Source organism: Arachis hypogaea, chromosome 6, assembly GCF_003086295.3.
Source record: "Arachis hypogaea cultivar Tifrunner chromosome 6, arahy.Tifrunner.gnm2.J5K5, whole genome shotgun sequence".
Lineage (NCBI taxonomy): Eukaryota > Viridiplantae > Streptophyta > Magnoliopsida > Fabales > Fabaceae > Arachis > Arachis hypogaea.
The window spans coordinates 100185767-100257855 of NC_092041.1; the positions used below are offsets into that span (position 1 = coordinate 100185767).

General features: G+C 34.5%; 1 protein-coding gene across 2 annotated transcripts; it reads left to right on the top strand.

Annotated features, from left to right (window-relative positions):
• The first annotated feature begins 29233 nt into the window (after window positions 1-29233).
• Window positions 29234-39367, top strand: LOC112697140 (phytyl ester synthase 2, chloroplastic). 2 transcript variants are annotated; one of them, XM_025750180.3, is made up of 14 exons: window positions 29234-30003; window positions 33414-33465; window positions 33555-33610; window positions 34065-34223; window positions 34869-34973; window positions 35328-35434; window positions 35807-35928; window positions 36219-36327; window positions 36446-36579; window positions 36916-37285; window positions 37609-37722; window positions 38396-38481; window positions 38714-38823; window positions 38976-39367. In XM_025750180.3, exons 1-14 carry the CDS (start codon window positions 29571-29573, stop codon window positions 39164-39166), a joined length of 2148 nt encoding a protein of 715 aa, XP_025605965.1. In that variant the 5' UTR covers window positions 29234-29570; the 3' UTR covers window positions 39167-39367. The 2 variants fall into 2 exon arrangements, with proteins under 2 accessions (XP_025605965.1, XP_025605966.1); XM_025750181.3 differs by having other exon boundaries at window positions 36449-36579.
• Window positions 39368-72089: the final 32722 nt, after the last annotated feature.

Here is a 72089-nt window from a genome sequence, read left to right on the forward strand (position 1 = left end):
GTGACTTTGTCGAGACCAGCTATATAGCATGGTTCAATACGTTACCTTCTGGATCAATCTCTTCCTTTGTTGACATTAGAGTGAATTCTTAGCTTATTTTATCACTAGGAAAACCCAGTCTAAGCACCCAATTTCCCTACTGGGGGTAGAACAAAAAGTAGGAAAGAATATCCGAGATTATCTGGAGCACTTTACTAAAGCACTCTTGGAGGTAAATCCACGAACCCCAGAGATCATGTGCTTGTGCTTGATTGCTGGATTATTGGAAGGAGACTTCTATAGACATCTGACTTCCAAGGAAGTGAAGTAAATGGAAGAAATTCATTATATCGCTCTAGAGTACATGCGAGATAAAAACGTTTCAAAGGTGGTCTCAAAAAAAAAAAAGAAAAATTTGGCGTCATCACCAAACAAAGTCAGGAATTCATGACAAATCTCATCTCCAAAACCACCAACCCCACAAGTCGAAAAGGTTTCTTCCCATACAACTTTAGTGGCCTCACTTATCGAAGTATATCAACAAGTTTCTCATCAAGGTATACTACCAAAAGCAAGACATATTCAACCTAGAGCCTCTTAAACAAGTCTCAATACTGTGATTACCACAAATCTTATGGTCACAAGACCGAAGATTGTATTAATTTGAAGGATGCTTTGGAATACGCAGTTCAAGATGCTAAGCTTCTCGAATTTGTCCAGCACGTAAGGCCTCCTGAAGTGAAAGGAAAAAAAGAAAATTGACTGGAAGAGAAAGTAAAATGACAAAGCAAAACAAGCAGGAATCACTCACTAATCAATCAGAATCAACTAAAGTAAGTTGGCTTGCCTGTTTAACAAAAAGAAAGTAAGGGATACTATTGCTACGCACTAAAAAATAGAAAATAGTTAATTGAAAAAGAAAAATATTAATTGAAAAAGAAAAATTAGAGGTTAGGTACATAGCAAGCATGATCCTTAACTTTGAGAGGTTTCAAAAAAGGTTAAAACCGATAAGCTCACTTTCAACTTCACAAGTAAAGAAATATGCTAGAAATGACTAATCCAAGTATGTGTAGTGCAAATATTCAATCAAATAAAGTTCACATATCAATAACGTATATGCACAAGTTATTAATGATGAAACAAGCAAGAAAAAGTTGAAAATGAAGCATATTTATACATCAATGCGTTTAACCACTAAAATTGAAAAATTGGTGTGAAAAGGAGTAAGATTGATACCTGATGTAACTCAAGATCATTTAAGAGCCAATAGTATAATTTAATGGTTACAAAGGTCAAAATACACCAATTTTGCAAGTATAATCAAAAGGTGCCTCAATTAAGCATAATTCACAACAAGTTTTGGCCATGAAGAAACATAAAAGCATTCACTTCAATAGAGTGATGTAAAATGAATTGAAAACAATCTTTGAAGAAATTTTTTTTAAAAAAAATTGACAATAAAATAATCGAGGTAATTCAATAACCAATTGGTGCACAAGGTCTTACTGACACAGAAAACCGTTAATAAGAACCTTGTATCACCGATTCATAAAACACAGCTTCAAATAAAAATTCAGAAATATAACGGCAATAAAAATTTGCAAGTAACCCACAAAGTTCAACAATCTACTAAATCAGAAAAGCATCAAATAAATTTAGCAAATTGTCACAAACTTTCAGCAGTAATTCAATTAGAAATCAAAAGAATTTACTCAATCAATACTTATCCATATGAATGCAGTAGACAACAAACACAATTGAGATATCAATTCATATGAATTACACAAATAAATACAATTGAGTTGAAGCAACAATTCTACAATTCAATCAATCAAACAAGGGAGTCATCATCATGCCACAAATCACAAATTTCTGAGAATTCAATCCAAACACAATAGCAGAATTAAATAAGCCTAGAATACACTACATACTATATTCAAACCTACCTAACCACCTGAATCAACTAAAATATCCAATTCTAACTAATACTAATCTAATCAAAATTAACTAATTAACAAAATAAAACTAAATAGAAGCAAAATCAAAGAGATGAATGTAACCTGATAACAGAGGAATAATAACAAAGAAGAAATGGAAAGGTTGCAAAGGTTCAGCTAGTGACGATGGTGGCCGCCCAAGGGAGGCGACACTGATGGCTTAAAGCAGGGGCTAGCGGTAGTTAACGCAGGGGAAGAAAATAGGGCAGTGCCCTGTTCTGACTGCCTCAGAGATGGTAAGAAATAGAGTGGGGTTATGTGAGACTATGATTGAGGCACTGAGAGTGAGTAAAAGAAGAAGAAATACGGGTGGTGAAAGATTGTGACCGCTCCGGCAGTGCTAGCTATGCCGCGGCTGCAATGATAGAGGGAGGGGAAAAGGAAGAAATAGAAGAAACGGGGGAAGGGGAAAAGAAATAGGGTGGACGAAGGCTGTGTGATCACCGGAGGTTGGACGATGGTGGTTGGAGGGTGGCCAACAATAGAGGAGGAAGAGGGGTAGGAGAGACGTTGGGGAAAAGAGAAGGAGACATTGGGGGAATGGAGGGAATGTGTTATGTGAATGTGTTAGGGTTTCACACATAAGGCGGGTTGCATTTTGAATTCATGCGTACGCATACGCATGCCTTGGGGCACAGTTAGGTTTCATGCGTACGCATGATATGGCAATTGTGCGTGCGCATGATGGATGTACAACACACGCATGAATACCTTAAGCCCCTGTGAAGGCACCATGCGTAGCATGCCCTGGGTTTTTTTTATAAAATAGAAATATATATTTGGTTGTGCGTGCGCATAGTACATGCACAAACCAAGTTTGGTACTATTTTAGTGCCATGCGTACGCATGGGTTGATGATCTTTTGAGGTTCATGCGTACGCATCGGTTGGTGCTCTATTTTTTAAAATTTTTCAACTCTTTTGCACCAAACCAAGTATTTAAAACACCCAAAAGATTACCAAAACAATACCAACCTTATTGCACATGCTAAACTACCAAGAAAAGCTAACAAAACTATCTAACAAAGGAGATTCAAATTATTCATCAATATATACAAAAAGGAAGATTGAAAGATCATACCACGGTGGGGTGTCTCCCACCTAGAACTTTTAGTTATAGTCCTTAAGTCGAACATTTTGGCGAGCCCCTTGTTATGGCGGCTTATACTTGAACTCATCGTTGAACATTCACCAATGCTTGGATTTTCAATATGCTTCAGAATCTTCAGTTAAGCGCACAAAGCTTTGATAAAGTTCCGAACAAGCTAGGAGCTCCCACAGTCGATCCCCATGTATGCCGGGATCCCAGATTTTGTTCCTACACCCGTCTTCCAATTGATCATCAAAATTTATTCTAGGTGGTAAGCACTCAAAATTCTCATATGGACATAAAAGCGTCCTCCTAGACCCAATCAATTGAACACTACGCCAACCTTTGCACCTAAACCTTGAAGATGCAACCATAATGAACCTAGAATGGTGCTTCCAATCACTAACCATCTCTCTTTTTCTCTTGAATCCACAAAGAGCTCAAAGTTGACCATCCGTCTCAAGCAAACCATATTCAAGCAAAATAAGAAAGCTTAAGGATAAGAGTATTACCTACTTAAGCAATATAATTGATGATGATGACTTAGCAAGAGATGTTTTCAATGGTCTTGACAAGGCAATTTCCACCCACGTCCATCCTTTTTGAAGGATTTCCACCAATTGACAAGCATCTTCGATTTTCACTTTCCGACAAGGTTTCTCAAATTCAGTATCTTCCTCACCAACTTCTTCTAACTCCTCCCTATTTCTCACGTCATATCTTGGAGGTTGCGTAAAGTCAACGTCAACATCTATTTTAAATTCAACGGGGGAAGGTTCATCCAACTCAAAGGGATCATTAGTTGGTTTGGAACCATCGTCAATAATGGAACTTGTTGCTTGTTCAACTTCTTCCAATTTTTTAATATTCATAATATGTCTTGGAGGTTGTGCATTATCCTCCTCAACATCAATTTCAAGTTCAATAGAAGGAGGCTCAGCAACTTTAGAATCCACCTTATACTCAACTTCTCCTACGTCTTCAACCACTTCTTCTTCTTCAATGATTTCATCTTCCTACACTTGTTGCAATACATACGTCCACTCCTAGTTTTCCACTTGAGATTCCAACCTCTCTTTCATCCTATGCTCTTCGGTTTATTCTCCTCGTTCATCAATTGGAATGCCTTGATTGCATGAGCGTTGTGCAGCTAAGTTGCTTATGACTTCGGCCAAGGTAGCCATGATATTTTCTTGCATCTTTTGAACTTCAATTTGCTCTTGAAAAAATGAAATGATAGTGTCATCCATGAGTGCTTGAGGTAGAGAGGAGGGTTCATTGTTTGGGAGAAAGGTTTCATAATTGAAAGGTGGTTCATATTGGTGAGAATATTGAGGTAGTGTATATGGAATTGGTGATTCTTGGGAGTATTAGTATTGGAATGGGGGTGGTTCTATGGGTATTCGTTCATAATAATCATAAGGTGAGGCATATAAGTGGTACGGTAATTTCTAACCCACAAACTAACTGGCAAGTGCACCGCTGTCGTACCAAGTAATACCTCAGGTGAGTGAGGGTCGATCCCACGAGGATTGATGGATCAAGCAACAATGGTTGATTGATGAGCTTAGTCAGGCAAACAGAAAAGAGTGTTGGATGTTCAAAGAGCATTAAACAATCGTGCAGAAACTAAATTAGTAAAGTAAATGGTTTGGAAATAAAATATGGAGAAAACAGTTAAGCTTTCAGAGTTATCTATTTTTCCGAATTAACTTTTCTTACTAACTATTTTAATCATGTAGGATTTAATTTATGGCAAACTATATGTGACTAGACCCTAATTCCTTAGACCTTTCTAGTCTCCTCTAAAATTCATCAACAGCCAATTCCTTGGTCAGTTTATTCCAATTAGAGGGTGATGAACAAATTCCAGTTTATATGCCGCAAAAACTCTAATTACCTAAAAATAAAAGGATTATATGTCACGTATCCTGTTAAATCCAGATAATTAAAATTTAGTAGAATATGTTTTCAAGCTGTTGTTCAAGTAAAGAGCTTTTCCAAGTTATACAAGAACTCAAATAGAAAGAGGGTCATACTTCTGTTCTATCCAAATTCATAAGATAAAGAGCGAAAATAATTCTTAAATTATAAATCCATACATGAATTAAAATAGAAAAAGTAATAAATCAATCCATACAAATAGACAGAGCTCCTAACCTTAACAGTGGAAGTTTAATTGCTCATGGTTCAAAGAGAAAATAAGGATTCAGGTAAAATGTACTGAGTTCTAATCTGATGGCATGAAAAGTTAACTAATGGAATCCCTTTTTATAACTAATCCTAATTAATTTTAGAAAAATCTATTTTCTAAAATTAAGTAATATCTTTTCCTAATTTAAAAATCAAATTTGAATTTAAATTAGAATTAATTATAACAATCATCAAGTCTTCAATTGATGGATGGGGACCACTTGATTCATTCACTCTGCAGCCTCTGATCTGTGCTTTCTGGGCTAAAACTAGGTCAAAAGCAGCCCAGAAATCGCCCCCAGATTTTTTTGCACGTGGCGCATGTCACATGTACGCATCAGTCATGCGTACGCGTCGATAGTCTTTTCTGCGTGTCACGCGTACGCGTCAAGTACGCGCACGCGTCACTGTGCAAATCTTCAAATCACGCGTACGCGTCATCTACGTGCACGCGTTGCCATGGAAAGCTCCAAATCACGCGCACGCGTCAGGTACCCGTATGCGTTGCTCCTCGCTGGTTTTCTCCTTTAATTCTTGTGCTACAGAAACTCCATCAAATCCAGCTGAATGCTACCTAAAATAAACAGAAATGCACAAGACTCAAAGTAGCATCCATAGTGGCTAAAAGATAATTAATTCTTGATTAAACTCAACAATTTAAGTGCAAATTCACTAGAAAAAGATAAGAAAGATGCTCACGCATCAATAAGGTTGGTGGTATAGTGGATACGGATTACGGGAAGGTGTTTGATAAGTTGGGACTTGTGAATAAGATTGAGAACCATGTTGAGGAGTTAGTTTATATTTGTGTGCCTTGGGGCGAATTATGATCATTGTCAAACGGAGAAAATTGATACGGATACCAAAAATTCTGTTCATAAGAGCGTGATTCCTCTCTCAATTGGCTTCCAATCCTATAGCGTGTACCATCATTGAAGTTCTCATTTCCTACAATATAGTTACAAACAAACTCAAAGCCAAAAGGGTGAGAATTTATAGTAAAAAGGAAAAAAACAAAACAAAAACTATTAAGAAACAAAGAAAATAAACTCCTACAACTAGCAAAGAAACAAAAACAAACTATTCACAATATTAACATATATACAATAACCAATAACAAGCACACATTGTAATTTTTCGGCAACGGCGCTAAAAACTTGATGCAGGCCAAACGTCAGTCTAGAAATTTCATAAAAGAATTACGTTGCAAGTATAGTTCCAAACCAACAAATGACCCAAATCAAAGTTTGATTTGCTTGTCACGAATGAAAACCAACAAAAACCGATAATATTAGATCTCAGGTCATCTCTCAAAGAATTTTCAATGAGGTGTGCGAATCATCGATTATGAGATTAAGGGGGTTGGAGATAGGCAGATAAGAAAATAAATGACAAGACAGTAAAGCTAATAGCTAGAAGGATATAAATGCTAAAAAGACATTGCTAGCAAAGATTGAGAGTTAAGGTTTCCTATCCTAGTCATTGACTACAAATATGACAATTATGAAGAGTTAATCCCACTTAGTCAATCCTAACATCGAGGATAAGCCAAATAGGCATAATTGATCTCAATCCACAAATCCTAGCCAACTTACTAATTAGCTTAGTGAAAGGCTAGCGTTAGTGGAAACCAAATCAACTAACAACCCTAGATTACTAATCAATATTGGACATCAATGACTCAAAGTCACCTAAGTCTTCAATCCCAAGCAAAGAGTATGAAAAACTACCCTAAAACTAAGAGAAGCATTTTCACAAACACTTGAAGGCATAAAAGTAAAACATGGTAGAATTGCAATAATAATAAAATCTAAAGCTACCAAATGTAAGAAAATAATAATAACTCAATTAAGCAACAATAAACATAAAAACATCAAATTACATTAAATAGAATCAAAATTAACAAAAGTTCATAAACATAAAAGCAACAAAATAGAGAAAATTAACAAGTAAACTAAGAGAATTAAGATGCTAGAACAATAAAAAGTAAGGAAAACTTACTTAAAACAAGATAAAAAATCTAAATTTATAGAGAGAAATAAACCTAAAATCTTAAATTCAAGAGAGAAGAGAGAGCTTCTCTCTCTAGAAATCTAACTTAAAATATAACAAAAACCTATCCTAATTGCTCTCTCCTTGATCCTTCTTGAGTTTGGCTTGAAATACTTCATAAATGAGTTAGATTGGGCTTGAAAAGGCCTGAAATTGTGACCCACGTGTTCACTTAAGTGAAATCACGTGTCTTCAGTCATGCGTATGCATGAGGCATGTGTACGTGCAATATGGCGAATTCCCAAAGCATGCGTACATGCAAGGCATGCGTACGCATGACCATGAAATGCTCCAAACTTCATTTCTTCATGAATTCTCTACTTTTTCATGCTTTTCCTTCACTTCTCCAATCTATCCTTGCTTTGTAAGCCTGAAATCACTCAACAAACACATTAAGGCATCGAATAGAATTGAAGTGAATCAAATTAACAATTTAAGGGCCTAAAAAGCATGTTTTTAATCATTAAGCACAATTAGGAGAAAATTCACAAAGGCCTAAAAACATGCTATTATAGTGAGTAAATGCAAGATAAGTTGATGAAATTCACTCAATTCAATCTAAGATAAACCATAAAATTATGGTTTATTCCCACCTAGATGGCACAACAAGGATGAAGATCGGAAAACCAGGAACCCAAGAAACTCCAGACCTCCAAAAATCACGAAGGACACAGCCCAGGTCGTAGTTAATGTGGTTGTTGGAAGGAACGGATTGCCAAGATCCAACAACACCGTTAAAAGGGATGTTAAAGCCACAACCTCTAAGGTTCTCAAAGTAACTGGCATTCCAGCAGTACAGTTCTAGGCAGAGGATTTTCAAGTTGCCACACTCGAAGATGATGAACCCCTGGTGATCACTACTAGGTTAGATAACGACATCGTGAAGAGAATCCTCATTGACACATGTGCAGAATCAAACCTTCTCTTTAGGAATGCATTGATGCCCTGGGTTTAAAGGATTAATATTTGAAGCCTCAATCTCCCAGGGATTGTTGGGCTTGGAGATCATTATATCAAACCTGATGGGGCTATTGACCTTCTCGTCACCTTGGGAGAAGGTGTCAATATAAGGGTGGTACAATTCGAGTTCGTCATCCATCAAGATTCTACAATTTATAATGTGATCTTAGGAAGAAATGATAAGCAGAAAATTTATACACTTTTTGGCATTATTTTTAGGTAGTTTTTAGTAGGATCTAGCTATTTTTTGGGATGTTTTTATTAGTTTTTATGCAAAATTCATATTTCTAGACTTTACTATGAGTTTGTGTGTTTTTCTGTGATTTCAGGTATTTTCTGGCTGAAATTGAGGGACCTGAGCACAAATCTGATTCAGAGGCTGAAAAAGGACTGCAGATGCTATTGGATTCTGACCTCCCTGTACTCTAAGTGGATTTTCAGGAGTTATAGAACTTCAAATGGCGCGTTCTCAATTGCTTTGAAAAGTAGACATCCAGAGCTTTCCAGAAATATATAATAGTTCATACTTTGCTCGAGTTTTGATGACGCAAACTGGCGTTCAAACGCCCATTCTCTACCCTACTCTGAAGTTAAACGCTAGAAACACGTTACAAACCAGAGTTAAACGCCCAAATTGGCATAAAAGCTGGTGTTTAACTCTAAGAAAGACCTCTACACGTGAAAGCTTCAATGCTCAGCCCAAGCACACACCAAGTGGGCCCGGAAGTGGATTTTTGCATCATTTACTCATTTCTGTAATACTAGTAACTAGTTTAGTATAAATAGAACTTTTTACTATTGTACTTACATCTTTGGATCTTTACATCTTTGGATTACCTTTTGATCCTTTGATCACGTTTTGGAGGCTGGCCTCTCAGCCATGCCTAGACCTTTTTCTTATGTATTTTCAATGGTGGAGTTTCTACACACCATAGATTAAGGTGTGGAGCTCTGCTGTTCCTAGAGTATTAATGCAAAGTACTACTGTTTTCTATTCAATTCATGCTTATTCTTATTCTAAGATATTCATTCTTAGCCTTATACTTCAAGGGAAAGGAGAAATGAAAAGGGAGACACTAGAATTTATGGCTACCTTGACCAAGGTAATAAGCATTTTAACCTCCCAATGCTTGAGCACTCAAAGCACTCCCATGGTCATATGTGGAGAATCAATTGAAAAGCATAGCATGAAGGAGAGATTGGAAACTCCGGTGGAGAAAGAGGAATGCTATATGGTATTAGAACAATTGGAGAAGCCTATGATCATTGAAGACAAGGAAGAAGTGGTTGAAGACCTAGGAGATGCGGAACTCCCATGGGAAACTAGAACCATAGAACATACCTCCAAGAAGAGTGAGTTTGATGTTGAGGAGGAGAGTGCACAACCTCCAAAAGAAATTTCGAATGAAGACTTGGAGGGAATGAAGTAAGAATTGAGTTCCCTTGGTGATGAAGATCATGCATCCAATATTCTTGGTGAAAAATCCTTTGAATTTGAAGAACCTTCTCCCAATGAATTTGAAAGTGATGTAGAGGTAGATTTCTCTCAACCTCCCATTTATGACTTGAGTGATGGAGAAGAGTTAGATGAAGTTGATGAACAAAGGATTGAGAATGAAGAAGTTTATGAAGAGGTGGAGATTGACAAGGAAGCAAACAAGGGAGTAGAGCTTGCAAGGACATTAGAGATACCTCTCCCCAAGCCACCACCATCCATTCTCTAATTAAAGTAGGTAAATTCCTTATACTTAAGCTTTATTATTCCCCTTGATATGGTTTACTTGAGACGAATGATCAACTTAGACATATTTGTGGCTTTAAGAGTAAAAAGGGAGATCGTTAGTGGTTGAAAACATCATTCTAGGTTTATTATGGTTGTATGCTCAAAGCTTAATTGTAGGGTTGGTATAGAGCTAGATCGCTTGGGTCTAGGAGGATGTTTGGTCACTTCCTTGAGAATTCCTCTTGCTTACCACCCGGATGGACTAATAACAATGATCAACTTCAAGACGGGTGTGAAAATAAAGTGTGGGATCCCGGATTGCAAGAAGAGGATCAACTTTGGGAGCCCCAAGCTTGTGAAGAACTCCATCAACACTTGGCTCAATCCATAAGAAATCTTGGAGCACAATGGAGAACCAAGCATTGGTGGGAGTTCCAAGATGAATACAAGCGCAAGCCACCTTGAGAGAGCTCCCCATAAGTCCAACTTAAGGACAATAAACAAAAGTACTAGGTTGGAAACACCCCACCATGGTAATATCATTTCATTTTTTCTTTTGTAAATATTGGTAGAATTAGTTTAATTTCGTGTTTTGATTAGTTTGTTGAGTATATTTGATAGTTCAGTATGTTAAATAAGGTTCTAAGGTGTTTTGGTAGTTGTTTGGAGGTTTAGAATACTTAGATTGGTGCAAAAACATAGAAATTTTTTTTGAAAAACAGAGCACCATTCACGCGTACGCGCACTGCGCGCGTACGCGTGCATCAAGCGTTTTGGACCATCCACACGCGCGCACCATGCGTGGATTGCAAAATTTCATTCCTCCATACATTGACTCGAGAGTTATGCCCGCATTGTGCGCGCATTGTGCCCGAGGCACATACCAACTCGCGCGTACACGCACATGACACGTAAGCGCCACTCTCGAAATAAGTCATCGACGCAGACGCGCCACGTACGCCTACGCGTCGCTTCCATTACACCACCACCCCCGCGTGCGCTCCATGCGCGCGCACGCGTGGATGTCCTTCCTTCAGCACATCTCTTTTCTTCTCTTCTTTCCATTTCTTTCCTCCTCCTTTCTTCTTCCCTTCTTCTACCCCTCATCCAACACTCCCAAATACCATTGATAACCATTTATTTTAGTTAGTAATTAGTGAGATAGTTAGTTGTTAGTTAGTTACTTAGTCTAGTCTTCATCTTCTTTTCTCTTTTTCATTACAAGTGTTGGATTATAGACTCCGTTTACTATACATTGCTGCTTACCATTAACTACATGCCATTTCAGCATGCTTGTTTTTGGATGATCATCGTTGGACTCTTTAGTTGAGGTTATACCTTGCTACTTGGTTTTGAGTTGTTCATGCTTCAATTGGTGAATACCAAGTACATTAGATTTGCCTTCAAGCATGTTTAATCTTTTTGAATTGCATGATTTGGCCATCATGTAATTTCTATCATTTTCCTTGATTAGGCAATTTCTTGATGGATGTTGTGCATTTATCTTAATGCATTGTGCTTATTGATCACATACGTCCATATGTTATAGCTTGAATGCTCTCATGCTTCTTTAATACTTGTTTTACCTTACAAGTTTACTTAAAGCATCTCAAGCACACTATAATAAGTGAAGTGCGTGCTTCTTTTGTGACATTGATTTTTATGCTAATGTGTGTTCTAAAAGGCGCCTAATTTAGAACTCACATCCCTATTTTCATAAATGTTACACCAATTCACTCACTCAATTCTAGTGATTACTACCTCATTCCAACAATTATGCTTCCTTGCTTTTGTCCCTTCTTATCTTATGGTGTTATTTTCTACTCTTCATGATTGATGCACTGCAAGCAAAAACAAAAGTGAAAGAAAGAATACGCAGCAGCCGATTGATCTACCAGCTGAAGGTAGCAATCCGGAGAGTTGCCGTATCCCCTTGCTCATCTTTGAGTGCACCGAGGACGGTGCAAACTTTTAAGTGTGGGGAGATCGTCTGACCAATAGGCAATTTTGGGTGACAAATTTCTAATCCCAACACTTTTGCATTTCATTTTAGGTTTTTAGGATTTTTACTTGCATTTTCTTAATTTTGCATATATATATACAATAAGCTTAGTCAAAATAATAAAAATTTTCAATATTCCTATCTCTAGGACATCTCAATTGATTTGAGTGAAAAACTTTTTCATAAAACTTGCTTGAATCAATATATATATTGTGGAACATAAATTTTTGAGCTAAGAACACAAGCAAGTGAGTTTTGAGCCTAATTGTGTGGTTACATCTTATAACCACTTATTTTTCCTTCTTGTGTGCATTATTCTCTTTCTATGATTGTAATATTTGATTTGTTTGATTCTTTATGTCCATTATTATTTGTATACATGTATTTATATGATTGAGGCCATCATTTCATTTAGCTCACTTACCCAAATGGCCTTACCTTTTATCTTCCATTGTTAGCAAATTTGAGCCTACACTTAACCCACTTGTTCTTATTTTAGCACATTACAAGCCTTAAAGCAAAAAATAATAATTGTCCTCTATTTGGATCTTTGATTAGCTTAGGCTAGTGTGTGCGTATCATTCAAGTGTGGGAACCTCGGGACATTGGGTGAATAAAAGGGTAGTTTTGTATTTTTGTTGTAAATATTTGGGAATTGGATACATACTCATGTATTGATCACATGTAAAATCTTATGCATTGATGCTCTTGTATATAGAAAGAAAAAATAAGAAGAACAAAAGAAAAAGGAAAGAAAAGAAAAATAATATGAAAAAGAAAAAAACAATAGAAAAAGAAAGAAAAAGAAGAAAAACAATAAAAAGGGGACAAAATGCCCCAAAGCGAAGCTCAATAAAATCAATGCATAAGTGTTGTGAAATGAAAAGGGATACATGAGTATGTGAAAAAGTGAGAAGAATGGGTAGTTAGGTTAGCTTTGAAATTGTATAGAATGTCATAGGTTAGGTGGAAAGTTTAAACTTATCAAAGATTCAAATTTTAAGCTCACTTGACCAAATATGCATCCTACCTTGACCCTAACCCTATTACAACCCAAAGAAAAGACCTCATGATACTTGTCTGCATGCATGAAATATATGTTGATTGTTAGAAGAAGAACAAATCTTAGAAAGCATTAAATAGAGGAGAATTGAGTGAATCAACCCTAAACACTTGAGCGAATAGAGTGCAAACACTACCGGTGAGGGTTCAATTGCTCAATTACATGTTTCCACCTATAAGTGTCACTTTTCATGCAAGTTTGTAAAAAATATTTAATAGCTCAATTCAATTGTGGTTTGGCATGGTTGTTAATACCTTTGGCCCTTGTGCTTATATATGTATTCTTGGAAATTGATTTATTTTGACTAAGCAATTGAATTCATTTAGATAGTTGCATATAGGTAGATTGCATTTAGTTAGTTTTCATTGAATAAATGCCATACCCTTACTTCATTATTGGTTTAAGCATGAGGACATGCTTGGTTTAAGTGTGGGGAGGTTGATAAACCCCATTTGTAGGGTTTATCTTATGCTTCATTTAAGGGATTTTATAACCTTTTACCTATATTTATTTAATGAATTAGCATGATTTTATGATTGTCTCCTTATTTGTGCTTAGATGTGAAAACATACTTTTTAGGACTTTAACTTGATGATTTTAATTCACCTTTGATTCCACTAGATGCCTTGACTTATTTGTTAAGTGATTTCAGGTTGAAAAAGGCTAGGAATGAATCAAAGGAGTGAAAGGAAAGCATACAAAGTGGAGAAGATCATGAAAAGCCAAAGAATTGAACTCTCCCATGGATGTGCGCGCGCACCAGGCGCTTACGCGCACCTTGCGAATTACTCCATGGACGCGTACGCGTGCTGTGCACGTACGCGTCGGTGCTGGTATATGATTTTTTGATTGAAAACGTGGCTAGCGAATTCAGAAGGATTGTGAGGCCCAATCCCAACCAACTTTGGCGCCAAAAATTCTATTTAAAGCCAAGGATTGAAGAGCAAAGGGGGATTTCATCATTCACACTCATTAGGATTAGTTTAGAGTTAGTTTTAGAGAGAGAAGCTCTCACTTCTCTCTAGAATTAGGATTAGGATTAGGTTTAGTTCTTAGATCTAGATTTAGATTCATGCTCTCTTCTACTCTTCTTCTCAATTCTTTGTTGTTGCATTTATGATTCCTCTATTCTTTTGTTGTAAGCCCTTCTACTTTGTTTCTATGCTTTGTTGTAGATCTACTTTTGTTCCTTCTCTTTTCTTTCAATTCAATTAGAGGTAATTCATAATAATTGTGTTCCTTTTAATTGTTGTTGTTAATTCATTGCAATAATTGTTGTTAGATTTCATTCTTGTTGTAGATTTCATATGCTTTCCTTTTATGCCTCTTGTGTGTTTGATAAAATGCCTCTTTTAATTTTAGTATAGATTTTGTTCCTCTTGGTTTTGGTTGAGTAATTAGTGACTCTTGAGTTATCTAATTCCTTTGTTGATTGATAATTAAAAGTTGCTAATTGATTTGAATGCCTCTAAAGCTAGTCTTTCCTTTAGAAGTTGATTAGGACTTGAGGAATCAAATTGATTCATCCACTTGACTTTCCTCCATGATTAGAGGTTAACTAAGTGGTAGCAATGAACAATTTATGGTCACAATGGAGGAGGATAACTAGGATAGGAGTTCTAGTTCTCATATCTTGCCAAGAGCTTTGTTAGTTGTTAGTTTATTTTCTTTGCCATTTGTATTTCTTGTCTAAAATCCCAAAAACCCCAAACATACCTCATAACCAATAACAAGACACTTTATTGCATTCCTAGGGAGAACGACTCGAGGTTTGAATACTTTGGTTTATAAATTTTAGGGGTTTGTTACTTGTGACAAACAATCTTTTGTATGAAAGGATTTTTGCTTGGTTTAGAAACTTTACTTTACAACGAGATTTCATTAGTGAAATTCTAAACCGTCAAAAATCCAATCATCAAGGGACAGAGCTAGAACATGGTTGGACTCACAACCTAGAGATAGCCTGGACTCTTGGGATAAGCTGGTCACAGCTTTCTTAGTCAAGTTATTTCCTCCTCAAAAGCTAAGCAAGCTTAGAGTGGATGTTCAGACCTTCAGACAAAAAGATGGTGAGTCCCTCTATGAAGCTTGGGAAAGATATAAGCAACTAACCAAAAAGTGTCCTTCTGACATGCTTTCAGAATGGACCACATTAGATATATTCTATGATGGTTTGTCTAAATTTTCCATGATGTCACTGGACCACTCTGCAGGTGGATCCATTTACCTAAAGAAAACACTTGCAGAAGCTCAGGAACTTATTGAAATGGTTGCAAATAACCAGTTCATGTATACCTCTAAGAGGAATCCTTTGAGTAATAGGACGCCTCAAAAGAGAGGAGTTCTTGAAATTGATGCTCTGAATGCCATACTGGCTCAGAATAAAATATTGACCCAACAAGTCAATATGATCTCTCAGAGTCTGAATGGATTGCAAAATGCATCCAACAGTGCTAAAGAAGCATCTTCTGAAGAAGAAGCTTATGATCCTGAGAACCCTGTAATGGCAGAGGTGAATTACATGGGTGAAGCCTTTGGCAACACCTATAATCCTTCATGAAAAAATCATCTAAATTTTTCATGGAAGGATCAACAGAAGCAAGGCTTCAATAATAACAATGGTGGAAGAAACAGGTTTGGCAATAGCAAACCTTTCCCATCATCATCTTAACAATAGATAGAGCATTCTGAGCAGAATCCTTCTAGCTTAGCAAACATAGTCTTTGATCTATCTAAGGCCACTCTTAGTTTCATGACTGAAACAAGATCCTCTATTAGAAATTTGGAGGCAGGCACAACTGGGCCAGCTGAGTAAAAGGGTTACTGAAACTCCCCCTAGCACTCTCCCAAGCAATACAGAAGAGAATTCCAAAGGAGAGTGCAAGGCCATTGATATAATCAACATGGCCGAAACCTTAGAGGAGGAGGAGGATGTGAATCCCAATGAGAAAAACCTCTGGAAACGTCCAGTGGCCAGTAAGGAATACCCTAATGAGGAACCAAAGGAATCTGAGACTCATACAGAGACCATAAAGATTCCCTTAGACCTCCTTTTACCAATCATGAGCTCTAATAACTATTCATCTTCTGAAGAGGATGAAGACATTGTTGAAGGGCAAGTTGCCCAATATATAGGAGCAATCATGAAGCTGAATGCCAAGCTATTTGATAATGAGACTTGGGAGGAAGAGCCTCCCTTGCTCACCAATGAACTGAATACATTGGTTCAGCAAAATTTACCTCAAAAGAAACAGGATCCTGGTAATTTTTTAATACCTTATACCATAGGTACCATGACCTTTGAAAAAGCTCTGTGTGACCTGGGGTCAGAGATAAACATGATGCCACTCTCTGTAATGGAAAAACTGGGAATCTATGAGGTACAGGCTGCCAAATTCTCATTGGAAATGGTAGATAAATCTATGAAAAAAGGCTTATGGACTAGTAGAGGACATGCTAGTGAAGGTTGAAGGCCTTTACTTCCCTGCTGATTTCATAATCCTAGACACTAGCAGGGATGAGGATGAATCCATCATCCTTGGAAGACCCTTCCTAGCCACAGCAAGAGCTGTGATTGATGTTGACAGAGGAGAGTTGATCCTTCATGTGAATGAAAAATGCCTTGTAGTAAAGACTCAAGGTTCTCCATCTGTAACCATGGAGAGTAAGCATGAAGAGCTTCTCCCAATACAGAGTCAAACAGAGTCCCTACATTCAAACACTAAGTTTGGTGTTGGGAAGCCACAACCAAACTCTAAATTTGGTGTTGAGAGATCTCAACCATACTCTGATCATCTGTGAGACTTCATGAGATCTCACTGTCAAGCTATTGACATTAAAGAAGCGCTTATTGGGAGGCAACCCAATTTTATTTTAATCTATATTATTTTGTTTTTCTTTTAGGTTGATGATAATGTGAAGTCACAAAGACAATTACAAAAATAAAGAAAAAAAAATCCAAAACAGCATTAAAAACAGCACACCCTGGAGGAAGGACTTACTGGTGTTTAAACGCCAGTAAAGGTAGCAAAATGGGCATTTAAACGCCCAATCTGGCACCTTTATGGGCGTTTAAACGCCAGAATAGGACACCAGACTGGCGTTTAAACGCCAGAATAGGGCAACAAATTGGCGTTTAGATGCCAGAACAGGAAGGAAAACTGGCGTTTAAATGCCAGAACAGGGCAGCAGACTGGCGTTTAAACGCCAGAATTGCACTCTAAGGCGTTTTGAATGCCCAATTGGAGCAGAGATGAGAATTCCTTGACCCCTCAGGATCTGTGGACCCCACAAGATCCCCATCAACCTCAACTCACTCTCTCTCCTCTTCACACCTTTCTACAACACTCTTCCCCAAATACCCTTCACCAATCACCTCCATATCTCTTCCCCAAATACCCTTCACCAATCACTTCCTTAACTCTTCCCCAAAACCCCCACCCACCTTCAAAATTCAAAATCATTTCCCTCCCAAACCCACCCAAACCTTTCGGCCACTCTCCTTCCCTTTTCCTATAAATACCCCTCTCCACTCCTTCATTTTCACACATCATACACATTCCCCTCCCTTTGGCCGAAACACATACACCTTTTATCTCCTCCATTTTCTCCTTTTTTACATCTTTCTTTCATCTTTTGCTTGAGGACGAGCAAATATTTTAAGTTTGGTGTGGTAAAAGTATTGCTTTTTGTTTTCCCATAACCAAGTATGGCACCTAAGGCCAGAGAAACCTCTAGAAAGAGGAAAGGGAAGGCAACTGCCTCTACCTCTGAGTCATGGGAGATGGAGAGATTCATCTCAAAGGTCCATCAGGACCACTTCTATGAAATTGTGGCCAAGAAGAAGGTGATCCCTGAGGTCCCTTTTAGGCTCAAAAGGGCAAATATCCGGAGATCCGACAAGAGATCTGAAGAAGAGGTTGGGATGTTCTTGCCAACACCATTCAACAAGTCGGAATCTTAATGGTTGAAGAGTTCTATGCAAATGCATAGATCACAAGGAACCATGATCAAAGTATGAACCCAAACCCAAAGAATTGGCTTACAATGGTTCGGGGGAAATACTTAAATTTCAGTCCAGAAAATGTGAGGCTAGCATTCAACTTGCCAATGATGGAAGAAAACGCACGCCCCCTACACCAGAAGGGTTAACTTTGATCAAAGGTTAGACCAAGTCCTCATGGACATATGTGTAGAAGGAGCTCAATGAAAAAGAGACTCAAGAGGCAAACCGATTCAATTGAGAAGACCGGATCTTAAGCCTGTGGCTAGAGGATGGTTGGAGTTCATCCAATGCTCTATCATTCTCACTAGTAACCGATCTGAGGTAACTGTGGATCGGGCCATCATGATCCATAGTATCATGATTAGAGAGGAAGTAGAAGTTCATGAAATCATACCTCTAGAACTCTACAAGGTGGCTGACAAGCCCTCACCTTTGGCAAGATTAGCCTTTCTTTATCTCATATGTCACCTTTGCTATTTAGCTGGGATTGTCATAGAGGGAGACATCCTCATTGAAGAGGACAAGCCCATCACTAAGAAGAGGATGAAGCAAACTAGAGAGCCCATTCATGGCACTTAACAAGAGCATGAGGAATTCCCTCATCAAGAAATCCCTGAGATGCCTCAAGGGATGCAATTTTCTCCACACAATTATTAGAAGCAACTCAACACTTCTTTGGAAAGCTTGAGTTACAACATGGACCAATTAAGGGTGGAACACCAAGAGCACTCCATCATTCTCCATGAGATTAGAGAAGATCAAAGAGCTATGACGGAGGAGCAACAAAGGCAAGGAAGAGACATATAGGAGCTCAAGAGCACCATTGGTTCTTCAAAAGGAAGAAGACGCCACCCTCACTAAGGTGGACTCATTCCTTAATCTCTTTGTCTATTTATTTTTCTATTTTTTGGCTTTATGCTGTATGTTCTATTTATGTTTGTGTCTTCACTACATGATCATTAGTGTCTAGCATCTATGTCTTAAAGCTATAAATAATTCCATGAATCCTTCACCTCTCTTAAATGAAAAATATTTTAAAAACAAAAGAACAAGAAGTGCATGAGTTTCAAAAATTTGTCCTTGAAATTAGTTTAATTATATTGTTGTGGTGACAATACTTTTTGTTTTCTGAATGAATGCTTGAACAGTGCATATTTTTTATCTTGTTGTTTATGAATGTTTAAATTGTTGGCTCTTGAAAGAATAAGGAAAAAGGAGAAATGTTATTGATAATCTGAAAAAAATCATAAAAATTGATTCTTAAAGCAAGAAAAAGCAGTGAAAAAAAAAAGAGAGAGTAGCAAAAAAAAAATGGCAAAAAAAGGGAGAAAAGAAAAAAAAAGCAAGCAGAAAAAGCCAATAGCCCTTTAAACCAAAAGGCAAGGGTAAAAAGGGTCCAAGGCTTTGAGCATTTATGGATAGGAGGGCCTAAAGGGATAAAATACAGGCCTAAGTGGCTAAATCAAGTTGTCCCTAACCATTTGCTTGTGTCATGAAGGTCCAAGTGAAAAGCTTGAAACTGGGTGGTTAAAGTCATGATCCAAAGCAAAAAGAGTGTGCTTAAGAACTCTGGACACCTCTAATTGGGGACTTTAGCAAAGCTAAGTCACAATCTGAAAAGGTTCACCCAGTTATATGTCTGTGGCATTTATGTATCTGGTGGTAATACTGGAAAACAAAGTGCTTAGGGCCACGACCAAGACTTATAAAGTAGCTGTGTTCAAGAATCTACGTACTGAAATAGGAGAATCAATAATGCTATCTGAATTCTGAGTTCCTATAGATGCCAATCATTCTAAACTTCAAAGGAAAAAGTGAGATGCCAAAACTGTTCAGAAGCAAAAAGCTACAAGTCCCACTCATCAAATTAGAACTAAGCTTCATTGATATTTTGGGATTTATAGTATATTCTCTTCTTTTTATCCTATTTAATTTTCAGTTGCTTGGAGACAAGCAACAATTTAAGTTTGGTGTTGTGATGAGCGGATAATTTATACGCTTTTTGGCATCGTTTTTATGTAGTTTTTAGTAGGATCTAGCTACTTTTTGGGATATTTTTATTATTTTTTATGAAATATTCATATTTCTGGACTTTACTACGAGTTTGTGTGTTTTTCTGTGATTTCAGGTATTTTCTGGCTGAAATTGAGGGACCTAAGCACAAATCTGATTCAGAGGCTGAAAAAGGACTGCAGATGTTGTTGGATTCTGACCTCCCTGCACTCGAAGTAGATTTTTAGGAGTTACAGAACTCAAATGGCGTGCTCTCAATTGCGTTGAAAAGTAGACATCCAGAGATTTCCAGAAATATATAATAGTTCATACTTTTCTTGAGTTTTGACGACACAAACGCCCCTTCTCTACCCTACTCTTAAGTTAAACGCCAGAAACACGTTATGAATCAGAGTTAAACGTCCAAACTGGCATAAAAGCTGGTGTTTAACTCCAAGGAAGACCTCTACACGTGAAAGCTTCAATGATCAGCCCAAGCACACACCAAGTGGGCCCGGAAGTGGATTTCTGTATCATTTACTCATTTCTGTAACCCTAGTAACTAGTTTAGTATAAATAGAGCTTTTTACTATTGTACTTACATCTTTGGACCTTTACATCTTTGGATTACCTTTTGATCCTTTGATCACGTTTTGGAGGCTGGCCTCTCGGCCATGCCTAGACCTTGTTCTTATGTATTTTCCACGGTGGAGTTTCTACACACCATAGATTAAGGTGTGGAGCTCTGCTGTTCCTCGAGTATTAATGCAAAGTACTACTGTTTTCTATTCAATTCATGCTTATTCTTATTCTAAGATATTCATTCACACACAAGAACATGACGAATGTGATGATTATGTGACACTCATCACCATTCTCACTTATGAACGTGTGATTGACAACCACTTCCGTTCTACATGAAAACAAGCTTGAATGTGTATCTTTTGGATTCCTGGTCCATGCGTTTGATTGCCTCTCCTGACAACAGAGCCTTCAATTCCTTGCGATCAGAGTCTTCGTGGTATAAACTAGAATCAATTGGCAGCATTCTTGAGATCCAGAAAGTTTAAACCTTGTCTGTGGTATTCCGAGTAAGATCTGGGATGGGATGACTGTAACGAGCTTCAAACTCACGACTGTAGGGCGTGGTGGCAGATGCAAAAGGATAGTAAATCCTATTCCTACACGATCGAGAACCGACAAATGATTAGCCCTACGCAACCCGTAGCTGGACCATTTTCACTAAGAGGATGGACGGTAGCCATTGACAACGGTGATCCCCCTACATACAGCTTGCCATAGAAAGGAGTTAGAAGGATTGGATGAAGGCAGTAGGAAAGCAGAGATTCAGAAGGAACAACGCATCTTCATACGCTTATCTGAAATTCCCACCAAGGAATTACATAAGTATCTCTATCTTTATTTTATGTTTCATTTATTTTTTAATTATTAAAACTTCATAACCATTTGAATCCGCCTGAATGAGATTTACAAGGTGACCATAACTTGCTTCAAGCCGACAATCTCCGTGGGATCGACCCTTACTCACGTAAGGTTTATTACTTGGACGACCCAGTGTACTTGCTGGTTAGTTGTGCGAAGTTGTGAAAAAGAGTGATATTACAATTGTGCGTACCGAGCTGTTGGCGCCATTGAGATCACAATTTCGTGCACCAAGAAACATGCTCAATGATTTATGCGCATCCATATCAACAAAATTTTTGGTCATGAACTTCTTGATAGCGGAAGGTCGGGTTGCAACCATACGAAGAGATTGGATATCTGTGGTTAAATGCAACAAGGCTAGCCTTACGCTCCGGAATAAGGCTAAGGAATCCATAGGGGTGTTCCTTGTGGACCTAGACTCCCAACTACAGGAGAAATCGAGACCAGAGCCCAATGGACAGTTGAGAGATTCTAAATTGGTGACGTCCCAGAAAAGTACACTATGATCAATAAGGAACTATCTTATCCCTTGAAGTCAAAAATTTAGAATTTCTTAAGAGGTAATGTGGATTTATTTGCTTGGGAACTTGCCGACATACCTGAGATTGATCGAGCATTCATGTCCCATCAGCTAGCTATTAACCTAAATTTCAAGCCGGTTGCACAGCAATGTCAAAAGATGTCGCCCGACCGAGAAGCTGAGGTTAAAAGCCAAGTTTAGGGATTATTAGATGCTGGGTTTATTCGTGAATTAACTTACTCAACATGGTTGTCCAATGTGGTTACGGTACAAAAAGTCTAATGGAAAATGACGAATGTGCATAGACTATACGAATTTAAATAAAGCCTGCCCAAAAGAATGTTTTCCTCTATCTAATATTGATAACATGATTGACTATTTCTCGTGATATAAGATACTAAACTTCCTAGATGCTTATAGTGGTTATAACCAGATTTCGATGCATAAAGCTGACGAAGATAAAACAACTTTTATCACCCCCGAGGGGATTTACTGCTACGCTATAATGCCTTTTGGTTTGAAAATGTAGGGGCAATGTATCAAAGGTTAATGGAAGAAGTTTTCAAGCAGCAGATGGGAAGAATATGAAATTCTACATTGACGATATGTTGATAAAGACAACGGACGATTCCAACCTGATCGCTGACTTGCAGGAAGTTTTTAATTGCCTCCGATTTCACAGGATGATGTTGAACCCGACAAAATATGCATTTGAAGTTTGGGGAGGTAAATTTTTAGGGTTTATGGTCACTCAAAGAGGCATAGAAGCTAATCCTGAGAAATGCCGAGCAATTCTAGACATGTCGAGTCCTTGGAATCTTAAAGAGGTTCAAAGGGTCACAGGTCTATTGGTCACATTGTCGAGATTTTTAGGGGCTTCCGCAAAATAAGCCAAAAAACTTTTTAAAGTAATGAGAAAGGATGTGGAATTTGCTTGGACTAAGGAATGTGAGGCAAATTTTCAACATTTTAAAAACTTGCTCTCATCTCCTCCCGTCTTAGCAAAGCCGGAACATGGACAACCTTTTTTCTTGTACCTATCCATGACTGAAGAAACTCTGGCTTTGGCCTTAGTCCTAGAGGATCAGGATAAGCATCAATGTCTCGTGTATTTTATTAGAAAGGTTCTTCAAGGACCTGAGCTATGATATTTAAAGATGAAAAAACTTGCATTTGCTCTACTCACATCGGCTCGTAGGTTGTGCTAATACTTTCAAAGTTATTTGGAAATAGTGCAAACTGACCAACCGATCAAAAAATTTTTACAAAAGTCTGACCTGGTAGGTCGGATGATGAGCTAGTCTATTGAGCTATCTCAGTTCGATGTACGTTATGAACTACGCTCCGCCATTAAGGCCCAAACGATGGTAGATTTTCTAGCCGAAATGACACACCCAGCCTCCGACATACCGATATGGGAGCTTCATGTGGATGGATCTTCCGATGTCAGGTATGGAGGGGTTGGCCTCATCCTAACCAAGGGTGCGGACATGGTGATTGAGGCCTCCATCAAATTTGATTTTCCTTTCTCAAATAATCAGGCTGAGTATGAGGCTTTGCTTGCAGGATTAGCGTTAGCTCGGGATGTCGGAGCAACAGAAGTGATCGTTTTCAGCAATTCACAATTGGTGACATCCTGAGTTAACGGAGAATACTAGGCGCGGGATTCGCTAATGCATAAGTACTTGAAAAAAGTACAACAAGAGGTACAATCCTTTGATTCTTTTTTAATCAAGCATGTGCCTAAGGAACAAATTACACAAGCTGATGTGTTGTCCAAACTCATAAGTGCTAAGCCTGGAATAGGAACTGTAGTCTAATAAAGGAGGTGCTTAAAGAACCTGCTGTAACAAAACCCAACGTCCCAATTTTCTGTTCCTCCAATCTTAATACTTAGATGAACCCAATTTGCATATACCTAGAACACGAGACCTTGCCCAGTGATCCTAAGGAAGCAAAGAAGTTACGACTTAAAGCCGCCAAATATACCATGATAAATGGACAACTGTACAAAAGGGGCATTCCCCAACCATTGTTAAAATGCTTAAATGACCAACAAACAATGTATGTGTTGCAGGAGGTACATGAGGGTTGCTGTGGACATCATTTGGGAGGAAAGTTGTTGGCTCATAAGGTCATCCGAGCTGGATACTACTAGCCCACTCTTATTAAGGATGCCATGAAATACGTAAAGAAATGTGACAAATGCCAGTTGCATGGCAACCTCCTCCAAGCACCTCCTCACGAGCTTGTATCTGTCATCTTGACAAGATCATTTGCTAAATGGGACTTGGATTTATTGGGGCCTTTTCCACAGAGACTGGGTCAGGTAAAATATCTTATAGTTGTTATAGATTATTTTACCAAGTGGATTGAAGCCATGCCTCTGTCTAGTATCAGTTTTGCTTAATGTTGGAAGTTCGTTTGGAGAGAAATCATTACAAGATTTGGGATTTTCGAACCTATTGTCACGGATAATGAGACCCAATTCATGGACTCCAGGTTTTGGGAACTGTTGTCCAGCTTAGGAATTTGGCAAATATTTGCCTCGGTGGAGCACCTGCGAGAAAACTATAAGATATTTTACCCAAAGCTACTAATAAAGTGATTTTAAATGGGATGAAGAAAAGATTAGATGAGCGCTCAGGTTCTCGGGTTGACGAAGTGTGGTCAGTACAATGGTCATACCGAACTACAGTACAATCCACTACCAACAAAATATCTTTCAGACTCACCTATGGTGAAGAGGCGGTAATCCTAGTAGAGCTCGGGGAGCCAAGTCCAAGAATACTTTTAGGAACCTTGGTAACTCATGAAATCTTGGACCTAATTGATGAAATTAAAAATATGGCTAACTTAGTTGAGCAAGCTTTAAAGTAAAAAGGGTGGCCAAAAGATACAACACTAGGATTTGATCTAGAAGCTTTCAAGCTGGGACCTAGTGTTAAGACAAGCTGATGCCAGAACCTCAGGAGCTCAAGGAAAGCTAGCTCCGACCTGAAGAGGACTCTTCAGGATTAAAGTAGTATTGGGAAAAGGAGCATACAAACTTGAAGCATTGGATGGTTCTGAGAACCTGGAATGTGACTCATTTGAAGAGATATTACTCTTAGAAATCTTTTGGCTATGAATAGAATACAAGTACTCTTTTCCTAGGCATATAGGTTTTTAATGAGGCCTCCTTTGTATTTAGCAAACAAGTTTTATTCGTAACTTTGTGTTATATTTCGATAAAATATGGATTTCCAATACAGAATTTTATGTTATGAATAAGTTGTATTGAGATTCTTCACCAGTATAAAAATTAAATTCGGGTCGTAATTAAAAGCTCGAAAACGGTTAAATAGAAACTAATATTTAATAAAATGGTAAAATGTTAAGAGTCATAAGTTAGTCCCGAGCATAACGGAAACACGCAAAAGTAGTCCCGACAACAAACGGAAAAAATTGCTATCAAAATTACGAAAGTTCGAACTACCAAGTTCACAACACTTAGCAAAATAAGTTTAAAATTAGAAAATAGAAACGACCTTCCCATCCACCACCTTTTTTAAGGCATCAAGTTCGGAGACGTCCAAGTCGAGAGCCCTCAATTTGATCTAGTCAAGGATGTTTTGCTCTTCATCGAAAACTCCATCCACAATAGCTTGCTCTGCCTTTCTGACTCAGAGCTCAAGCCCATCAATCCTTCCAATTAGCTTGGAAACTTATTTCTTCAAGTTTTCCCCTCTCAAATCAGAAGCAGCTTTGGCCTCCTTTAGAGTTTTCACCTTAGCCTCAAAGGAAGTTTGCTTCTCCAGGAGAGAGATAACTGTAGAATTCAATTTTTGAATCTAAGAGTTGGCATTAGTAATTACCTTATCCTTGGATAGAAAGTCGGAATGGAGGTTACCAATTTCTATCTCGACATTATGGATATATATCGCCAAACGAAGAAGCATTCTTTGGACTTAGGGAAGGGTGTCCTCCAGGGGCATCTTGGCAAGCACCAACTTCGTTTCCTCATTCATGAAATGTTGGTCTACGAAGTCAGAAACTCAGAATCCTTTGTCTAAAAAGTTCCTAATTAATGAAGGAGATGGAACATTGACATCCTCCTTACCTGTGCCTTTTAATTTTTTTCTTGAAGGAGAACGAACCGAAAAATCTCCCTCTAGGTCATGAACCTCGACCTCGAGACCCCTTTCCTCCCCAGTTTCCACAACCCTACGAGGTTTGTGGTTGGCAGCTGATGGTGGCGGAAGAGGAAACTTGATCACCACCAATATTGATTGGGGGTTGACTTGACAACCTCCTCTTCATTTCAGCGATAGCAGCAAGTCTCCCAACCATATCAACTGAAATATGATATCGTCAGTAATACAAAATCACGAAGTATAAACTAAAGAGGCTATGAATACAAAAGTTACTAATAGCGCTTCGAGCAGCTTGATTGTTTATGAGAATGTCCTTAAAACTAGGGGACTCTCATTCCACAACATCATTAACAAATTGATAGTTAAAAGTTTGCTAGCATTGACACCAAAAATTTGGACTTTTGGTGAAGAAACATTATAATTCTAATACAAGTTAAATCCTTTAGCACCCTCCAAAGTAAAAAATAAGAGAGTTGTGCCTTTTACCCCTTCAATCTTAAAGAACGTTTCTTTGAATTCATGATAGAATTCCTCAAACAAAGTAAATATTTTTCTATTAGGAACACCTCGGAAGGAGACAAACCCGTGGCCCTCCGACCTAAAGGGGATGGTGAGAATGAAGAAATAGAAGAAGACTCTAAGAGTAAGCTCAATATCCAAAAATGAGCACAAAAGCTTGAAGCATCGGATAATGGCCCAAGAATTTGGGTGGAGCTGGGAAAGAGCACATCTAGTATGTGTTGGTAAGCTTATTTGGAAATCGGAAAAAGGTAGGCGAACCCCAATTTGAAAAAACAAGGTCTTGTACATCCACAACCAATCTGGAACAATACTGGCATGCTCGTTTATATGGCATAGCCGATCTCCAGACCTCAGAACAGACAAGACATAAAGATTGCTTAGGCCAGAATCAAAGATAACCCGAGCCTCCCTCAAATTATCAAGTTCTTCACGAGTAATTATAGAAGGTGTATCCTTGACTTCCTCAAAAATTCAAGAGTATATATCCACCTCTGGCTCACTGTTCATTCCCGGAGCGGGGACATGACGTGATCTCGGTAGATTAGTAGCACCGCCACGCCCTTGCCTCACGATAACCTTTTTCCTGGCCATCTCGTAAAAATCTATAGGAACACCACCACTATGTTGCCAGAAATAAAAAGATCCTAAGAATACAAGTCCTATAGCTTGTAGCTCGTTCAAAACATAGAATGAACTTGCAACATGCAGGAAAACTATGAAGAGTGGGGGCAAACAGTAATCATCAACTATTTGAAAACTAAAAATAGTGGTGTCCCTACTACAAAGAGCATATTCAGAGATAACAAGCGCAAAGAAAAAACAGAAAAAATACCAAGCAAAAGGAATAGTATACAGAACAAACAAGGATTCAAAGAGATTTCTCAAGTAAAAGCACAAAATAAGAAAAAACAGAAGCTTCACTAACCTCAAATGACAATTGCTGTAGAATTTGCTGATAAATGCCACTAACTCTCCTTAGCACAGCAAAGGACGCAACGACAATGGGGAGCAAAGCAAATCCAACAAGGGAGATTTGCAGAGAGAAAGAGAGGAGATTGTTCATATTTGGAAGGATGGTTTTGAAAATGAAATGGTCTGAAAAGTAAAAAGGTAAAGTAAAACCTATTTCAACTTAAGTTAAATATTGCATTTATTACTGGAGAGTGAATGTAGGAGAAGGCCAACGGTTTGCAAAATGAGGGGAGTATAACTGCTCCAGTGAAACTAAAGGAATCTGTTCAGTTTCTTTAAAGTACCCTTTAGGGTCCTAGTAAAAGAACAAAATCCAACATCATAAACTCGGATATCCGTGACAAAAGAACTGGGGTCCAAGAATCCGAGTTGGGAGCACTGTTGTGGACAAATAGTAACATAGCGGAACGATGATTAAATGAGAATTCGACGTTACGATATAATACTAAACACGACACAACGACAGTGCTATTAAACCTGAAACCATCAAATCCCGCTATTAAAGATGTAACTTAAAAGCACTAAATATTGAAAAATGGCACAACCCAAAAGGACAAAAATAAAAGAGAAAAGACACTCAATAAATAAAATACATGTTCTATATCACCTAAAACATTACTAATTTTAGTATTAAAATATCTTACAGATTATCCACTCAACTTAATTCTATACACGCCAAAGTTAGGATCTCCAATTTTCCTCCATTCCCTTCGCAAACTCACTTCAAGTACAGACATCATCGTTACTAATTTTTTTTTATTATAAACCATTATCATTACGAAACTTTCCTTTTTCATTAGTCTAAATGCTACTATTTTTTAATTGTAGAAAATGGTGTTATTAACGATTATGTAAAGTAACTACAATCATAATAATTTGTCTTCTTTTATAAATATGGTATTTTTTTCAAATTATGGAGTAGTAGTATTAATTCATTTTCTTTATATACATTGTACAAAAAAAAAAATCTTTATTTGTGTGGAAGAAGTGAAAAGCAGATCAGAGGCCACGCAGCATAAAAGGGAACACTAGATACACGCATCCCGAAAACTCCAACACCACCCACCAAAAGGACAATGCACAACTGCACAAGCATTTGCCATGTTTCATTTTTCCATTGATGGAGTAAAACAATTTCGCTTTAATATTACTATCCCCAAATTGGAAGTTCTTTGAAAAGTATTAATATAATTTATTAAACTAAAATATTAAAATTATCATTAATTAGTTTTTATTTTGATTTTTTTACTATTATTGTTTGGAAAATTAGTAAGATTAGTTGATTTGCGACAAAGAACAAATTAATTTTACAATTTGTGAAAAAAATCATATTAAATTAATTTTTAATATATTTTTTGGAATAAAATAATTAATTATTAAAATAGTTAAATATGTCATTATAAAATAATTAAATATATAATAATAAAAAATTAATTTTAATTCATTAATAATATAAAAAAATTTACACAGTTATTTGATTGAATTTATATATTTAAATAATTTTTTAACTAATTAATTTTAAATTTTGTTATTTTATTAATTTAATAATATATAATTATTTATGTAATTCTTTCTATACGATGATATATGGAAATTAAATTTATAGTACAATAATTTTCTTATAAACAGTCCTTATTTGTTATTTCCCTCTGTACCAACACTGAATTTTTGTTTACTTTTTATGTGACTTATAAAAAAATACAAATTACCCATTTATTACCAAAAAATATAAAATATGTGCAAATTCCCGTCGAGATTCATATGTTCATTATTTCAATCTATTTTACATAGAAAACAGAAGTCATCCAGACTAATCATTCTTTCCTTTTCCTCTATAAAAAGCACTTTTTTCGTTTTTCATTTTTCATTTTTCTGTCTCCTCAGGAGTCTCAAATCATCTCACCTTTCGAACCACCATGGCGGCGGCGGCGGCCACCGCAGCCTCTCTCTTTAGAGTAGTCATCCGCCGCGAGACGACGACATCGCCATTAGCCGGGAAGAAACACCGGTCCTCCGTCCGGATCCCGCGCTTCGCCGTGTCCGTTGACCGGCCTCCGGCGCCGACGTCTGCGGTAACAACGTCGCCGGAGAAAACAAATCCGGTGGTGAAGCGAGAAGAGGAAGGAGAAAGAGCCGTTGACGCGAAGGTGAAAGAGGAAGAAGAGGAGAGCAAGAACAGAAGCGTGTTCAGCGGTATGAAGCGGTTTCTGGAAGAATCGAAGGTGATAATCGACGAGGAAAAGGAAAACGGTGGTGGTGGAGCGCCGCGGTGGTTCTCGCCGCCGGATACGGTGGATTGCAGCGGTTCTTGGCAAATGGAGGATCCGCCGGTGTTACTCTACTTACCGGGTTAGTCGTTATTTTGTCTTCTCTTTTTTTTTTCATTTTCGTTTTCTTCTCAGTATGCATTGCTTGGTCGGTTTACTGCTACTGCTATTGTGTGGTTTTTACTGGTTCATTTTTGCGGGGTTTGTGTTGGTATTGATTTTCTTTTTGTCGTTTACTTTTCAACGGTTTTTGAACTGCGTGTCACTATGTGTTTAGTCGTTTTTACTGGTTGAGCAGTTCTAAAGTTCAATTCATTCAACTTTTGTGAAACTAACTTATTAGTTTTTGTTCCCGCTTTACTCGCATTCATGCCGTATGATTTTTTCTATGATGATGAAACATATTTACTGCATCCTTCAATTCCTAAATACTCTCTTACGCGTGATTTAGGATTTTTGAAACATGAAGAAATGACTTTAACTTTACTCGTCTAATTAAATTCATGTACTTTTATAACTTTTTTAAAATAATAAATTTAAAAATTAACTAATTACTTCGCTGATGTTCTAATATATAATTAGTTATATTTATAAAAAAAATTTATACTGACATTACATAAAAATTAAATTATAAAAAAATTTAAAAATTACTTTGAAAACTATTAGGATATTAATTATTTAAAGGTAATTACTCTGTTTTCTTTTAAAAATTAGAGGATAAATTACTATCTTTATATATTATTGTATAAAAAACCTAATATATATTTAACACATGAAATAAATGTTTTTGTATATTTTATTTGAATCTAAAGTATGATATTTGAAATAAAATTTTAGATAATTAACTTCTTGTATATTTTATTAGATTTTTGTTAGTTGTTATTTTCAGAAAAATACATTAATCCTAAAATATTTATTTTTATAATATTCATAATTCATCTTCTATTAAATACAAAAATAAAAATAAAAAATTGTATTTTAAAAAAAATAAAAAGACATAATTAAAAGTTTTTATCTAATATAAAAATTCAACTACAAACTTTTAAACTATAAAAAGCTAGTTAAAAAGTTAGAAAAAGTATACATCGAACTGATATTAAATATACTACAGATTACAGAAGGATAGATCATCATTTAAAAAGTTTTTTCTGATTCCAATTAAAATGTCTAGTTGGATATTATTTTAGTTGATTTATTATGGTGTAAAAAATAATTTAGTTTACTCTTTGAAATATAAAAGTGAAATTAGCAATATAAAATATATCAAATTGAATATGTAAAATTAATAGGAGTTGGAACTTGTACCGGATCATGCATGCGAGAAAACTTTACAATATTTTTATTTTGGTCTACAACTTTAAAATATTTTATATCGTGTATTCCCAACATCGGCCTCATAATTTTTTTTAGCATACTCCTGAAAAAATACCTCTTTTGTTTGATGTGCCTCAAAATTCATATTTAGTTAAAAAAAAAAAAAGAAGTTTGTGTTCATTGTTTGAGATAATTTGGAAATTAGACCGAGATATTGTTTTGAACATAGTATATATTAACAAAATAGTAGGTTTAATTCAGCTAAGATTTAGAACTATTCACATTCTTTATTCTTATCAGATGTAAAACTTGCAATAATATACATGTTTTAATCTAATCGTGTGTAACAATTATTCTGACGTTTTACAAGCCTAAATGATACAGTCAGTAGTACAAATAAAAAGTTATAGATGAATTTTTAAATAAAGTGTATAATTCTAAATTTTAAAATTGATTAAAGTAATTAGAAAAATTTGAAAACTAACAAGGTTTATTTTTTCTACATAAAGTCCACCTGTTGGAGATTTCGCGCGGAACCGGGTTTATTGGTTGCTTTATTTATTTGTGGTGAACTCTATTTTGGGTTAGAATTCAAACACAGAACCGGGGGGGTCGCATAGAAATGTTGGTTTTAGTAACTAACCTACTAACCACCACGCCAAGTGTTTGTTGCAGCTTCATCAATTAGTAATGGACTGGCCCAAAAAACAAAGTATGAAGGGACACATAACGTGTTATGCTACGGATAGAATCATGCTTGTGTTTCAACTTTCAACATCCAATTGGTAGATTGACGTTAGTGGTTTAGTGATCTACCACAATACCAATGGTAGATCTAAGCATCTTGAAAAAAACACAACCTTAAGTGGGGGATTATTTAAGCAAAATTTAGAGGTTAAGAATTGTGTGTAAGCAAATTTCATCATTTGAAGGTACCAAGTTTGATTCCTACTGTAGTTATTTTGAAATTATTTTTAAATGTTTACCCGGAGTCAGTTTAACTAAATAGAACCAATTCGGTCATACTTGACCGAGTAGAATATAATAACTATATATAGATATAACAAATAATAAGAATTGGAAAAAAAAATGACAATTACAAAAGACAAGTGATACTATATAAATATAAAGATATTAAAAAAAAAACCTTGTAGATAAAGGCCACAAGTGGTTTAATGACATTCTTGATGAAAAGATAACAAACCTAGCCAATAAATAAGTATTCTTTTTCGGCAGTGGCAGCCGACACCAATTTCTTATTCTTTCTTTTTCATAGCGAGTATCAATATTATCAAGTAAAATATAACCCGCGTGATCCGTGAAGACAAACCATTTCTATTGTTTATTATATGGACCAACACTTTAATTAAGTAGTTGAATTTTTATTTTAAGAGCTAAGTTTCATATATCTTATTTAAATTCTGGTCGTAGTTCATTTAATTTAGTAGTTAAGTTTTGTAATTTGTTGAATTTTTATGTCTTTTTATATATTGAATTTGTGTTATAATAGCAAATATAAGATTAGTTAGAAACTTAGAATGCTAAGTACTACTTTACATTTTAATTAGGAGGTTTTAGCTTTTATATATATAATATATATATCAACAACTTAACTTATTAGGTGAAGTCAGTTACATAAATCGAATGACGCTATTAATTATATTATGGTCTTTTTTCCTATCAAGTTTTTACCATCTTATCAACAATAAATACTATTTAAATTTTTTTCTTTATATATTCATTGCTTATTTTATCCATCCGAGTGTGATTGCTCATTTATCTCAACATCTCATACTTAACTTATGTTTATACTCATGGTCTAATACTTTATTTCATATGAAATAGCCGATTTTATGATGAAATAAAATTCACCATTAAATTTTAAAGATACCTTGTTGTCACGTATATAATGAGACGCACAGATCATATTCATGTTTGGTTGAGTAGATAGATTTTAATATGTGCATTGAACAGATCAGAATTGTGGTACTATTACATTTAAAAGATTTCCCCTATTATTGACTTATCAAAGATTAAGATTCGTAACGTGTTCTCGGTCTTTTATCGGATAATATGCTGTGGTGAGGGTTGAAGTTCCCCCCAAGTTTCCCTAAGTCTTAATAGGAGGTTCCATTACTTTATAAAAATTATAAATTACCTGTACTCCGAATTTTACAGGGATTGATGGCGTGGGACTTGGACTTACTTTACATCATCAGAAACTCGGAAGGTTTGTGTTTATTCTAAGTATCTAGATTTTACTGACATGAATGACTGATATCTAAGAACCACACTTTTGTTCTTTTTGCTTGAATGAAGGATTTTTGATATATCATGCATGCATATTCCAGTGGCCGATCGAACACCATTTACAGGTACTTGTTTCCTATTATTATTTACTATGTTCAGCTAGCTACTATTATTGAAAGTGAAATCTAAGACAATTATAAAATCATGCTAATTTTATGCACCTTGTTAAAATTAATATAAAATGGTTTAAGACTTAAGCACGTTTGTTGTGTTAAAAACCACGTTCGGCAAGTTAATGTTGTCTTTCAATGGGGTATTCTGACTAGAACCATCTTTTCCAAAAGTTTAAGCCGAATTTTACCCTTATTTAGAAGAATGGAGATAACAAGGATTGTAGAGGCACATGATCGGTTTTACATCTAGGGTAATGCTACGGTGGAGAGTAAATATTGCTTCTTTTAGTATAGAAAAAATCCACCAAAAAAGTTTATGATTTGCATTGCACATGTTGTTTATACATTAAATAAAAATCTTCACTGCAATTCTGCATAACTTATTTTGTATGTTACCCTGTTGCAGACCTCATGAAAATAGTTGAAAGTAGAGTCAAGTCAGAGCATCAACGTTCACCAAGGAAACCCATATATCTTGTTGGAGAATCTTTAGGAGCATGCCTTGCGCTTGCTGTTGCAGCCCGCAACCCAGATATCGATCTTGTACTGATTCTAGCAAATCCAGGTAATAGAAATATTTTAATCTATTTGATTTTATTGGGCATGAGTAGTTAAGTCAAGCACCATAATTGTGAAATTGTATCATAACCTTGCAACGCAAGCAGCTGAAAAAGACAGAAAGAATTTAGTACAACAAACCGTTAGCACCATGACAGCCATGGCAGCTAATACTTTTGCAACAAACTTCCTAATTTTGCATTTACATTTCACTTTCATTTTCTTGCATATTAAGTTACTAAAAGCCTGAGGTAAATAAGAGTTGAACTTCTCCCATAGAATTTACTGTTGGATGCATGCACTGTTCAGTGTAATTTGGGATTACTATACTGATAAAGTAGAGTTATGAGTTGTCAAACATGTGAGTGAATGTATGAAAATGTAACACAATGTTGAAGAAACAGGTGACATATTAAGTTGAAACTAAAAATGAAGAGTAATTCATACTTGCTTAGAGTTTGAATTATTTGAAACTAGTTGCTCACTGATAAAGGATCGACTAATCTCAGTTGTTGCTTAGATATATGAATGATATTGCGATATTTAGCTAGAGTTTTATGTGAAAGTTCCTAAACCATATTCAAGTTGATTTAGAAAGCAATCAGTTTCAATACACAGTACCTGATCTAACCATCACAACTCAATTTGGCAGCTACTTCATTCAGCAGGTCACAGTTGCAACTTCTAATACCATTAATGGAGGTTCTTCCTGACCCACTCTCACTTGGCCTGCCTGAACTTCAGAGTTTGATGCCAGGTTTGTTTATCTCCTTTGCATGTTATACTTTATTATTTTCTGTTTATCCATGGTGGATGTGTCTTACATTCCTTTCACTTTGAATGGCAAACTAGTTGGACGATTGTAGACCTTTGGTTGCTTTTTGTTGTTTCATAGTCAAATGTTTATGAATAATGGTTTTTAGGTAAATTAAATTGCAAGTACTTCAATGTAATTAGGAAATTATGCTAATTTTTCCACTTCACTATCCTTCAAAAATAAAGTTTAAAAATCAATAATTTTCCACTTTCACGTACATTTTGTTTTTGTCTTTTACCAAAGAAAATGATATCTTTTCTTTATTAATGCCTTCAACATTTCTTCTGGCATTAGGCGACTCTGAGAGGATGGAATTGGGTAATTTGTTGAAAGGACTTCCTCTACAAAATACAACAAAAGAGTTGATGGAGGATTTTATTAATTTCTCACCATCTCTGCCTGTAAGGTTCAATTTTCCTTTTTGTTCCTAAAAAAGGACAGAGACAAATATATATATATTCTAAGTGTAAACATGATTTTCTCCCCCTTCTTTCTCGAAATGTTTGCAGTTGTTTAGTTTTTAATATGCAAAGCATTTTATGAGCATTAACGACAATGCTTAAAACAAATGCCAGAAGAACAAATCAAAATTCAAAATCATGTTGCTTGTTTACTCCTTATTCTTAAACAAAACTCCGTAAAATTTGGTCATCCTGAAGTTGAGGAACGCAGATGGACATGCCTGTATTTTCTTTATCTGGGCTTCTGATTTCTTAGATTGAGCTTTCTTTTCACTTAAGAGTATTGAAAGTCTATTGTTGATTGAGATTTAGGCTCTTGCTGATATATTACCAAAAGAAACACTTCTGTGGAAACTAAAGCTGCTTAGATCAGCTTCTGCATATGCCAACTCACGCCTTCATGCTGTAAAAGCTCAGACTTTGATACTATCCAGGTTCATACTCTTTGAAATTGTCAATCTCATATAGTCGTAATTTAGGATCGTATGTACTTTGTTAACTTATAAATTCGTGTTTACTTAGCAGAAATGCTTTTCTTTTTCAATAAAAATATCAAACTTGGTTGACAGATTTTTACTTTGAAAACATTATCTTGATGAAAACACTTAAGATTAACTAACTTTACTGGAATGCTTGACTTCTGTTCATTCTTCAATATTGGTGCACCTTTTTTTTTTCCTGGATTGTGGAAACTGAAACTGAGGTTTATCATTTGTCCTCGTAGTGAAAAAGATGAATTACTACCTAGCAAAGAGGAAGGTGAAAGGCTACGTAAGTTATTAGCTAACTCTGAGCTACGTAAATTTGCAGACAGTGGACATTTCCTATTCCTGGTATGATTCCCTCCATTGCTGTTTCTTCATCTAACATTCTTGTACTTGTGGAGTAAAGATATCTCATGTTATGGAAAGTCTTAATGGATCCTAATATGATGCCTCTGTTTTCCGCTAGCAGGAAGGCAACATTGACCTGGTAACAGTCATCAAGGGAACTTCTTTCTACCGCCGTGGCAAGAAGCATGATTATGTATCAGATTATATACCGCCAACGCCTACGGAATTCAAAGAAGTACTGGAATCTTACAGGTAAATATTATGATAAAGTTGATCATATAAGGCATCAACACAGTTAACAAGAGTCTGCAGTGTTTAAATAAGCTTATCATGTCAAGTTGATGTCTTGGTGAGTATATATTCCTGCTATACGAGATAAAGTTTAAAATCTATCAGGAATATATATGGTACTCTGAAGTGGGAAACTTGATTGAACTTGCTAATATCTTAGTTGGTCAAATCATGTATCTATGCTATATCTTCAGATGTGCAGCCATGCTTTCTTGATTCATCTTCTTTTCTTTTCTTTTTGTTTTGTTAATCAATAGAAGTTGCAATCATGTCCCCTTTCACTTATAATGCTTGCAGGCTATTGAACATTCTGACAAGTCCTGTAATGTTGTCAACTTTGGAGGATGGAACAATTGTAAAGGGCCTTGCTGGACTTCCTTCAGAGGGACCTGTTATATATGTTGGGTATCACATGCTGCTCGGAATTGAACTCGGTCCATTAGTTTCTCGAATTTTGACCGAAAGAGATATCCTTGTTCGAGGGATAGCTCATCCATTGATGTTTAGGAGAAATGATGCTGGACTATTGCCAGATTTAGCTTCTTTTGATTCTTTCAGAGTTATGGGTGCTGTTCCTGTTGCTGCAACTAACCTATTCAAGCTTTTGTCTTCCAAGTCTCATATCTTATTATATCCTGGAGGGATGCGCGAGGCTCTTCACAGGAAGGTAAATTCTAATATGTAGTTTTCTTTTTTTGGCAACAAGTTATTGCCATCTTTCATATTGAAACAATTGCTCGTTTTACTCCCTCTGTTCTGGCTTGTATACCCTCTTGGACATGAAAGAGCGTATGAAAATGTGAATTGAATGAGTTGTCACTAACTCAGTATACTGAGAAACATTTATTTGAGTTTATTTGATAGTGTAAGAGTTTTACATTGTTATTCAATTAGATACTTACCTTTGTAAGACTTGGATATTTGCTAATATGGTAATGCATATTTGGATATTTGCATTAAACATATACTGAACATTTCAATGATTTTCAGGGTGAAGAATACAAGTTATTCTGGCCTGAACAATCTGAGTTTGTTAGAATGGCAGCTCGATTCGGAGCTAAAATAGTACCTTTTGGTACTGTTGGAGAAGATGATCTTGCTGAGGTAAGCTTGGATCTTTGCCGAGCTATAATCATTTTACTTTACAAAGTGGTGCCCTTCAAGTGCTTGTCATGGAGACAAAAGCATGACCATATTGTTTATGGATGATGGTAGGGTTTAATTTTGATTCATTAATCATATCTTATACTTCAAGGATTTTGACTTTTCAGGTGACTGTTAAGTGTTAACTGAAGAAGTTTAAATACTTTGATACTGCATTATTCAAAAAATTCAATATAAGATGCATAGCAGATAAAAATTGCACCCTGAACTTTTTGCATGTGTATTTGAATGTGGAGAGGATCGAATAATGAAGGCTTTGCAATTAGTGGGAAGGAATATATTTAACATTTTCTTTTATATATTACTGAATAGAAGAATTTTATTTGATGACCTATCACTAAAATCTAATCATAAACATTTTTAACATTTTTATTTTAAATTACTGAATAGTCCTAAAGATTCATGAGAATTATGAGCTTCTCATATATTTCTGACGATGTTTTAGTCTTGTAGAATAGTTAGAACACAGGAAATACGTCACCTACATAAAACATTCTTGTCAAGAGTTTCTTGATATATAATACGTGCGTTCACTCTTTAATTTCATTTTACATCTTCTGTTGATGCCTTGAACATGGACTTAGGTTAACACCACCCCGCGTTGGTCTTTCAGGTTGTTCTTGATTATGATGACTTGGTCAACATTCCTTTATTCAAGTCTCTAATAGAGAAGCTCACAGCTGAGTCTATCCCTTTGAGGTATCTCCATTTTTTTATTTTCCTTTTAAATTTAGTTGTTCATTGTGTGGCATGATTCATATTACATTAAGAGTCACAACTTAGTATTTGTAAACTATATTGTTATATCTATTCAACCTTCTATAGATGCCATCTTACACATATAATTACGTATTTGGATACACATAAAATCTTCTTAAACCGCATGTCAAAACTAAATTCTTATTATGTCCCTGACATTTTTAAAATTTAGGACTGATGCTACTGGTGAGGTGGCAAATCAACAAGTACATATGCCTGCATTCTTGCCTAAAGTTCCTGGCCGTTTCTATTATTATTTTGGAAAACCAATCGAAACTGAAGGTATGCTCAAGCCATGAAATTTGGTGGTAATTATTCAATGTGTGATCTGTTAGTCTAATATACGAGATAAAATGAGTACATAAAAAATTTATATGATATTCACTATGGCAGATTAAATTTATATATAGATATATTTTATGTTTGTTTGACAGGTAGGAGACATGTGCTGAAAGACAGGGAGAAATCTAATGAACTATATTTACAAGTGAAATCCGAGGTTGAGAAATGTTTGGCTTATTTAAAGGAGAAAAGAGAAAGTGACCCTTACAGAAACATAGTGCCTCGGCTATTATACAAGGCCGAACATGGTTTTGATGCTGAAGTTCCAACTTTCGAAATTTGAATGTTGGAAAACCAAACCTGTTGGTGTCTTTTCTTTCTTTCTTTCTTTCTTTTGTTTTTTCCCTCCTCTTTTAATTGGTTAGATGTGCATTCCCCTATGTAAAATGAAAATGAAATCATCCATTTTTCTTTTTCCTTTTTGATAGAACAGTGCAATAATTCTTGGTTCAAATCAATAAGAGGTGAATGCGGGTTTCACGAATATAATATAATAATATAGTAATAGCACTATAACCAATTATTATATACCAAATTTTGTTTCATTTGTGTTTTCTTTTAATTTTTGAATATATGTAAATTGTGGTAGGCTGGTAAGCTATTAAGATTTAGTTATTTGCATATAAACGTTGATGACTTTCAGGTTGATTGGCTTATTAGTTGCCACTTTAATGGCGGCATGGGAACGGGTTTTAAAAGGTTTCTACGTAAATTGTGTTAGGCTGATTAAAACTCTATAGTTTACAACGTTTCATAAACGTATAGAAACCCCTCTAAAGACGACACTAGGTTTATTTACGATGTACGCACTATTGTAGGATACTGGATTTTATAACCAAATCATAAAATTAAGAGCCTACAACGACTTATAAAATATAAACTAATAGAAATTTCTAAATAACCACCTGAATCATGTCGGCTGATTTTTTTGGATATGATTTGGGGGGTGTGAGTTATGCAGGGATATGATCATTATAGATGATTTACACTATTGTGACGGCGTTGTTTTTTGGAATCTTGGGGAGAAGAAATCGGATCCACCAATTTCAAGCAGAGAGGAAGTAACACAAATCAGACTCACCAATTTGTGTGAGGGAGACATTGAGCAGCATGAAATCGGTGGCACCGATTTTTGGGTGGTGAAACATTTTACCGAAGAGTGCAGTAATCGGTCCCACCGATTACTGGCGGCAAAAAATTTTATTTTAATCGGTGGTGAACCAATCGGACCCACCGATTTGGGAGTTCACGCAGTCGGTCCGTCCGATTTGTCCGTTAGTGCATACAAAAACTGGAAAGAGCTCACAGAACCCCCGTTTCTTTATTGCCGGTCTCAACTAATGTTCTTCCTCTTCTCTTTTCTTCTCTGATTCTTCTCCTTCATTTTTGTAAAATAAATTTCTGTGAGGTTGAGAATAGTCAAGTACGTGTAATGTTATGGATGATAGAGTTGTATTGAAGATTTATTATTACGGACATATCTTATTGCAAACATATGAGGGAGTTCAATTTGTGTGTGAAAATCCATTAGATGTTGTTATTCCGTTCACATTATCATTTGAAGAATTGAAAGGTGTGATTTGTGAGAAGATAGATTCTCAAAGATGTAGGAGAGTATCGTGTATTTTGTACAGGTATCCTTTACCTGTGTTTGGTGGATTTGTTCAATTTCAGACCAAGTACATGATGGACGAAGCGAGTATGCATGAAATATTTTCAGTGTACATGGAAAATCGCCACCGAATGTCATGCATCGAGTTATATATTGAGTTTGAGCAATCTGAAGCGGACCGTAACATTGAATTGGAAGATTATAATAGTGAAAGCGAAGATGAATTTGAAAGTAACTATGAGATCGTCGGTCCAGGTGAAGACGAAGATGAAGCTGGCGACGCCATGAACACAGATGTGGCGGAAGTTGCAAATGCACTAGCAAACCCGCATCCGTTTCAGGAGCCTTCTTTCATGCGGTCGTTGGATTTGGAGGCTATGCACGCACCGGAGTTTTCGCAGTATATGAATGCAGGTGCGTAAACCTAGGTAGCTATGTGAAACTCTGAATTAGCAGATCAATAAGTCGGATGAGTAATGTATGTGATATGTGACTAAGAATTTGTGACCATAGCATTTGATTTTTTTATTAATTAATAGTTCTTTGTTATGAATTATATTTAGTTGTTCTTTACGTAAATGGAATAGCGAAAAATAAGACTGTAATGATCTTACATGGTAAAGTGTGTCTATTAATTTTGATGTATGCAGCGCCTCCTGCTGTGGCCGATGGTGAGTTCACAGTGGGGATAGAATTCAGTTCAAGGGAGGCAGTAATCAAGGCAATGAAAGATTATACCATCCGGAGAGGTGTGGACTATCGGGTATATGAGTCGGAACCGACAACATTCTATGCCAAATGTACAGAATATAGGAATGGTTGTGACTGGTTGATCAGGGTTACCAAAATGCAGAAGAAGTACTGTTGGGAGATAAGGAGGTACAATGGAAGTCACACTTCTACCAGGTCTACTATTTCTCAAGACCATTCGAAGCTGGATTCCAAGATAGTTGCAAAAGCAATTAAGCCGTTGGTAGAGGTTGACCCGTCTATAAAGGTGAAATCAGTAATTGCTGAAGTCCGGTCAAAGTTTAACTACACCATCAGTTATCGCAAGACTTGGTTAGCGAAGCAGCAGGCGGTGGAATCAATTTTCGGAGGTTGGGAAGCATCATATGAAGCTTTGCCCATATGGTTTGAGGCCATGTGTCATAAGGAGCCATCAGCAGTGGTTTACTTTGAAACAATGCCTGCTTACCAGGGGGATGATTTGGTTCCTGATATACGTGTACTGCATAGAGTCTTCTGGAGTTATTACCCTTGTATAAGGGCCTTCAGACACTGCAAGCCAGTGGTGCAGGTGGACGGGACTCATTTGTATGAAAAATACAAGGGTTATTTATTGGTTGCAGTCTCACAAGATGGTAATAACAACATCGTGCCTATTGCATTCGCCATAGTGGAGGGAGAGACTTCTGATGCATGGTACTTTTTCCTAAGTAACTTGCGTCAACATGTGGTGACACGTGATGGTGTGGAACTTATCTCTGACCGACACGATTCTATTAGGTCAGCTATCGAGAGAAGTAATGGGGCTTGGTCTCCTCCTAGAGCGTGCCATATGTTTTGTATCCGGTATATTGAGTCCAACTTCTTGAGGAAGTTCAAGGCACCTTACTTGTAGAAGCTTATCGTCAACATTGGTAACTATATGATCTGACCAAAGTTACGAAGCAAAGGTAAAAATTTCCAATGCACAGCTGCACTCGACTTATCTCCAAACAGAACTGTCCCAAATAACAACATTATGTGACACTTTACTTACATCTGAATGTGCACAACATCATTCAACACTATACGATCTCTCAAACCCCTAAACCATGTTAATTTTATAAAGCTCTCTCTACACTCCGTCTTCCTCAGTGCAACTCCAAATTGGTGCAAGCACTCGGCTTCCAATGCCTCAAAACTACTCATGGTCGGTCCTGTAACCGGAAGACCATTTGTCGGCAGACCGAGAATTATCGCCACATCCTCCAAGGTCACGGCACACTCACCAACCGGAAAATGAAACGTGTGAGTCTCAGGCCGCCATCTCTCAAAATCAGAGCATTAATCATTGCTGACTGACATGGGATAAATCCAATTTGGGAAACATAATAAAACTCAGTTTCGCGTAACTGTGACTCAACAATTTGGTTGTATGGATCCGGCGGCTTTAAATGATCACACATCAACATCTGTGAACCCTACAATATCACATTTTCGCTATAAGTACCAGTATAATATAACTATATTCTCAAAAACACAATTATCGTTACATGTCCATTATAACTAATTCCAGCATAATTGCATTTCAAACATACACAGTAAATCTGTTATACAAAAATCCTTCAATCATATTCATTACTTTATAACAAAAATTATTTAACCTTAACTAACTAACCAGAATAATTTCACGACTGATAAACTATTTATTCGTAAAACAGCATACTAATTTTATTATTGTTATTATTATTCATAAAACAGCATACTAATTTTATTATTATTATTATTATTATTATTATTATTATTATTATTATTATTATTATTATTATTATTATTATTATTATTATTATTATTATTATTATTCATAACACAGTATAATTTCCTAATCTAAATTTAGTTACTACTAATTTATTGGCTAAATTTTAATGAATTAAAATTCAATTATTAATGATCATAAATAAAATAATTTATTAAATTTTTATTATTAATCATAATAAATTATTAAACTCAATTACTACTGCTACTAATAACAACAATAATATTATTTTATTCTAAGGGAGTATGTACAGATCTGATCTCATTCTCCTTCTTCTTTCATTCATTCATTAACTATAAAAAAATCCAATTATTTCGTAGAGCTTACCATACCATACCATATCATACATACATGCATACATGATTAATTTCCATTTTAATTTCTATTTCTAACCACCTAATAATAAAATCATACACACATACATGATTAATCTCTACTTAGTGCCATTACAATATATATTGCTAAACAAATTTAATATTATCACTATTATTATTATTAAATCAGATTATTAAAAAAATAAAAACTTACATAATTTGGATGTCCAAGATAATTAACAATATGAAGCTCTGGTTGATTTACTTCTTTAATTTTTAGTCTTCTTGACATTTTCTTTGAATTTTGTTCAAGATTTGTTGTCGTCCAACAATAGTGATGCAGCAAGAAGTGGTGGGGTTGAGTGTGTGTTGAAGAGAGGGAGACGAGAGTGAAAGAGAGTGAAAGAGAGTGAAAGGGATACTGCTGAATGGGGGGTTGCTCTTTTGGATGAGGGAGTCACGAGCTTGGATGAGGGAGTCACGAGAGGCAATTGTATGCGTGACGCGTGGACAGGGAACACAAATCGATCCCACCGATTTGTGCACCATCCGCGTCCTGAAATCGGTGCCTCCGATTTTCTTCCTACTACTCGGTGCCACCGATTTCTTCAACCCAGCCGTCACAAATCCGTAAAACACCTATAACCCCATATCGCTGCTATACTCCATCAATGGATTCATATCAAAATTAAAAAACTCGAATCATGTCAGACCTTTAGAATATGTTAGAATTTATTCAGAATTAACTAACCACAATTAGAGCCTAATTGCCGGCATACAGATATAGTTAATACTTAATACTATAGTTAGATCATAAATGACTAGATGTGTAGTCAGTTGCTCATTTTAGTATTAACACTTTAACAGTATGTGCAAAGACAATTTTGATTATGAATAATTTAATACTTTAATATTAAGCCTCTTGAAGAAGATCACAATCACATTGAGCAAATGATTCAGGAGTTGCTTCATTATAGCTCCATTGAGCTCTGTTCTCTTTAATTTTATTCATTTGCTATATATGGTTCCTCCTGAGATCTATTATTATTATTATTATTATTATTATTATTATTATTATTATTATTATGCTATTTTTTTTATTCAATTTAGATTATCATAATTATCTGTAATTTCAGGGCCTTAATAATAATAATAATATTGTAGACACTAAGATTTTGAAAAATAAGAGAAAAAAATAATTAAAAAAAATGATGAGTAAATTATTAGAAGACTAATTAAAAAGAAAAAAAATACTCTGACATTCTCTCTTTCTTATTGCATAATAATTAATTGTTAGAAGATTAATTTGTGTATTCGCTTAGAGATTTTTGATCCAATTTCTTTAACTTTTTGTTTGGAGTTAAGGTTAGTACAATTCTTGTATTGTAAATTTCATTGATTTCTAGGATGTTATCTGATAAATGAAATATTGCTTGTATTGTGTTGTTGTTTGTATTGCATTGAAAACATTGATATGGTTAAATATTAATAGGGTGTTGTATGATAGATAAAATGTTGTTTGTGTTGGATGATTTATAAGTACTAAAAACATCAAATTCGTAAGAAATATCTTGGCACCATTGAGGGTGAATGAATGATAGATTGAATCCAACTAAGAGGGGTATTAAACCTGAGTTTTATGACATGGTTAAGGAATTTGTAGAAACGATTAGTAAGTTAGATGTTGTGAAGTCGGAAGGAAAGTGTAGATACCCATGCATTAAGTGTAGATGCTCAAACTATAAAAAGCTGAACATTATTAAGATGCATTTGTGGGAAAAGGGGTTTATGCCAAATTATTGGATTTGAACAGAATATGGAGAGATTGACGATATAGGGATTAATCATACGGGATTCAATAATTGTGGAAAATGTTGTTCAAGAAGTGGTACAAATGTGGAAGAATGTGATATGTATAACATTAGCTGAGAATACAACTCCAGAAGGTATCATGAAATGGTTTTCAATTTTGCTGGTCCAAAAGATCCTCATGTAGAGGCTAAAAATTTTTTTAATCTTCTTGAGGCAGCTCAAAAGCCTTTGTGGAAAAGTTGTGTGCACTCTCAACTATCGATAGCTGTTAGGATGCTATGCGTTAAGGCCAAGAAAAACCAATCACATGAGTTATTTAAGCAGTAGGCCACCTTAATTAGGAAAGTTTCTCTTGAGGGTAGTGTCATACCTAGGGACTACTATGAGGCTAAGAAGTTAGTGGAAAAGTTTGGATTGAAGGCAATCAAAATATATTATTACTCAAACAATTGCATGTTGTATTGAAAAGACGATGCTACTCTAATTAGTTGAAAGTTTTGTGAAGCACCTAGGTTCAAACCTATTTCCGAGGGTGGTTGTAAGTCCAATAGAGTTCCTGTCAGACGGATGCACTACTTACCCTTAATCCCTAGACTTCGAAGGCTTTATGCGTCAATGAGTTCAGCTCCGCAAATAACGTGGCACATCAAAAACCAACGTGATGATGACGTGATGATCTATCCGTCACAGGGGAGGCATGGAAATGCTTTGACCGCATCCACTCTGATTTTTCTTTGGAGCCCGCAAATATTAGGTTAGGTATTTGCTCTAATGGGTCTATCCTAAATATCCAATTTAGCAAGCCTTATTCTTGTTGGCCCGTAATTGTTATTCCATACAATCTACCTCCTGGGATGTGTATAAAAGATCCTTATTTGCTCTTGACTTGCTTAATACCTGGTCCTAATAACCCTAAAGTCAACATTGATGTATTCTTGGGACCCCTGATTTACGAATTACATGAGTTGTGAAAACCTGGTGTTTTGACGTATGACATTGTAGAAAAGAAGAATTTCGTCTTAAAGGCGACATTGACGTGGACTATTAATAATTTCCTAACTTATGGGATGTTGTCTGGGTGGATGACATAAGGAAGATTGTCATGTCCTATTTTCATGGAAGATACCAAGTCTTTTACACCATCACATGGAGGCAAGGCATCATGGTTTGATTGTCATCGGAGATTTTTGCCGATAGACTACTCTTATAGGCGCAATAATAATGATTTTAGGAAGAATAAAATAAAAAGTGAAAAGGCTCCTACTAGATTAAGTGGTTTAGAGATTTGGCAAAGGGTTAAAGGAATTGAGAAGATATTAGATAATGGAAAGTGGATCAAATCACGAGAGTATGGTATTACTCACAATTGGACCAAGCAAAGTGTGTTTTAGGAGTTACTTTTTTTAAAGGATAACCTGGTTCTTCACTGTCTTGATGTAATGCACATAGAGAAGAATGTCTTTGATAACATAATGAATACTATTATGGATACTGATAGAACTAAAGATAATGAAAAGGCTAGGTTAGACCTGGCTGAATTGTGCAAGCATCTAGAATTATATTTGCGGCATGTCGAAGATAATTGTTGGTCCAAACCTAAGGCAGCTTATATTTTAACTTCTGAATAGTAACAAGACATGTATAGGTGGGTGCAACAACTTAGATTTCCGGATGGTTATGCATCTAACCTTGCTAGATGCGTAAGTCTTTCCCATGAGAAGTTTATTGGTATGAAGAGCCATGAGTGTTACATTTTTATGCAGTGCTTGCTTCGAACTGCATTCAGAGAACTACCTACAAATATATGGAAACTTCTTACCGAGTTAAGCCAGATTTTCAAAGACTTGTGCTCAACTACCCTCAAAGTTCATGATTTGGAGGTTATGGAGCAGAATATTCTCATTATCCTTTGCAAGTTAGAAAGAATATTTTTTCCAGAATTCTTTAATGTGATGGAACATTTGTCAATTCATCTAGCATATGAGACACGTGTGTGGGCCTATCTAACATAGGTGGATGTATCCGTTTGAACGGGTGATTGGAAGATTCAAGCGAACAGTGAAAAATAGAGCAATGGTTGAAGGTTCGATTTGTGAAATTTTCTTGGCAAAGGAGACTTCAAGTTTTGTTTCTTTCTACTTTGAACCAAATATCTTATCAAAGCGAATTCATGTGGGAAGAATTGATGATGGGGGGAGACACAGAAAAAGCATCTTTATCAATATTTAACGCTGAAACTGGTTGCAAGGCTTCGATTTGAACATGCTTGGCCAATATCTGTTCAAGGAAGCCATCACCAAAATTTCAAGGCCCTGCAATATACACATATATATACCTCACAAATTAATTAAATTCATTCTTGATTCTTCATCATGCTTTTGGTAATTGGACTATATATATATATATATATATATATATACTCAACTGAATCAGATCAATACTAGCTAGATAGCTAGGCCAATATAATAGAATTTACATACCTTTCTCTTCATTTTGATATAATATAATATAATATAATATAATATAATATACATACCTTTTTCTTATTTTCTCCTAGCTTTTTTTCATATAATTGATATAGTAATTTTTTATACATTATTTAAAACTTGGTTTATATAATTGATATAATAATTGTGTAACAGGAGAAGTTTATAAAAAAGTTAGTAAAAATTCAGGCTCAACATGCCGAGGCTCAAGCACAGGGAATGGAGCTACCACCAATTGATGAGGACTTGATTTGGGAGGAATTGTATGGTGGGCAAAAGAAGAATTGAGTTTACGGAAAAGGGACGTTCTTTTCTAGCTCTATCAAGTCTAGAACCATTTCTGTCAACTCTGTATCTGGAAGAGCATCTACAATCAAAATTCCATTCCTGATTTGCAAGAACAAATTCATAATCTCAATGAAGAACTTTTTCAGCGTGTTACTCAACAGACAAATGAGCGTATTAGTAAGTTGTTAGATACACGTTTGGCTCCTTTGGAAAAGACTCAAAAGAAGTTAGAAAAATTAGAATGGGCAATTGGAAAGGCCAAGAAGAAAAAGCTGAAATAGAAGAGATGGAATGAGGCTTATGTTAGTTATTACAAGAAGGTTAGAGCATCAAGTAGTTGTTAGGATTTGGTTGAATTAGTCCCACATTGCTTAGGATAGCAAATGGAGTGGGTGGCCTAGGCTATGAATATGAGGCTAAGTTCTCCATTTGTTTTTGCACCAGTCAAAAACACTTTAAGCTTGTATCTGATTTTTCTTTTCCTCTGTACTCTTTGATTAGAGAGTGTTGTGAGGTGTAGTTAGATATTTGCTTTGAGAGAGTGTGGGTGTATTGGGGTGCCGGTGTTAGAGAGAAAGAAGTCTATGTGTTGTAACAATTTTCACATAGTGATATTCTCTGGTTGTCATTTGACAACGGCCGTGGTTTTTTCTCCGGTAATTGGAGTTTCCACGTTAAATTCTTGTGTTGTGATTGTGTCTATTTTATTTCTCTGTCAAAGGTGTTTTCTCAATGGGGAATGGTGTCTTATTCCCAACATGTGGTATCAAAGCTTTGGTTCGGTGGGATTTATTCTTAGTATGCTCTGTAGTTGCAGCCTAGTCTGACCTTCCACATCAGAAAAAAATTTTGTCGTGTGGCTTGAGGTTGAGCTTTGGTTGCTGTTGTTGTTGCTGGAAGGCAGTGTGACACTGTGAGAGTGCAGTTTAGAAAGGTTCTAGCTAAGAAAAGACTTGGTATTTAAGTGTGTCCATTGTGACCCACCTCTCTTTCTTGGGGACCCTTCCTAGTGCACAGTCTACAGTTGAGTTATACTATTCCAGTATACGGTTGCAACAATGTCAGGATATTCAAATGCTGTGAAGCTTGAAATAGAGAAATTTGATGGAAGAATCAATTTTGGCTTGTGGCAAATACAAGTCAAGGATGTGTTGATACAATCAGGTTTGCACAAGGCGTTGAAGGAGAAGATCTCTGGTTGCTCTCTCTATGAGAGAAGATGATGTTCTCTAGAAGACAAGAAGTGTCCTCATGGTATTACCGCACTGCCATGGATAAGGATAAGTTGTGGCAATCGGGTCCACAATTGCACACGGGCATTGGTTGGCGTTGAGATGCAAGGTGTGTGGCGGAGTTATGTCGATGGTTGAAGAACTTCCAGGAAAAGCCAATTTGGAAGTTGCACCATGAATTTTCAGCAAGGTTTCGATGTGTACCAAGGCAAAATGCTTGGAGTGGTCTAATTCCAAGTGAGTATACTTTCATGGTGGAGTATGATAGTTCTCTGAACTATGATTGTCGGTATAGACAATGGTAGCAAAGAATTGTTGGTGTTGACAATGGAAGCTGAAGATGTGTGACTATTTCAATCAAGGTGGAGATTGTTAGGATTTAGTTGAATTAGTCCCACATTTCTTAGGATAGAAAATGAAGTGGGTGGCCTAGGCTATAAATATGAGGCTAAGTTTTCCATTTATTTTTGCACCAGTCAGAAACACTTTAAGCTTGTATCTGATTTTTCTTTTCCTCTGTACTCTTTGATTAGAGGGTGTTGTGAGGTGTAGTTAGATATTTACTTTGAGAGAGTATGGGTGTACTGGGGTGCCGGTGTTAGAGAGAAAGAAGTTTATGTGTTGTAACAATTTTCACATAGTGATATTCTCTGGTTGTCATTTGACAACGGCCGTGGTTTTTTCTCCAGTAATTGGAGTTTCCACGTTAAATTCTTGTGTTGTGATTGTGTCTATTTTATTTCTCTGTCAAAGGTGTTTTCTCAAGAGGGAATGGTGTTTTATTCCCAACAGTAGTTCCAATGTTGTTCCACTACCACCGCCGCCACCTTCAATCTCTTTGGATGAGGACTATGATGATGATAGGGATGAAGATGACACTGAGGACTATAGTTGATAAATTTAGTATGGTTGAACAATACACTGAGTTTATGTTTTAAATTATAGTTGATATATCAATACACTTTGTTGATATATGGTTGTTACTTATTATTATAGTTAATGTATCAATACACTTTGTTTATGTTTTGAATTATATTAACTTGCTTGTTTATAGTACTTTTTTTTAGTTTCATAATATGATGAACTTTTTAAATCTATATTTATTTTATATGAAATCAGGCTTAGTTTGCAATAAAAAATCTAAAAAAAATAATATTTACCTTACTAACGGATTTACAGGCGAATTTTCCGTCTATATTCAGAGTTGGAAATGCTTTCTTAGATTCCAATTACTGATGGAAAATCTATCGAAAAATCTGATGCTAGTTACCGATGAAAAATCTATCAAAAAATCAGATGGTTTAAGCGAAATTTAAGTGATGATTACCGAGAGAAAATCTGTCGATAACAAGAAAAATCTGTCGGTAAATTACAAACAGAAAATCTAACAATTTTTTAGCGAAAGGGGGACCATTACCGAGGGAAATTTTATCGGTAATGGAAAAAAATCTGTCGATAAATTACCGACAGAAAAAATCTGTCGATAAGTAATTTTCAACGAGGCTTTTACAGAAAAATAAATTTCTTTGGTAACCAAAAATTCGTCGGTAAAAGAGACCTAATCTATCTATAAATCCATCTGTAATAAGCAATTTTCTGGTTATGATTTTACTATAGTAACTAACATGTTTAAGTATCCTAAACCAGATACATTCCATATGCTTACTATAAGAAGGCCATGACACGTTCGGACTTGAGTGCAACTAGATTGGCAAGTTGATCCTAAAGAACTCATTCCTTTTTTGAACAAACTTGTGAAATATTGGTTGTGTATTTCTTATTGATTATATAGAAAAATTCTCCCTAAACCCTAAAAATGATTCATTCACTATAATACATGTCCTCTAATTTTGCTGCGTATCTTAAATCATCTGGACATAGTTCGATCTAGAAGATCGCTGGTCTACCTTCCAACATAGGCAAGAATTTTTTTTCACCTACTAAGGAGTGATGAAAGAAATTCAGAGTGAAAATTCGGGATTGAATGGAAAGAATGCTGTAAACTGTATAAGTTAAAGACAAGGGACAACATTATCCTGAAATTGGCCTCCCTACAAAACTGGCATATTGAGTTGGTGATTGAAAGATTTTAAACCCTACAAAAACTGGCCTCTTATCTATTACTCTATGGAAACACATGTTTTAACTATGTCTTTAATTGGTATTGGACATATTTTGTTTTGTTATCTATAAGTATGTGACAATCGATATTTTGAATATGATACATAATAGTAACTTAGAGTTGTATTGGACATATTTTATTTTGTTATCTAAGCATATCCATTATATTTTCACTCACTGTGATATAATGCATTTCCTATTTTAAATTTCATAAACTTCAGAAAATGAAGAGTGGTGTTTGGGTGTTTTGGAAAATTGCATAATGTGCAAATAAGGAGTTTGCTCCTAACTTCTTGTTAATGCAAAGCACTCAATGTGTGTAGCTGTTTAGAGTTTACTTACTCAACATAAAGTGAAAAAAGGGAATCAGAAGTACTTGACACTAATATAGTGAATACACCTTTTATTATATTTAGAAAAAATTACTCAGTTAGTCCACTGACTAACGTTTGGTAGAGTAAAGAACAACAAAAAGTATCTCTTCTGGTTCAAAGGCAAATCACAAGGGAGCCACAATAAGGTATGGCATTATTTGTGTCCCTTTTTGTTTCTAATGTTTGGACAATTCAACTGACAAATTATTGTGAGGCATGTTAACTAATCATTTAATTTGTATATTATTAGTAATTATTTAATTAAATTGTAGATGTCAGTGCATCCAGGTTCATTATCCCAGGCAAGGTGAGGTTTTCAAGTCAGAGGTCCAGAATATGCAAAGGAAAATTCCTCTTCTCGTCCCCAATTTTCTTCTTTTTAGGGTTCGTTGGTTTGGTGTCTTTTTCTTTGTCCAATTATAAATGGACTAGGACGAGGATATGCATGACGCTAATGACCTTGAATCCATTGACAATGATTACTACAGTAGCGACACGGAGGATGCTGCCATGAATTATTACAATGACTACGATGATGATGCCGTTGATACTTCGACGAAGTTGATGATCTTAAAAGGCTCGAGTATCGCTGTCCTGAGGTGTCTTTTTTTTTTTCATTTTGTTCTCGATTTCAGTTTTTCTATTCTCAAATATTAGTATTAATTATATCGGAGAATGTTGTTTGATGGAATAATTTGAAACAAAAGAAAAAGGGATTCTCTTTTTTATTTCCACATAATCGAGATTCATTGTAGTGATCATTTATTAAAACTAGCTGAATTTTAGGTGGCTTAATTATTGTTTTGCTTGACTCACAATTCTTACCTTTATTCATGAAATACATAAAAATTGTAATGATGCTACAGTTTTTAGTTAAACCCTAATTTATGCTGACCCTCTATTTTGTTTTAGCAAAATTTTACCATCTTGAAGGAATTAGATATCCAACAAAGACAGGAGGAGGACATCACTAGAGTAGCAACAATTCTTGCTATATCAAGAATTGATGCCAGCATATTACTTTACCATTACAATTGGTAAGTTTAGTTGTTTTTTCGAGTTTTATATAACCCTGAATTGATTGGTATTTTAACTAGGATTTATTTGTTTGCAATCACAATCTATCACACTATGTTGTGTATCCAAAAAATTTTATATTTTGCTTATGCTGCATTTCTTTGCTATTTATTCTATCCTTATGTAAGGCGTGTGCTAGTGTTACAGGAGTGTCAATAAAGTGCATGATGCATGGTTTGCTGATGAAGATCGAATCCGTGAAGCATTTGGTTTGCTGTATAAGCCAATCATTAAGCATGCTGATGCTAGAGAGGTGAGATATAGATTTTTTGGGTTTCATAATTAGTTAATAATTCTAATTGTGTTTTATTTTCTTCCTTTGCTCAGCTTCATTTGTATTTCATTTTGACCCGTCTTCTTCTCTAGCCAGCTTACTTGCGGTATCTGTTTCGAAAATCATCCACGTACTAAGATAGAGATGACTTCTTGTGGTCATTCTTTCTATCTCTCGTGATGGAAGGATAAGTCTTGTGTGCAGTATCTTGTTCTTAGAAATAATCTAAGTATTATGATGAAAGTCTGCATTTTGATTTTAGCTTGGTTTTTTAGATTCATTTTTTTTTAGCTATAACGTGGGTAAGTTGCTTTTGATGATCTATTTCATGACTTTTTTATCTAACTATTTTACTTTAGTATTTCTTGGTTAATTTTTTCTTTCCTCTCTATCTTACACATCTGTTCTATTTCACATACTAGAATATATAAGCACATCCATCACTGATGGCCCTGGATATTTGATGCTGAGATGTTTTGATCCCACATGTGGTGCTATTGTTGAGCAAAATATGATGAGTCAAGTAAAATCTGATGAAGATAAATAGAAGTATTCTCGCTACTTTTTTAGGTCGTATATTGAAGACAATAAAAAGGTATGTGCTAGATCCAGAATTTTAAGTTGATCATGATAAAAGAAAATATTTTTTTTGTTATTATTTGTAGTTGAAATCATATCTATAGATTGTCTTTCTATCATGTCATTATGTTTCATAATTTTTTTGTTATTATATTTCAATAAATTAAGAATGTAGTCTGTATTATTAAAAAAATTATTTTTTTTATTAACATCACAATCTAAATCATAATTTATTTCTAAAGCACTCGTATCATATCCTTTGATTTTAGAACTTGTTCTTTCTTTTTACTCAAATGTTAATAAAAACTCATTTTCAAAGTAACATAATTTTACAATTTTTTTCGTATCATTTTGCAACCAAAATTTATCTTTTTTTTATTGGACTCCAATGTACTTATTTTTTATTGTTTAGTAGTTTTATTACTATAAGAATTGCAATTTTTTTCCTAATTTTTTTCACAAATTTTTTTTTAAATCATCTAAAAAATATAATATATAGGTTACATAACTGAATTATTCATAGATAACATGCTATAATTATTATGCATGAAGAAAAAATAAACATAAACTTAAATAGATATTTTATCAAGAAATTTAAAATATAAGTATTTGAAATAAAAAATAGATATAAACTTAAATATTATGCAATATCCAAATTTTTCGGATCTTTTATACAACTAAAGATTAATTTAAGCTCTTACTATTTATTTTAATAAAAGAAAACACACTTGTAAATTTGGCCACATTTACTTTGCTCTTTGTTATGTCTTTTTTGTCCATACTCTCAATAAATTTAAACAGCCATTGTGGTTAAAAAATTCAAAATAAAAGAATATATATTACATAAACACAAAAAAAAACATATACAAACTAGGATGTGTAAGACGTTTTTCGTTTGATTGTTTGTACTTAATTATAGAAGATATGTTGACTTCATGTAGAGAATGGTTGTTATTCTTTAACAAATTCATCAAGGGTTGAAAACTGTTTCTTTTTATCAGTTCCTCGATAAATGAAATGGATGAAAAGGTCCTTAGTAGAAATATAAATATTTGTTGTCCTGATTTTTGCAAAACTGTGTGTTGGCCTCTAAAAACCACTCATTATAATAGTTTCTATCACTGTTATTATGATAATTTCTAAAAGTCATTAATAACTTCTCCTCTTATTCTATGTCTAAATATTTTTTATCTTCCAATATTATAAAATTAGATGGTCCTAAACAGGTAATTACTCTTAAAAATTTATAAATCTTTTATTTTTTTACATTCTCAATATGATAAATGACCATGCAACAAAAAAAAAATAAAATATATATAATTTAAATTTAAAAATTAATATTCAAGTGAATACATAAAAAATTTAAAAACTTAGAAATGTTAGATAAAAATTAATACACAAAAATTAATACTTCTTTTAAAAAAATACATAAAAATTTAAAAAATTAATATTTAAAAAAATACATAAAAAATTTAAAATTTTGATCAAAGTAAAAGGTTTGTATATATAAAAATTTAAAAATTGTGGCCAAAGTTTTTTATGTACTCTTATGAATACTAATTTTTAAATTTAAATTGAAAATGATAGAAAAAATAAAAGATTTGTAGATTTGTGGGAGAAATTAATCGCTTATTTAATTTTGTTGAAAAAAAAAAGTTAACTATTTAAATATAAAAAATATGTTATGACGTGGGATAAAAATTATTTGTGAGTGAAAAAATAGTTATTATTAACTTCTCTCAAAAAATTATTTAGAGTTATATCTTTTAGAAAGTAGGTCGTCAATACAGCCATACCAATTTATTTATAAATTTTATTTTATTTAATTTAAATTATATTATGTCTAAATTTTACTTATAAATTGATTTAATTTGATTTAAATAGTAATAAATTGTATCTTTTTTTATACAAATTTTTTATCAAAATAGATCAAATTAAATTTTACTTGTAAATTTATCTATTTTTATCTAAATATTAATAAATTGTATCTTTTTTATTTTATAAATCGTTCTAAATCGTACTATATATATTATTTTAATCATAATTTTTATTTGTAATTATGCATATATCTCGTTATTTATTTTTAAATTTTTATATATTTCGTTTACACTGTTAACGAAAATATAAATAATTTTAATTCGTTTACAATGTAAACAAAATATATAAAGATAAAACTAATAAATATACTATAAATTATTTATATTCATAAATAAAATATTTAAATTATTTATTTATAAAAAAATTCAACAAATTTTAATGGATTTAATTTAAAAGCCCATCAAAAAAGGAAAGTAAAACATCCCTTTGATTCCTCTATTGCTTTAATATCTTTCAAGTCAGCTAAAGGATTGCATCCTCTTTTTAGGCAATTTTGGTATTAACAACATTTTTACAATATTCAAACTCAACACCTTCTAATACATTCACAGGTTCATTGTGCATCCATTTACCTCTGAATTTACAGCAGTAGTCTGTTCTTTAATCTAAGTCCTTGGACTATTTTATATTAAATCTCAATAGTATCAGCCAATAATATAATGGTCTGCCAATAAAAAATATTGGCTTACCTGAAAAGCTTCCTATATTATAATTGTGAAATAATACTATGAAACAATACTATATATATATATATATATTGATTCAGTAATTAAAAAATAAAAATATTTACCTGAAATGCTTTCTATATTATAGTTGTGAAACAATGCTATGAAACAATACTACATATATATATATATATATATATATATATATATATATATATTCAATAATTAAAAAATAATAAAATTAAATATTTTTAATATCTAAATTATGAATAATTTCGATACTTATTAAAATAAATAATTTTATAATTTAGATCATTTATATTATATCACTAAAAACATATATTATAATACAAAAGTATATCTATATTCATAAAAGTGATTAAAGAGTTGTCTCAATCTTTTTTAATCAATATTTTTTATATTTTTGATAGAGTTGAATTACAACTCTTCTTATAGAAAAAGAGTTATAAAATAGAGTTTTAGTATGTTAAAAATTGAAACTAAAGTCACTATTTAAGTTATATTTAAATGTGTCACCTATTAAATCCTAAAACCCAAATAAAAATAGTATTCTGGTTTTATTCTCATTTAATTCCGAATCAAAAATAATTATAATTTATTCAATTCAGTATTTATGATAATAAATGAGATTATCATTATATAAATTATTTAATATAAAATAACATAATTTTTAATTTTATATATATATATATATATATATATATATATATATATATATATATATATATATATATATATATATATATATAACCCACAAACAAATTATAAAATTAATAATTTCCCAATATAATACTCTCCCAAGTTTTCATTGTCACATTGCTAGTCTAATTATACTCCCCAATCTCCATTTTCACAAAGATGTTTCCTTGTCAGCCACTGACGGCTGCAATCTACCAAAATTAAAATTATAAAAAGACCAAAAAAGAGTTGAACATAAAATTTTGTATTTCAAACATTCAAAACTAACAAACTGATATTTACATTAAAAAAAATAGAATAAAAATAAAGAGAAAATGATATATCTATGGTAATAAATAAATAGTCTATTCAAATTTTATTTAAAAGATCATATAGGATTTTTGGATGTTTTAAAGAGGAGAATATAATCATCTAAAATTTTTTTCTTTCAACCTCCAAAATTATATATTCAAATTTACCAAAATACACACAAATAATAATAATAATAATAATAATAATAATAATAATAAAAGAAAAGGTATATGTTAATGCATTTTAAGAAAAAAAAAAGAGTATAATATTTGTTAAATTTTAAAGTATAAATTTTATCTTAAATCCTAAATTTTAAATCTTAAAATTTTGAATTCTAAAATTTTGAATCTTAAACTTTAAATCCTAAATTTTAAATTCTAAATCTGAATCATTAATATAAAATATAATAAATAAAGAATTAATATTATTTAATTAACAACAGGTAGAAAGCTAGTAAGAAATGGTTAAAAATAAGCAAAAAGAAGAAACTTCATGCAAATATATCAACAATATCTTAAAAAAATACCAAACAAGTCTCATATTTTATTATCAAACAACAAAATCAAGAGGCTTTAACCAAAACTTTAATTTATTTTAGGGTAAAGTATACTTTTTATTCTTAAAGTTTGCTAAAAGTTTTAAAAATATCCCTAAATTTTGATTTGTTTCAATTTTGTCCCTCAAGTTTTCGATTTGTATCAATTTTACTCTTATTATTAATTTTTTGATAATTAATATTTTCTTTCCAAATATACCCCTCCCTTATACCTATCATCATCATCATCATCATCACAACCCTCTGTCTCTCTTTCTTTCTTTCTCTTTTTTCATTCTCACGGTCATCTCCACCACCATCATCATTATTGAGTAACCACTGTCAACCTCCTCCTTTCTCGTCGCCTGCCAAACCGTACCCTTCATTCTCCTACTTTCTCCTTTCTTCTCCGACTCTCCATCTCCATTACCACCATCTTTGTTGAGCCCCAATCTTCGATGACCAACACCCTTTTTCTTCTTCTTCGCATAAATCCAACAACAATGAAGCCATCGCTCTTCCTCCTTCTCTGTTAGCAAACCCAGCCTCATTAATTATTAGTACTAGTTGGATCAATATTTTTTTTTGTTTCTAGATTTCACACAAAGTAAAGCAAAATCTTTTTGCTGCCACACCAACCTGAAACCCTGATCCCAACAACAAAGTTTCTTCCTTTCAATATTACTTGTATTATGCCTCATTGAAAAATTAATAACACAAAAAATAAATGACAAAGAACCAAATATAATCCATTTCAATACACTTCTTCACATTTCTCAAAATGCCAACATCCAAAATAAACAAATTTATCATCATGACCATGATCATACTCCAATCTCCTCTCCTCTTCCAAAAAAAATTAAAAAATAAAAAAAAAGAGAAAATAAGAAGAGGAGGAGGATGAGAGAAAAGACCACATTTTTAAACACCTGCATCATCAAAAAGTATGATTTTTTTTAAACTTCATTGTTGGACAAAAATACATACTTTTTGAAATTTCATTGAACATATTGAGGGTGAAAAGTGGTAAGAGCATTGCTAGAGGGATCCCTGTGAGAAGAGCTCCTCCAAAAATCAGTTCTATAGAACCTATCCCACATCTCATTCTCTGTTTGCTAACAGAGAAAAAGGAAGAGCGATGGTTTTATTGTGTCTGGGTTTGGGCGAAGAAGAAGAAAAAGGGTGGTAGTTATCGAAGATTGGGGCTCAACAGAGATGATGGTGATAGAGATGGAGAGTCGGAGAAGAATGGAGAAAGAAGGAGAATGAGGGGTTTGGCCGGCGACGATGAAGGAGGTTGACAGTGGTTGCTCAATAATGATGATGGTGGTGGAGAGAACTGTGAAGATGAAAAGAGAGAAAGAAAGAGAAACAGAAGGTTGTGATGATGATGATGATGATGGGTATAAGGGAGGGGTATATTTGGAAAGAAAAATATTAATTATCAAAAAATTAGTAATAATGGTAAAATTGATGCAAATCGAAAACTTGAGGGACAAAATTAAAACAAATCAAAACTTAGAGATATTTTTAAAATTTTTAGCAAACTTCAGGGACAAAAAGTATACTTTACCCTTTATTTTACATAACAAATAAAACACAATAATAACAATATCTTACGCATATTAATTTGTCTTTGACATAACATAAGCATTCAAAATCAACAAAAAAATTATAATACAGTAACATTGAATTTGGAGCAGCTAGGCTGCCTTTGTTTCTGAGAACAAAACAAGACAAGACACTGATAATAAGATATAAAAAATAGAGATACAAAATTTTGTATTCTTATATTCTGTTTGGTGATAAACTAGATCAAATTATAAAAATCTATTTTATTTTCATTTTCTTCATTCAAAAATTTTGAGACGAAAAATATAATGATAAAAAATTATAGAGAAAAAACCTTAAACAGCGCCTAACAATTATTTCGAAAGACAACGAGGCCCTTGACAAAAAAATACCCAATCCGGCCCCTGAGATTTACTTTTATGGGACTGATTAGCCCTTGTACCAAAAAAAATCAATGTTATTTTTTTTTTTGGCACAGGGGCTAATCAGTCCCAAAAAAGATCAGGGGTAGAATTGGGTATTTTTTTTGTCAAGGGCCTCGTAGTCCTTTCGAGATAATTATCAAGGGTCGGGTGGAGTCTTCACTCAAAAATATAATTATAAAAAATTAACAAGAATAATGAAAGAAAAATAAAAGATAAATTATATTTTTTGTTAGTGTTTCTATGTCTTTCATGTTAGGATGAATATAAAATATACTAATTTAATGTTTCTAGATACATTATCTTTTTCCATGAAACACAATTTTATATTTTTATATCTCTATCTCAGTATTATGTCTCTATCAACAAATACAACCCTTAGCAGTAAAGGCAGACATGGATGAAGACAAGTGACGGTAGCGACAACAATAAAAAGGAAAAAAGAGAGGGAGCTGCCAATGTTGTAAATAGGGTGGAAAGGAGCAACGACATAGCAAACAAGTAGAAGGTGGTAGAGGGTATCGCAAACCAACTAAATATGGCGATGATGGAAGAGGACGACTGTGTTGCAAAAACAAAGATGGAGTGGACAAGAGCTCTGCAAAAACATGGAGGATCAAACTCCTTGAAGTAAAAAATGATAAAGTGAAAAAGTGAGAGTCTAATTAGTCTTAAAAATTACAAGCTAAATGATGATTAATATAACTTCTTCCCACGGGTATTGAGTGGAGTAATTTAATCTAATTTGTTTGATCATCGAACTACGATCAATTTGATTATTATACTATAATGGTTTTATATTTTATATAAACATTCATAATTGATTATTGGTTTAATTATTTTGTTGGTTCTTATAATTTTATCAAATTTTTAATTAGGTCTCTGTTTATACTTTGATCCAATACAATGATCAGGCCCAATTAAGCTAAAAAGGCCCAATTCAAAGAGTTGGCCTTCACTAATCCATCCGATCGGATTCGACATGAGTTGACAAGTGACACTTATTTAAATAAGTAACAGCCTCCTAGAATCTCTCATCCACTTCTAGAAAAGAGATCCCAACAACCCTAAGATAAAGGGACGGTTATCCACCATCAGAAGTGGAACTACTTTAGCGGTGGTTATTGGTCCATCACCTACAAATACACTGATATACTTAGGTAAACCCAAGTTCCAATACACTTAAAATATGCTTAACTCCTTATTGACTTAGGCATCGCAGTGTCTTGCAGGTACCACCTTCCATCCATCCAGACATACAATCGGACGGCGGCTCCCTGACGTAGGACAAGTCGAAGACCACCTTCCTTGAACATTTGGGCCTCCCACACAAGATTAAACTCCATCCGGTTCTAGGTACGTCCCGGAACAGTCCCTATACTTTTTTTCTTTCAATTGGGTCCCTATACTGCTTTTAATTTTGTAATTACATCCTTCTCATGTTAAAAATGTTAAAATTAACATAATATTTTTACCAAAATATATGCGGTCAAATATTTAATTAAGTTTTTAACAATAAATACCTTCAATTTGCGAAGAAATATTTAGTTAACTCTAATAATTTTTACACTAGTAAGGATTTAATTACAAAATTAAAGCAGTGTAGGGATACAATTGAAAAAAAAGTATAAAGACCTAATTAAAAATTTAATGAAACTATAAGAACCAATAGAGTAATTAAACCTTGATTATTTGCTAATTTACTTTTCAGTATTACATAACATTCTTATACAAAATACTTAATGATACATGTCTTTAAAAACCAACAAAATAGACCATTATATTAAGGCTTGTCCGGTAAAACTTATTTAAGATGAGTTTGTGTTTTTTAAAGTACAAGTTTTTTATTTTATGTTGTTTGTCAAATTAAAAAGATGGTTAAGTACGATTTTGGTTTCTAACATAGAGGCCGAAAATTTATTTTGTTTTTAGCCTTTTTTCGCTACAAAATGATCCCAAAGGTTTCAATTTGTTTTAAAATCGTCCTTCAAACGATAATACCCTTCCCCCTTCTTCCCCAAATCAACCAAAAGCGAAGCTGAACCCAAAAGCTGAAGCTGAAACAGAAGCAGAAACAACACTAATGAACTCAAAACTCAGAAAATCTTCATCATCATCAAAACTCAGAAAATCATCATCTGAACTCAAAAGAACAACAACAAAAGCAGCTAGAAGCAAAAGAATAACAATAACAAAAGAATAACAAGAATTCAGAATTCAGAAAATCATCATCATCATTATCAAAATTCAGAACCCACAACTCAGAAAACAAAAATTCATAACTCAGAACTCAGAAAAATCAATCGATAATGGAATCAGAAGAACAACAACAACAACAACAAAAGAACAAAAACCAAAAGAATTGATAATCAAAAGCAGAAGCAGCAGAACCAGAAGAAACCAGAAACTGGCGAGGAGCAGCGACGATCGGCGGCCAAGCGAGGAGGAGGAACAGAAACGGCAAGCGGCGCGTGACGTCCACCCTCGCGGATCTGCTGCATCGACGTCAAGCCAGAAAGAGGAGCAGCGGTGGCAGTGGCAAAGAGCGGCTGCGGCGGTGAGGACCCTTCCCCTCTCCCCTCTTCTCCCTTCGCGTTTTTCCTTTCCCCTTTCCCTTTTACGCTTTTTCTTTCCTTTTTTTATTTTTTATTTTTTTTAGTTAGGGGTAAAATAGTAATAAAAATAAAAAATTTGATAAAAATGACGATTTTAAAACAAATTGAAACATTTGGGACCATTTTGTAGCGTAAAAAAGGCCAGGGACAAAATAAATTTTCGGCCTCTACATTAGAAACCAAAATCGTACTTAACCCTTAAAAAGATCGTAAGCTTGTACTTTTAGCTTTTGAAGATATGTATTTTTAAAAATATTTAAGATAAAACATTTTAAAGTTAAAAAATTTAATTAATTTTTAAGTTTATCTCTAACATTTATATTTAGGTAAATTCTACTCAATTCTCTCTTAAATAAAGAATAAATTGTCCTCTATAATAAATCTAATAGTTATTGAATGAAATGAATTAGATCGTGAAGATGATTAATATTAATTCTTAATTTAACTTAAATTTTGTCAACTAAACTAATTAATTATAATAAGACCACCTGAACTTCATACCTACAAAATTACAGAATTCTTATATCAACTTTACTGACAACTATGAAATTTACCCTTACTCAATTAACACTTTATCTATCCCATCAAAAATTAACACTTTATCTACTTTTTTTTTTTGTTATTTTAAATTTGTGATTCGGCCTTTTGATTTTCTTTTCATTTGTTCTTTTTAGTTTTTAGAGTTTTTTTTGTATAGTTAGATATAATTAATATATATGTTGTTTTAAAAAAGTAAAAAAGTTATAAAATAAGATTTTTTTTGTAACTCATATAATTTACAAAAAAATTATATTTAATTAGTTTAATTAATTATCAAAACTCAAATTAAATTAAGAGTAAATGTTAACCATGATGATATAATTTATTTCATCTAATAATTATTAGACATGTTATAGGAAATAACTTACCTTTTATTTGAGAGAAAATTGGATAAAATTTACCTTATATCTATTATAATATTTTTAAATTTTAAAAATTATTTTATCAACTGCAATTATTATTATTTGTACTTATTAAAATTTATTTTTATTTTAATTTATCAAATATAAATACTATAATTTTTTAAAAATATCTTTTAATAACTAATTTTTATAAGTTACTTTTAAAAATTAAAAATTTTATTAAACCACATCTAAATCAACCTAAACTTTCATCGTTCGTTATATTATTAATATTACTATATTTATCACCAATTGCATTATTTAAACATAACATAATTTGAGGATTTAATACTATCAGATTTTTTTAACATTTTCAGTAATTAAATTTAGAATTAAAACCTCCTTAATAAATAGGGCATTGCTATGTCAAATCTCTACAAAATAACAAAGTATTTTTCTTCCTGGTAATGGAGAATGAGAGCTTTTTTGTTTTTTTAAACGAAGAATGAGAGTTATATCTACGACTACCATCCACACACAAAAAAAATAGATGTCAAAGCAGCAAAATGTCAATGGACACGAAAGCCCAACACCTCGATTATCATCATTGACAAAATGTCCATGGACGTGAAATTAACAATGTGCTCAACATATAGAACCCCCTACCATCACACGAAGACACGAGATGGTGTTGGTAGTAGTGGTGGTTTGTATGAGGGTAGGATGATCATTTTCATAGGATTGTTATTTGTATGTTATGACATATATTTAACTACCAAACAAATTATGTTTCATTACGTCTATTTCACCAAACGCAGCCTACGTTCACACAACTTTAGCCATCTATCATACAAAATACTTGTTATGTAAGCTCCCATCAATATTATTTATATAGAGTAGCATGACAACTAATTTGTTACTTCACTTGCATTGTTCCACAAATTTGAAATTTTTCCTTATACAAATTCCTTAAACAACAGTGCCGCATAAATCAGATTCAACAACAATCTCATAACCCCATATCGAATTCCACCACCACCAACAGCAATAACACCAAAAACAACCATCCTCTCGTAACATATGTCAAAATCAGATTCAAAAGAGAACTTTAAAATCAGAATAGAAAAGAGAATAGTGGGACATAGAGGCGACACAGCAGCACAGAACTGGCACAGAGGCGGTGTGGCGAGCACAGGGAACTAAGGCGGCATGACGGACCATCGGCGTGCACAGGGAACAAGGCGCAATAACCACAACCTCGGTGTAACGCCGCTTTGGGACGTTGCCGTGTGGCACAGCCGCTGGCGACGGAAGAAGTAGAGCCAGACAAGGCACGAGGCACGGCACATCGGTTTGCCAGAGGGAGAGGGGGAGAGAGAGGGGGGAGGGGGGGATGAATTGCATTTCAAGGGATAGGGTTTTATTTTATCTTAAGTACAAGGGGGGGATGAATTGCATTTCAAGGGATAGGGTTTTATTTTATCTTAAGTACAAATAGAGATATTTTGGTAACTTCAATCATTTCAGTCTCTGCTTTTATCTCAAACCAAACAGGATACTAAGACATAACTAAACACAACACTTAAACTTACCGCAGCTGTTCAGAAAAAACCCTACAGAACATCAAAGGAACTCAAACAAAAGCTCCAATATTCTCCTCACCAAAAGCCAATTAAGCAATTTTCTACTCATACAATATGCAATAAAATGAATTGTTTCGAATTTTTGTTTAAAGAAATCCTCAACCATCTATTCCTTAAGAGAAATAGAAAGAATATAAAGAGTGCAGAGTAATCTCCATCAAACAACCATTATTGAACAAAATAAAAAGTGGCATATATAACACAAAATCGTTAGGCATATAACAAGATCGGGAGGCATATAACACAGCAACCAATTAGTTTAAATATGAACTATACTAAAGATGCACTTCATACAGTTTCAGACAATGTATCATTCTGAGCCATCTGAAAATAATATAGAAACGGTGAAACAAATATTCTTCGGATAAAAAATAATCTATCCACTTAATTATTTTCAGTCATAAAAGGATTATTAAAGTTTATTGGCTTTTAACTCCAAGAGAAACATAATTAACAGATAATTGTTTGACTTTGCTTAGTATTCTCTTTCATTGTTTTGTTCTGTAATTCTCATAGGTGAGTTATGTTTCTTCTTGAAGTTAATGATCTGCCATGGAAGTACGCCAAATACTTGAAACTTAAAAGTTATATCTATATACAGAATTTTGTTAAAATTGCTCATAATCTTACTATGACAGAATAAGAACAAGCCAAACAAACAATAACGTTGAAACTAAGCTGCAGGGAAATCAAAATTGAAAGATTGTCAAATTGGTCTCTTGTGAACAAGCTCATAATCTTACTATAATCTTTTACTACAAGCCATCCATTTTGCTTCCCTTTCCTCCAACTCCCAAACACAAAATTCTTGAATCAATGGAGATAAATATATATCATAAAATACTAAACTGCCATCAACCTAAACATACCAAAATAAAATCAAAATGCCAGAATCCAAAAAAACAAAAAAGCAACCAAGATATATTATACCTAGGAGGACGACGAGCTATTTGCTTGACATAATAACTTAGCCTGTTCAGCATAGAATTCAGCTATCTCCGCATACAATTTATTTTCAGCATCTTCGAACTTTCTCCACTTAGCCTCGATCTCTTCCCTCTTTGAGACTCCAAGCAACTCTATTCCCTTTCTAATATAGTCTTCACCGAAAGGCTTACCAAAAGTCCCATCATATTTCAACATTGAAGTCAAAGCTAAACTAGTCCCAGACAATTCATTAATCCTTGAATCCAAAGGTTCAGAATTCACCGCCTTCTTGGGGGTACTCTCCCCAGCCTTCTCATTATTAACCTTATCCTTTTTCGAAGCTTCGTTGCGCACTGTTTTACCGCCCCGGCCATCGTGGCCCCAAACATTCTTTCCCAACTGAAATGCTTCCAACTCGTGCGGCTTTAAAGTTGTCCCCTTGCCGCTCTTCTCTTTGGCTAGATTGTTCTCAAACTTCTTCTTCAGCCGGTGGATCTTATCCTTCAATTGGTTGCATGATGCATTTGACCCAATCAAATTCGATCCCTTCAAGAAATCGTAAAATTCTTCAGCGCATTTATAGGGTTCCTTCCCTGTTTTTGCGATGAACTCAGCCAGGCCTTTCAAGATACCTATCTCATCTTTCTCGCTGAAAACCCTCTGAAAGAGGGATTTCGAAACGTCACGTGATTTCTTCGAATCCTCTTCGTCAGAGGCCGCGTGATCCTCCTGTGCCTTCTTCCCACGTTTAGCTTGCTTCGAGTGATCGATACTGTTCTTGGCTGCTCGCTTTGACCCGGATTTGGCTTGACTCACAGCAGACGAAGGTGGAGACTTCAACTTTGAAGAGGATTTAGCGTTTTTCGATAGAGCCTCTGGCTCAGGCTCGGGCTCGGGCTCGGGCTCGGACTCCGGTTCCGGCTCCGGCTCCGGCTCCGGCTCCGAATCGTCTTCAGAAGAAGACGAGGGTTTGGAAACCACTTGCGGTTGAGGCTTCCTGGGAAGCAGCACGTGCTTGTCACGTTCATCTTCGCCTTCATCGGTGTCTTCGTCTTCCTCAGATGAAGTTGCTTCATCCTCTTCCTCGCTGCTATCTTCTTGTCCGGGTTGAGGCTTTGGAACCTGCAGTTCGTCGTCAGAGTCTTCGGGAGGAGCGACATGCTTCGGCTTCCCCATGGAAACTCGGAAATGAAGAGGGAAAATGTGTTTGGATTAGGGTTTGTGTTGGGTTCACTCTGTGGACTGCGGCTTACTGGCGTTATATATATATATATATAGACAGCAATCTCGCGAATTTTAAAAGCATGGTTAGTAAAGTATAATTAAGTATTTTTTAATCTTCAAATAAAAAATTAAAAAAGACAGCAAAAAAATAGAATAAATTATTAAAACAGTATCTGAAAATTTATATCAACGATAAAAATAATTCAAAAAATATTCACGATAAATAAGTTACTATATATTAAATTAAATATATATTTTAAAAAAATTAAAATCTAAGTATGATGTAATTTTTTGTAAGTATTACTAGAAGAATGAAATTTTATTCTTAAATTTTGATAATTTTATGTGAAGTAAATTTTTTTAAAATATTTTATTGTAAATGACCACATTATTTTAAAAAATAAAAAATATATATAGAGATCGAATTTGGTATTGAATTTTTTTGTACATCTTTTAAATATTTACTAAAATCTTGTTGAAAAATTTTGGATGAAATAAAAAAGTTATTTGCTAAATAGAATTTTTTTTGGTTATTTATTAAAAATAGAGTAAAGTATCGTTTTTGTCTTCGACGTTTGGGGTAAGTCTTAAAGTTGTCCCTAGTGTTTAAATCGTTCTATTTATGTCCATAACATTTAAAAATTAATTCAATGTTATCCTCCCGTCATCTACACTGACGGAACACTAACAGAACTGTCTACATAGATAATGAACGTTGCTAACCTCAAACGTGTGTATTGACACGTATGTCCCTTCGCACTTGTTATTACTTTTAGCATACGAAACACTCTTATTCAGATGAGAGAAAGAAAAACGTAACACTTCAATTTTTACATTCTCTGAAACCTACCATTTTTTTCCACTCTTCTTCGAGCTTGATCATAGTGGAAGACAACGGATTGAAAGTAGTTTGGATTTTGATTTTTCATGCAAAGGAGAAGATTGCTTCGTCTTGGTCTTCACAACTTTTGAAACAGCACAGAGTAAAAAGGTATCTACAATCTATGTTTGATCTTCGTTTTAAGTAAATAGTTCATGCAAGTAAATCTGTTAATGCATAGAATTTTCGTGATTGCAATGTTATCATTGTTAGGGTTCGGGATTCTTGATGGTAGCAGAATGTTTTTATTTTTACACTTTCTGTCCTGAACATTGATTACCTGTTTTTTATGATGTTAGAAACTTGTAATAGAAAAAGTAGCAAAAGAAATGAGTGATTTTAGTGTAAAAATTTAACATCAAGATAGGTTTCTTCCTGGAGCGGACCATAGATTTTGTGTCAGACATCTATATGCAAATTTCAAGAAGAGATTTTCAGGACTCCAACGGAAGCTGATGCCAAGGCATCTTAGACTAGTTTCACTAGCCTTTTTCTTTTGTTTTTAGTAGGTTTTATGTACTTTCTTGAGTTATAAGCAATCAATTGGTTTAAAAGTTCATACACACCTTGATTTATTCAAACATAGTTAATTTGATGTTTTTTCATGAGATTTACGCCATAATTACTTGTGTGCTAAGAATGATGCAATCTCACTTTATATTAGCAAGGCTTTGATGCATGTATAGCTTGATGATAGGTGGAGAACGGCATGAACAGAGGTTGAAGAAAAGACATGGAAAGAAGGAAGAGGAAGCAAGGTTGGTGGCCAAAGTTGGACCACCAACGTTGCCTCAAACGTTGGAAGGAAGGAAGGCAGAACAAGTTCTGCATAATTATCTGATACCCACGTTGGAGGGAGCGTTGGTGAGCCAACGTTACCTCCAACGCTAGTGATACAATGTGCTTTCTGAAAAATTAGAAAAATTGTGGTGACGCGTACGTGTGCTACACCCGCACGCGTGGATTGTGAATTTTGCCAATCCACGCGCACGCGTATGTGACGCGCACGCGTGGATAGGCCAACATTGGAGGGAACATTGCCACTCAAACATTGATGCCAACGTGCACGATATGAAGTTCAAAACTCAATTTTGGAAAAGCGCATTGATGCACACGCGTATGCGCGTACGCTTGAGCGTGAAACTCGGCAATCCACACGCACGCGTAAGGGACGCGTACGCGTGGATGAATCAACGTTGAAGGGAGCGTTGTTGGTCCAACGCTGAGGCCAGCGTGCATAAAAACGTTTCAAAATTCAATTTAGGGATTTTGTATCTACGCGCACACGTAGATAAGCATTCTGGCCCCAAACACGCGTACGCATAGGCAGCGCAGACGCGTGGACAAGAAAATGTTGGCACTCCAACGTTGAGTCAAACGTTGCTCAAAACATCCAAAATCAATTTTCTCTAAAGGACATTTGACTCAATGTTTGTCCTCGAACGTGAACTCAAACGTGGACATCAGAACCCTGCATTTCAAAGCACCCCTCTTCTCAACAGCATGGGAGTCAATTGTATCAAACTTCGACAAAGGCCAAAAGCCCAATTGAGATGATTTGAAGATCAATTGAAGAAAGTAGTATAAATAGCTTAGAGTTCAAGTTAGAAAGGGGGGATAATACACGGAGTATTGAGACTCTGCCCGAAATTTTACTTTCTCTGTAGCTTTCCAATTCTGCAATGTATTTTCCATTTTCGCTTTCTGTTCTTAGAGCTATGAACAACTAAACCCCTTTCATTGGGTTAGCTCTATGTAATTCAATGGATCAATACTAGTTTTCATCTTCTTCTTCTTTCTTTTCTCTTGATTTTGCTAGAAAGCTTTCGGTCTTCATCCAATTGGATAGTTATCTTGGGAAAGAAGCTATTCATAATTGGATCTCCTCTGAACCTTGGAAAAAGAATGAAGAGATCATTCTAGAATTGCTTTCTCACATTGGATTAGATTGGGGTTTGGATGGATATCGTGACATGGTAATCCTACCAACACTTTGATCTATGAATATGTGTGGTATAATCAGTGACCATATTTCATCTCTTTCCATGAGCACTTAAATCAAGGAATTGGGTAATTGTTCATGTTTAGAGAGATTAGATTGCCAAGAAATTGGGATCTAATCATTTAAGATTTCCAAGGAGATCAATGAATGCATTGATTGAGGAAGAGATAAAAATGAATTTGATGCGGAGAATTATAACATTTCCTGACCCCAATGAGCTTTCCCATCTCTGATCTACCCATTCTTTTACATATTGTTCTTTAATTTGATGCTTAATCCCCATTCCCATTTAATTTCTTGCAATTTAAGTTTCTATTCTTACATTTTGCAATTTGATTTCTATTCATTTAATTTCTTGCAATTTAAGTTTTCCACCAATTTACATTCTGTGATCCCAATTTCAAATCCCATTTAGTTCAACTAGAACAATCTTCCAATTAACATTGATCAACCAACCAATCCCTGTGAGATTTGACCTCACTCAATAGTGAGTTTTTACTTGACGATAATCCGGTGCACTTGCTAGTAGAAAATTGTTGAGAGACAGTTTTCGTGATATCAGAAGCTAATGATGTGGAATGCTGGTGCGGAAAATTGAATTCCCGCAACTTCACTGGCAAGTGCACCGGGCCATTCAAGTAATACCTCAGGTGAGTGAGGGTCGATCCCATGAGAATTGTCAGATTGAGCAAGCAATGATTATCCTGTTGGACTTAATCAGGCGAATCAGAAAAGAGGTTTGGTGAGTTGTAAACGCATAAATAATAGCAAGGGAAATAAAGAAAGCAATAAACAGTTTGGTGTGAGAAGAATGTGAGGAAACAGTTAAGGTTTCGGAGATGTTTACTTTTTCTGGATTAAAATGTCTTACCAACTATTTTAACAATGAATGATTCATTATATGACAAACCATAAGTGTCTGTTGTTAGACCTATTCTGATTGGTTCCACCCTGATTGTTGTGGAAGCCCTGTTAGGGTCTTTGTGGTTGCTCCCTCCATGAAAAATTAGGGTGATTCCTCCATCCCTGATTGAAAGTATTAGCATAGGGATCATTGTTAGGGTCTCTAGAGGAATTTCCCATGTAATTAACTTGCTCAGTAGTGGGTTGAGCATAGCCACTAAGGGTGTTTGCGGTGCGGTTTGGTTCAATTTTTAGAGAAAAGCCATCCGATCAAACTGTTTAATTAAACTGCGGTTCGGTTTGGTTTGCTATTTTAATCAAAACCATCCGAACCAAACCAAACCAATTGAAATCGGTTTGGTTTGGTTCGGTTTATTCAATTTTTTTAATCAATTCAAAGAAAAACCTGTCATACCATTTCACAAAGTCATAACAATAAAATCATAGAACACAAATCCGTAATAACTAACAAAAGTCTTGATCCAATGAAATTCAACGGCAAAAAATTAAAACACGATAATTAAAGAAGTTTAAAAATTCAATAGTCAACACAATAAAAATAAATTTCCAACACCATTGAGACCCTCCTCCTCACCAGTATTGAATAAAGAATATAACACCTCTCTTCAATCCATGAGCCCTAAGAAATTCCACGAGCAAGTTCTAGCATGACACCTACACATGAACTACAATCTTCAGCCCCCTTCCCTGTAAAAACAATGCTATATATTTAAAGGCAAATGATAAGATTGAAAAAAAATATTAAATATTTCATATGTCATATACTCAAAACTGACCCTTCACATTATTATTTATTTATTAAAAAACTATTATATATATATATATATATATACCCAGGCATAACAAGGTAATTTGTGGCACCAGATAAATTTTTTATGGCAACTACATCAGCATAACAAATACCACAGCGTGTGATCTAAAAGAAAATGTAACAAATAAGTAATGAATCAGCACAGAGTTCATAAGAGCTAAAATGTTAAAATCAAATTTCAGTAAATCATCTCAACTAGAGAAAACAGCACATGGTTCATAAGGTATTAGTTAATAACAATATATAACACTAATAAGTAATGAAGAAGAACACACGGTTCATGAAATTAATAAACAAATATAGATTACAGCTAAAGCAAGTTTGATCATCAAAACCAGGACATTCAATTTTATAACACACAAATCTCAAATCCAGCATTTAATTATATATAAAATGCAGTTAAATATACTTTCTCTAACAATCAGAACCTAGAACCCTAACAATTAGAAACATACCTTCTCTAACAATCAGAACCTAGAACCCTAACAATCAAAAACAATACACATTCAGAAGCTAAAACCCC

Coding starts and splice junctions, on each gene's coding strand:
- LOC112697140 (XM_025750180.3), top strand. CDS start 29,571: ATGGCGGCGGCGGCGGCCACCGCAGCCTCTCTCTTTAGAGTAGTCATC. Junction 35,435..35,806: donor ATTTCTCACCATCTCTGCCT/GTAAGGTTCAAT, acceptor ATTGAGATTTAG/GCTCTTGCTGATATATTACC. Junction 36,580..36,915: donor GAAGTACTGGAATCTTACAG/GTAAATATTATG, acceptor TAATGCTTGCAG/GCTATTGAACATTCTGACAA.